Source organism: Lampris incognitus, chromosome 12, assembly GCF_029633865.1.
Source record: "Lampris incognitus isolate fLamInc1 chromosome 12, fLamInc1.hap2, whole genome shotgun sequence".
Classification (NCBI taxonomy): domain Eukaryota; kingdom Metazoa; phylum Chordata; class Actinopteri; order Lampriformes; family Lampridae; genus Lampris; species Lampris incognitus.
Window position 1 is genome coordinate 25587334 of NC_079222.1, and position 54074 is coordinate 25641407.

At 41.9% G+C, this 54074-nt stretch overlaps 2 protein-coding genes across 5 annotated transcripts; both read left to right on the forward strand.

Annotated features, from left to right (window-relative positions):
* Window positions 1-6987: 6987 nt before the first annotated feature.
* LOC130122093 (bone morphogenetic protein 10-like) lies at window positions 6988-8849 on the forward strand. The gene is made up of 2 exons (XM_056291124.1): window positions 6988-7342; window positions 7795-8849. The coding sequence occupies exons 1-2, from the start codon at window positions 6988-6990 to the stop codon at window positions 8847-8849; spliced, it is 1410 nt and encodes a 469-aa protein (XP_056147099.1).
* Window positions 8850-27696: 18847 nt separating this feature from the next.
* smad4a (SMAD family member 4a) lies at window positions 27697-53405 on the forward strand. Of its 4 annotated transcripts, none has more exons than XM_056290254.1 (11): window positions 27697-28004; window positions 28991-29347; window positions 31376-31550; window positions 31720-31749; window positions 31831-32034; window positions 34282-34389; window positions 47113-47163; window positions 47253-47436; window positions 47614-47782; window positions 49414-49552; window positions 50736-53405. In XM_056290254.1, exons 2-11 carry the CDS (start codon window positions 29108-29110, stop codon window positions 50945-50947), a joined length of 1512 nt encoding a protein of 503 aa, XP_056146229.1. In that variant the 5' UTR covers window positions 27697-28004; window positions 28991-29107; the 3' UTR covers window positions 50948-53405. The 4 variants fall into 4 exon arrangements, with proteins under 4 accessions (XP_056146229.1, XP_056146230.1, XP_056146232.1 ...); XM_056290255.1 differs by having other exon boundaries at window positions 29026-29347; XM_056290257.1 differs by having other exon boundaries at window positions 29087-29347.
* The last annotated feature ends 669 nt before the right edge of the window (window positions 53406-54074 follow it).

Here is a 54074-nt window from a genome sequence, read left to right on the forward strand (position 1 = left end):
TTTATGAGATGGCAAATAAGACTGTAAATATGTTATAAGATATTGTTGATATTCTAAATGAGGGTATTTATATTGTAATATTTATTGTAATATTCACGGTATTTATGAACAGTTGTGGATATGTTATCCTGTAGACAAGTGTATCAACTGACACCAATAGGCTATCTTACATTTCCTGTTGCCAAACACCAACTTTGCTTTGCAGTGATCATTTTTGCAATGTTGGATGGAAAACGGAAATAGATTAAACCCAATATTTCCCATTTTTTGATTTTGTTTCCCTTTTCTCTCTCCTTTTATTTTTTCTTATATTTCCACACTGATTTATAGTTCAGCATTGGACAGCTGAGTTGCGCTGTCCATGAGCCAGTGCTGAAACCAAATCCAGCCACCCTGCAGGGTACTGGAAAGGATTAAAATTAACGAATCACCGGATGCCCCTTGCAGGCATTTAGTAATTGAGTCTGACATTACCATGCACATCCTCGTTTGTAATCCCTGGACCGCACAAAACAACCCATTTCCACGTTTGTGTGGTTTCAACCTTTGTTAGCTATGCACGTATCAAATATACCGAGAGGATTTCTTTTACTTATCTCATGGTTATTGATTATAGTTTTGCATACAATTATTAATTGCAGTTTTTAATTTACTGCTTTGTCACGAAAATGAAAAAGAGACCTAACTAAATTATGCAGTCCAGTTTATGAATGTGTAAGATACCCATAAGTAGAATATTCCAACACCAGCAAAACCTCCATCGCTCAAATAAGGCATGTACCAGGAAATGGTGCATTTGGGATTAATTCTTTCATCTGAACAAATGTACTTCCTTCTTACAGTAACATATCTGATGCATGCATATTATTTCTATGAGAGTATTTTAGGTACATTCTACCAATAATTGCCAGTCATTGTGTCATAGTGCAAACGTTTTACTTTTGGGGAACTATCTATACTTGTCATTTATGACATTCTTTGATAACCAGTTGTCAGAATATCTGTAGTCAGAAGGAGTCAGTGCAGGAATTGTCTCATGTCTTGGAGACCAGAATAATGCGCTCGACTGATTAAAACTCTCGTTTGACCAGTTGTCTGTCTCTCTGCCTCTTTCTTTTTTTGATCGGCTTCCTTTGTTTATGGTTCCTAATTGCCCTCAGAGGCCCTCTGGTGTGAGGGCTAACCTTGAAAAATCTACATTTTGTTTTTAGAAAGGCAGGGGATGCCAGCAGGATTAATTAACCACTGAAAAAAAGGCCAAATGTCTGGACAGTGCGGAGGTGGTGGCAGAAGGAGAGCGGGGACCAAATCAGTCATATTGGACAAATTCCCTCATCATTTCAGTATGAAGCAGATGCAGCCTCATAGCGCCTGCAGCCAAATCTCCCTCAAAGCATATCAAGGAGTACTTCAAGACCTCTTTTGTGCCAAAGGCCATAAGCCTGCACAGTGCTTCCTGTCACAGCGGTCCAAGCCTCAGTGAACAGAGCGGGTGTTGATAACCTCCTCAGGACTGTTGCAGTCCTAGCTCTAATGTTTCACATGAACTGGATTTACTAGTACACCAGACCCAGGTGAATGCATATAATTTGTTTGTATGCATGTATGTAGTATATGCAGTAGTGTAACTGTGGATATTACTGTTCAATCTGTTGGGTTGATTTGCACCACTGAACCTGAATCTACAGTACTGTAATGTAATGTAATGCATATTTGCATGCAAAAACGTTTACTATACTGCACAGCTCTCTTGAAATGTGCCAAAATGAAAATTTACATACTCTCCTATTTGAATCTACCTAAAAAAAAAAAAAAAAAATTGGATGCATATTTTTCGCAATATTTATTCACATGTAACAGGAGTGGACTCTTGCTCTATTTTTTGTTGAACTTGGCCAAAACACTCATGACTCTGACCAAGTATCCTATTACCACTTTCATGCTTATTTTTTTTACCTACTCTTTGTACTTAGAATAGCCTGGCCTTGTACCTTGTCTGGATGTACGTGCTGTCGCCTTCCCTCCTCAGCTTGGGTTTGGCAAGCAGTCGGTAAAAGTTCAGGCCTCCACTCCTTTTTCAACATCCATCCATCCATCAATTATCCAAGCCACTTATCCTCGTGGGGATGCTGGAGCCTATCCCAGCAGTCATTGGGCGGCAGGTGGGGAGACGCCCTGGACAGGCCGCCAGGCCATCACAGGGCATCACAAGTTAATCTGTACATACTGGGTGATTTATGAATATGTATTTTGAATGTGTTGCAATTGTATTTGAAGTTTTACTCTGTTAATCTTTTTGATAATCTCAATAGATAATTAATATATTCAACATGTAAATAGTATTGGATTTTGCGAAATAGATGGAAATGGCTGTGGTGAATACATATTTCAAGAAGAGGGAGGAACACAGGGTGACATATAAGATAGGAGGAAAGTGCACACAGGAGGACTATATCTTATGTAGGAGGAGTGATATGAAAGGAGTTGGAGACTGCAAGGTGGTGACAGGGGAGAAAGTAGCGGGGGAGCATCAGATGGTGGTCTGTAGGATGAGTTTGGAGACCAAGAAGAGGAAGAGAGTGAAGGCAGAGCCAAGGGTCAAATGGTGGAAGTTGAAGAAGGAAGACTGTCCATCCATCCATCCATTATCTGAACCGCTTATCCTGCTCTCAGGGTTGCGGGGATGCTGGAGCCTATCCCAGCAGTCACTGGGCAGCAGAAGGGGAGAAACCCAGGCCGCCAGGCCATCACAGGGCCCACCCACACACACACACACACACACACACACACACACACACACACACACACACACACACACACACACACACACACACACACATTCATACCTAGGGACAACTTAGTACGGCCAATTAACCTGACCTGCATGTCTTTGGACTGTGGGAGGAAACCAGAGCCCCCGGAGGAAACCCACACAGACACGGGGAGAACATGCAAACTCCACACAGAGGACGACCCGGGACGACCCACCGAGGTTGGACTACCTCAGGGCTCAAACCCAGGACCTTCTTGCTGTGAGGCGACCACACTAACCACTGCTCCACCGTGCCACCAAGGAAGACTGTATTAATTTTAATTAATTTTAAGCATCAATATGCAATATTAATACTTATGAAAGAACAACGAATGACAACGAGACGCTGTGACATAAAAATCACTGATGGTGTGAGTCCAGCGGGAAGAAAATGATACACCCTTTTTTAAAAAGTTCAAACTCTTAGACAAATTTGAGAGGGCTAGACAATAGCCAAGACTACCAGCAAGCTGAGACTGGTAAAAACAACGGTGGACAACTGGCACAGCCCAAACCCATCACTTATGCTAGACAAGTACAAAATATGCTAGAAACGTCTTTTCATAAATTCACTAAGATATGTTTTGCTCAACTCGTGGCATGCTTTTTAAATCGTGCCATTTTATTAACGAAACAGCTCGTTACTCCTGTACAGGGATTTTTGTTTGGCTTGCAGCGTTTGTTCACAGGCTTTAAACGACCGGTTAAAATGAAAAACATGAGCTACTGCACACTGGTGGCCCCTCTGTTGCCCGCTCTGCTGCAACATAACAACATAAACCATCTCTGACCACATCTGCCACGACGGGCCGTTTCCCTCCCTCTCATTTGCATTGTTTTGTTTTTGTTTTTTTACATCTGCTGCTTTTGTGTGTTTCTTTGTCAGGTGGCATCAGGGATAAATAATATTCCAGCAACCTGTAATTGCCAGCTCAGTGTATAACAGGGAGCAAAAAGGAAGTCAGAAAGTACCAAATTAAACGTTTTTTGGGAGAGAAAGATGGAACAATGAAATGTGACGGCGAAGGAAAAAGACTCTTTATGAAAAACCAAGCGGCAAAATAAAGTGGTCATGCCCCCCCCCTTGTTTGTCTAGATCCAAATCTAGCCCATATATATATACCTACACACACACACACACACACACACACACACACACACACACACACACACACACACACACACACACACATAAAGTTGCATTTTATATAAATATAATATATAACATAAAACGTTACCTGAAATGCTGTAATTTTTAAACCTTAGTTAGATTAAGGCCTCGTGCCTTGTGCATGCTGGGAAAGGTTCCAGCGTCCCCACATCCCTGGCCAGGATAAGCGGCTATAAAACATAGATGGATGGATGGATGGATGGATAGATAGTTCGTACACAATGAAGTTACATACTAAGTTCATAAGCAGGATTATAGATTTTATGCTACAGCGATCAGAAGCAATCTTCAGGAGTTTGTTTTTAATGACAATGATTTTTACATTTCTCAGTGCCTATACTATCTGTGGAACACCCATCAGCCGGATGTCCTGTATTTCAAAATATGTCCTGTGCTGCCACTCCTTGACTGTATTTGGTAACCTTGCTGTTAAATTAAGTGTGTTAGGTGGCCCTGGCTTTGAATGCAACAAGTATGGCTGGCTTCCTTTAACGAAGCGGCATGGCTCAGGAGGCAAAGCGGGAGGTCGCTAGTTCGATCCCCGGCTCCTGCGGAGGGCGTGTTGAAGTGTCCTTGAGCAAGACACTGAACCCCCTAACTGCTCCTGATGGGCAGGTTGGTGCCTCGCATGGCAGCCTCCACCGTCAGTGTGTGTGTGTGTGTGTGTGTGTGTGTGTGTGTGTGTGTGTGTGTGTGTGTGTGTGTGTGTGTGTGTGTGTGTGTGAATGGGTGAATGTGAGGCATGCAGTGTAAAGCACTATGAGCGCTCGGTAGACTACAGAAGCGCTATAGAAATGCAGTCCGTTCCTCCCCTCATTATTCTCACTCAACCCCCGTGGGGCCTATTGATTTGATCTGCCATACTAATGAGGGTCACTATCAGGACAAGCAGCCTAGGAGGGCGTAGTGTTGAATACAGCAGGACAAGGACACAAACTGGACAACTACGACTCTATGATTTTATTAGCTGGATTATGGAGCATACATAAAGACATGACTATGACTGTTTAGTTCGTCACAGTAATCCAGTACACGCTTACCATATTTAGCCTTAACCGGAAGAGTTGTTCTCCAGGGCACAACTCAACGCCATTACCATCCCTTATAAGGCAGCGCCATCTACTGTCAAGATATGGTGTACTGCATCATCAGTATAAACAGCGCAACTGGATTCAGACAAACAGGCTCGTTTGCCGCATAGGACAGAGATAGGCTACAGGTACGGGTCTTCGTCAGGCATGTCAGACTTGCCCACATGTTATGCACCTTAACAACCTGTATCCTAAATGTAGGTCTCAGCTGTCAACTTGATATGTTTTTGAGTGTGACTAGGACTTTCCAAAACAACACTTTTCCCCTCTCTTGTTATGGTGAATGCCTGTCCCTCTCAGGATCAATTCAGCCTTTTGCATGATGTCTTGGCAAAATACAATTAATCACTAACAAGGAGACGTTTGTTTTGTGCCGAATTAATACCTGCAAGCCAAATCAGTAAAGGACAACACAGAAGTGTGGTACCCCATTCAGACTGAGGAGATTTAAGGATACCCACGCGTCTTTAAAGCCCCGTCCGGATTCGGAAGGTTTATATATATATGTGTGTGTGTATATATGTATATATATATGTGTGTGTGTGTGTGTGTGTGTGTGTGTGTGTGTGTGTGTGTGTGTGTGTGTGTGTGTGTGTGTATGTATGTATGTATGTATGTATGTATGTATGTATGTATGTATGTATGTACGTATATCTATTTATCTATCTCTCTCTCTCTCTCTCTCTATATATATATATATCTTATATGTGGACTGGCAGTCTGTCCAGGGTGTCTCCAATGACTGCTGGGATAGGCTCCAGCATCCCGCGACCCTACCTAGGATAAGCGGTTGGATGATGGATGGGATGGATGTATGGATATATCATATGATTATATGTATTATTAGTATTTTACATTATGTTGTATTATTGTATTATTTATTGTATTATACCATTGTATTATTGTATATTGTATTATATATGTATTGTATATTGTAACTGTATATGTTATCATATCCAGTTATTGGAAAAGTTCAGAGGCAGAGGTCTGTCAAACACAGAGAATGCCAGAAAAATAGGTTCATATAAGAATAAATTAATAAATGCAAAAATACAGAGAAATGAAAAACAATTTAATCACACAATTCAATTTTTTTTCTTGAATACTCCAAAAAAAAACCCCAACTAATTACAAGGTAAATACTACCTCCATCATCGAACTTGTCTTCTATATTCTATATAACTATCATGATCAGAACAAACACTTTATTTAATATTTTTTTTTACCGAATCCAAAGCAAGAAGGCTGTATAGATACTGGGACTAGTCTGACCTCCTGTGGATGTCCCCATATCCTGACCACATAACATTATTAATTACTAATTAAGTGAATCATATGTTTAGGAGGAAAGGGGTTTTCAGTGTGATAAAAGGAACAAATAAATAAAAAAAAAATAAGCACATAAATAAACAAATAAATATAATAAATAGACTATTTTAAAACTACCAATTTCTGTGGCTAAGTCATTGGGTTTGACTTATGCAGGATGCTAAAAGTAGTGAAATGCCTGTCATGGAAAATGAAGGTAACTGTGGGGACAAAGGCAAGTGTCTCTTTAGCGTTGTCTGTGAGCGCCCAGGGAGAGTGGCCATGAAAACAATAAGAGACAAACTGACTAGCGTTTGTGGGTAGTCATAAGTCCCTGGCAGAGAGAGAGAGGAGGGCCGAGCAGGGCCTCGGTGACATCTCCAAAAATGTCAGCACAGCACATTGGACAACACAGCCCTGCCCTCTGCACCCAATCACAAGATCAACAAGGACAAAGCTGTTTTCCCTTAGCCCCCTTGTTGTCCTTCAATGCAAGAATCTACCCTGGAAAGGTATAGCGGTTTGCAGGTGTCCTCTCCTGAGGATCCAACCATATTTCCACATCGATACTCAATCTTTGGATCTAATCCTACCGTGACTCCACCATGACTGTTTCAGTTTTCTGCAGATTTGGGTATATCTGTACCCTGAGTGTCCTTCTGATGTCGACTGGTCAAAGTCTGAGCAGTCCCATCACGCCTCCTGAAAACTGTCACAAGGCATCTCTCGGTAGGGCTGTTGTTGATAACCCCTTGCTTGAGCAGACTGATGAATTGGATCCAAAGGACCTTCTGAGCAAGTTTCTGTCTACACCTAACCTCACAGAGCAGGGGCCCCAGCCCAGGCCCCACGCTGCCCGTAAGGAGCCACCAGAGTACATGCTGGAGCTGTATAACCGCTTTGCCAATGACCGCACTGCTGTGCCCACAGCCAACATAGTGCGCAGTTTCAAGAATGCAGGTATAAACTCTTTATCTATAGCCAAAATAACTTATTATAATCCATTCTGTAAGAAAACAATTTTTAATACAACATTTTCTGAGATAATTGTGTGCTGAATTACTTGTTTCATGACTTATATACTAAGGACAACATTTTATTGCATTTGATAAAGACATAATATTGGGGTGCTTCATATTTATGAAAATGAAATTACAGCCCTGGGACCTTAAATGCATTTGAATTTGAGGTGCATTACCTTAAAATAATCAAGATAATATGTTGCTACAGTCCACAAAAAAAAGTCACAAAAAGTGAATGGTTAATAAACTTATTTTGGATTTTTACGACTATACAAACTACTACTACTACTACTTTCGGCTGCTCCTGTTAGGGGTCAGTCTCTTACGATTATACAAAACACAACTGAAATAGCCTGACTGATTATTTGTAAATTGATGTTTTAATTTCAGATTCCTCCCCTTACAGTGTGACAGTCAGCGGTGTGAGGATACACCCCTTGCTGTTCAATATCTCTATTCCACATCATGAACACATAACAACAGCTGAGCTCCACCTTTACACCATGGTTCAAAGGGCCCAGAGATCATATGCAGGCCATGACCACAAGGTGACCATCTACAAAATACGTGAGGATGTTCTTTGGACCAAAGAGGTGAGGACAGAGGGGGGAAGAAGTGATAAAGAGGAGGTGGTGGAGATGAAGGACTTGGAGGAACTGGTGACAAATCATATCCGTGGCAAAGATAACAGCTGGATGTCATTTGACCTGACTCATGTGGTTAGACTCTGGCGGAGGTCAGGGTGTACAACAAGCCGATTAGAGGTTCACATTGCAAAGCTGGAGCCAGAAGACGAGGGGACCGGACTAGAGGTCACAGAAGAAGATGGGAAATCATTCGATGTTGATATTGACAGGAGTTTGGAGGGGAAACACAATGCAGTGATGATTGTATTCTCGGACGATCGCAGCAGAGACCATAAGCAGGATAAACAAGAGCTCAACCAGATGACTGAACACGAGAATGACCTCCCTAAAACTTTAGAGCAAGGCACACGTGTGGTCTTGGGGCACGTCAGTCTGAGCAATGACAATGCTGAACAGAAAGAACTGAACAAACAGGCTCTCATACAACTACAGTCCAACATTATCTACGATACACCTCCCCGAATCCGTCGCCATGTTAAGAGTGAGCCATGCAAGAGGACGCCACTCTTTGTGAAGTTTAAAGAAATTGGCTGGGATGCGTGGGTTATACAGCCCCCGGGCTATGAAGCTTATGAGTGCAATGGCGTGTGCAACCCACCTATGACGTCTGAGGTCTCACCTACCAAACATGCCATAGTCCAGACTCTGCTGAGTGTCAAGCGTCCACAAAGAGCTTCGCGTGCTTGCTGTGTTCCAACTAAGCTGGAGCCCATTTCACTACTTTACTATGATAACGGAGTGGCCACTTTCAACCACAAGTATGAGGAAATGGTTGTGGCAGAGTGTGGTTGTAGATAGCTCTAAAATGGTCATGATTAGCTAAAGCTACAGACTGTGGACTTAAGAGCATTGAGGATTCAATATGGTATTTCTATAAACTCAATCTGGGAAAACAAAGCTTGCAATGCTTAATCAATACCATGTTACCATATCAGAAACATGTTAGCAAAAAGCTAGCATCAATACCATACAATGCAAAATACACTCTGAATGACATGGTCAGTAACTCACACATTAATTCAAACTGTCTGTCTGTCTGTCTGTCTGTCTATCTGTCTGTCTATCTATCTATCTATCTATCTATCTATCTATCTATCTATCTATCTATCTATCTATCTATCTATCTATCTATCTATCTATCTATCTATCTATCTATCTATCTATCTATCTATCTATCTATCTATCTATCTATCTATCTATCTATCTATCTATCTATCTATCTATCTATCTATCTATCTATCTATCTATCTATCTATCTATCTATCTATCTATCTATCTATCTATCTATCTATCTATCTATCTATCTATCTATCTATCTAGTGAGTTAGCGAGCTAGCTAGCTACCGTTTTAACATTATATAATGTTCTATTAATCATTCTATTGTTCAGTTTATTTTATGTAAAAGTAAGAATCTACAATTCTATTGCGTTGCAGGAATTGAGATGCACACACATCTGCATTTCATATTAATGTGAATTTGCAATTGTATGTAAGTTGAGGAGCTGCATCAAGATGCTTTCAGTGTGGAATATGAAGCTTTCAATAGTCCAGGATTTCTACATAGCCTTAATGATGTTCACAATGTGTTATATTCTATTTTTACCTTAATATTGTTTTTTTTTGTTTGCTTCTAAAGAAAAGAATGAAAGGTCTGAAATCATGTCTGCAGAAACAAAACAACACATCACTATACACTGGACAGTCCAAGCTGTTTATCATAAAAGCTTTGGTACAAGTACAAAGTTCAATAGTGTATAATTAAAAACACTTACATTGACAGTGTTCCACTTTAAAATATTTGCATTTATATTTATGAGCTTTTTACAGTTAAAAGATAAATCTTTCAGAGTATATAATACGAAAACATGATTTTAAAAAAAAATCTGTTCATGCAACAATTGCTATTTTTATGCATGTTCTGAGTGCAAAAAGTTAGCATCAGCTTAATGATCAAGTTTCCTTTAGGATTCTGGTTGACTTATAATTCTGGATGATTCTGGGAGAACTGTGTTAATGTTTCTGGACAGTTTTCCACATAGGTAAAACAGTTTATGGAATGCTTTGAAGCATTTCAAAATATACACACAGTCCAATGTAAGGATATTTTTTTTCAAGAATTCAACTGAAAATGAATGTCCGACAGTCTTGATAAATTACTATGACATAAATAATTTGTCTCACAAAGTCAGATTTGTGTACATTTGTTAATGTGGTCATTGGCACTTTGAAACCGTGGAGCCATGGAAAAGATTTGACTGTTTAAATCATTTCTCATAAAACATGCAAAATTCATATTTCAGACAGCTTCACCTTAGTATCTTGTAGCGTTTTACTGCTTTGTTTTGGATTTTCCACCTGTTTTCATTTACATTTGTCCCATCAAAACAATTGTGTCAACTGCAGTGAAAATCATGTCCCTCTTCCGACTCTGACAGTGATGTTGATGTGTAATTTCCATGTTAATAAACAAGCTTGCAATTCCAAAGCCGAGGTGTATACAGAAAAAAATAAATTTTAATGCCTTCATATTGCAGTTTGACATATCCAACAAGCCACTTTAGCAGTTCTTCACATGGAGCTTTCGCTTCATTAGAAGGCAATCACTGTGCTGCGTGCTAATTCACACTTCTCCCACAATTCTACCCCCCTCAGCCCTAATGCCTTTAACGTCACATGCCAGGCAAGCCACTCTTTGCCCCTACCATGCAATGATGATAACGAGGTGTCAGAACCTGGAGACTTGTAGACCATCACTCAGGATGAGACGCCACTCCAAGTGGGCAGTATTTAAGAGAAGGTGGTGTCAGATTCCTGGTCGCCAACACCAACAGTCTCAATAGTCAATTCAACGAACTGGTTGCTTGGTCCCCTGTGATCCCTTCCATTTCCTTTTTCTGACATGGGCATGCCGGGGTCCTTATCAAGGCCATGGCAACAGAACCACTGGAAAAAAAAAATAAAAAAAAATCATGTCACACCATCACCTAGCTACTGCTGTTAACAGTCGGAAATAGATAACAACTACATTGTAGAAGTTTCTCACTCTGTGGGATCACTCGATGAAGATTTGCAAAAGCCACGTGTGCATTGCAAAGTACAAAGTTGAGAGGTAACTGCCATCTTAACGTGGGGCATATTTTGAATTCAAATAGAAGCAGATGAGTAGCTTATTCTTAAACATATATTGTTCTGAATTGATTTCATAACACACATGATGTATTCAAAGGTGCAGGTGATAAGTGCGTGTGATGATCTGTGATATATATATATATATCTCAGTATAGCTGTAGGAAAAAAACGTTTAATACATGGCAATACAAACTTGTTTCGTGCGTCACGCACTCATCAGCTGCTAGTTTACACACACACACACACACACACACACACACACAAACATATATATATATATATATATATATATATATATATATATATATATTATGCACATATAAAGATATGTGTAGGAAAAATAATGTGAACTATATATTATGATATAATATATATATTATATAGTATCTATATATTAAATATACTATATGTGTATATATACATATATATTTGATATATATGTGATATACATATATACTTAGCATAAAAAGTAAGAAAATTTGTGTTTGGTAGATTATTTGTTTGTTGTAACAATGATTCTTGGCAATAAATCTTATACCGTTGGAAAGCCTGTTTATTTCCCTTTTAAATGGTGCCACATTTGTAAGGAACATGCATTTGTGGGATGAGCAGCAGAGCTGAGTATGTGGGTTGCGCCCATGAAAAATTTGTCAGATCTTCTCTGCCAATGCCAAACAGCTTATTTTGCTGTTGCTATTGACTCTTGTTTTGAGTTTCTGGTACCCCAGGTGCTGACAATCAGGTGCCTGATATAAGATTTATTGCCAAGAAGCATTGTTACAACAGAGACATAATCTGCCAAACACAAATTTCCTTACTTTTTGTGCTAAGTTTATATGTGATATATGTACATGCCATAAGCTGATGATCGCTTATGACATAAAACAGGCCTGCATTGTCTCATAAAGAATTTACGTGACTCACTGGATTATTTTGCTCCTTATTTGTTGAGCACTTTCCCTGCCGTTGAGTGTTTCTTTTAACAAAGTTTTATATATATATATATATATACATACACACACATGCACATTGCTCCTTTTGCTCCTTATTTGTTGAGCACTTTTCCTACCGTTGACTGTTTCTTCAAACAAAGTTATATATACTATATATATCTCAAATATATATGTTATAATGCACATATTTACATCTCAATGTAAGTCAATGGTTTTGTTTAACAATTATCAGCAGTGTGTGCTCGATTGATGACACATAAAACAGTTCTACCACAGTATATGCTGCATAAGTTTAGGAATATAACCTCTTTTGCCAGAGAACAGTAATGAACAATTTGTTGACATAAATCCAAACCCCTTTCCTCATGAGAAGTCACTAGTATTCTTTAAAGACTCTGTCAAGCGCTCATCCCTTTCAGTATAACACTAAAATAAAATAGTCAGTCTCAAAATAACTGATGGCTTCCAATACTATATACTGACTTTATAGAGCTGATGTCCAGTGTTTGATATTGACATATTTCTTCTTGAATATGTGAAAAGGAATACAGGACTTGAGGGAAAATTAATGGCAAAGACAAAAAACAGGAATAGTTTATGCTAAACATAAATGTCCTAATACATTATCAAATTGCTGCACGTTTTCCATCACTAATTTAAGTTTTTTCACTGTGATAAAGTTTGATTCAGTGAATAAAAGGGAGTGGAGTATCTCACTTCTAGTACTACTGCTACTTCTACTACTGCTGCTGCTTTTGGTTGCTCCCCTTAGGGGTCACCACAGTGGATCATCCGTTTCCATCTCTTCCTGTCCTCTGCATCTCCCTCTGTCACACCAGCCACCTGCATGTCCTCTCTCACGACATCCATAAACCTCCTCTTTAGCCATCCTCTGTTCCTCTTCCCTGGCAGCTCCATATTCAGCATCCTTCTCCCAATATACCCAGCATCTCTCCTCCACACATGTCCAAACCATCTCAGTCTTGCCTCTCTTGCTTTGTCTCCAAACCGTCCAACCTGAGCTGTCTCTAATATAATCATTCCTAATCCTGTCCTTCTTCATCACTCCCAGTGAAAATCTTAGCATCTTCAACTCTGCCACCTCCAGCTCCACCTCCTGTCTTTATATCAGTGCCACTGTCTCCAAACCATATAACATAGCTGGTCTCACAACCATTTTGTAAACCTTCCCTTTAACTCTTGCCATTACCTTTCTGTCGCAAATCACTTCTGACACTCTTCTCCACCCACTCCACCCTGCCTGCACTCTCTTCTTCACCGCTCTCCTGCACTCCCCATTACTTTAGACAGTTGACCCCAAGTATTTAAACTCATATGCCTTCGTCACCTCCACTCCTTGCATCCTGACCATTCCACTGTCCTCCCTCTCATTCATGCATAGGTATTCCATCTTACTCCTACTGACTTTCATTCCTCTTCTCTCCAGTACATACCTCCACCTCTCCAGGCTCTCCTCAACCTGCACCCTACTCTCGCTATAGATCACAATGTCATCCGCAAACATCATAGTCCACAGAGACTCCTGCCTGATCTTGTCCGTCAACCTGTCCATCACCATTGAAAACAAGAAAGGGCTCAGAGCCGATCCTTGATGTAATCCCACCTCTAACTTGAACCCATCTGTCAGTCCAACCGCACATCTCACCGCTGTCCCACTTCCCTCATACATATCCTGCTCCACTCCTATATACTTCTCTGCAACTCCCGACTTCCTCATACAATACCACACCTCCTCTCTTGGCACCCTGTCGTATGCTTTCTCTAAATCTACAAAGACACAATGTAACTCCTTCTGGCCTTCTCTATACTTCTCCATCAACATTCTCAAATCATACATCGCATCTGTGTTGCTCTTTTGTGGCATGAAACCATACTGCTGCTCACTAATCATCACTTCTCCTCTTAACCTAGCCTCTATCACTCGTTCCCATATCTTCATGCTGTGGCTGATCAACTTTATTCCTCTGTAGTTGCTACAATTCTGCTCATCCCCTTTATTCTTGAAAGTCGGTACCAGTACACTTTTTCTGCACTCCTCAGGCATCCTCTCACTTTCCAAAATTGTGTTAAACAATCTAGTTAAAAACTCCACGGCCATCTGTCCTAAACACCTTCATGCCTCCACGGGTATGTCATCTGGACCAACCACCTTTCCACTGTGGAGCATCTCACTTCTAACTAACACAAATTTGCATCTTGATGAGTGAGGCCTTGAGGCCATAGCACATTGGTTAGAAGTAAATGTCAAGCCCTGACACAAAGTCACACTAAACTAGAGAAAAAGTATAAACAATACAAACACAATTAACTATTTGCATTTTTTATGGGGGCATATCAGAGTGAGCTAATATATCTGGGTGTAATGTGAACAAAGAGAGAGAACTTACATAAAAACAGATTGGAACCTAAAATTGGACTGTGTGGAACACAACAGGTAATTTTTACTTAGTATAATGATGACTCCTTTACAGAAATGAGAGATTTCAGCTAAACCAGCTTGCTAATGCCAACCCATCTTACATCTAAATCTCTTGCTGTTGAAAAATAATGTTTTTTGGTTTTTTTTGCCATGATAATAAGGGAAACCTCTATCCTGCGAAATATCCTGAAACAGGCACAATATATAATTTTGTTCATGGAGGAAACAAGAGAAGGAACACAATGGGGGATGTGAAAAGAAGGGAATTGATGGGCAAGGGAAGGATATAATATTAAAGGAGCCTTTCAGTAAAATAAGCAAGCTTATCATTTTGTATTTTGAAAAAAGGTTGTGAATGACTAAATGGTATTAATTGTGTATGTCAATGTTAAGGCAGTAAACATGTATTCATTATAGAAAAAAAAATTATAACATAGGTAAAGCTATCCCATCTGGTCCATTGCCTACCTTGTAGAAGGCCAGTTGAAATGTTTCTAATCTATTTTCGTTCAAAGTCTGAAGTATTAATTTCATTTACAAATGCAATTTGATATCATGAAAGTTCCATGAAAGTTCTCTGGTCCCTCTGGTCTGCCAAAGCTGAAGAAGGAGGAACAAGAGGTCTTCTGCCTTAGCTTAAAGTTGAAGCATGCTGATGTGCTCTGTTTCTCTTTGAATATACTATGTTTACTGTTAGCTATTTAAACATTGTTGGTAGAGCTAGTGTCATGGACCCTGCTCAAACAAAGGTCCATAGCAGGATGGTGACACAACCATGTTGAACAGTATGTACAGTATTATCATGGCTATAATAATAATAACGTAATAATTATAAATATTTTATATACATTTGCAGAACAAAGTTACAACATTTAAACGGAGGGAAAACGTGTATGACAATCTGTTTAACTAGATTAAGAAACATGAATAAAATGTCACTAAAAACAAACATACTAACTCAATCATCACTTATTTTCACAAAAATAAGTGATAATTTGGGTGAGGAATTTTTAAAGTCCCCCTACAGACATGTTTTAAGACATAAAATGCTCTGCTTGATATATAAATTGTCTGATGTGTTTTTTTCCAGCAAAATAAGTTAAAATATCTTGCTAAAATCCCTCATTTAAAAAAAAATCCAGAATCTATAAATATGCAAATTATCCCTGCCCTCAATTCAAATCTCCCCCACCCCTACCCCTCGCCATTCACCTGCAGTGTATATACCTGCTCACCTTCAACTCTGCTCATCCAACACAGTAACCTCTGCTTCTTTTTTGTTTTGTTTTTTGCTTTGCTTGCTACTGTACAATACACAAAGGCAGGTTGTAATACAGGAGTAATTCAGCCATACATGTTTGAACTGGAAACTGATTCCAAAGAAGAGCAAATTGGACAGGGTCAGTGGGGCTTGTTAGTGCCAGCAAGGAGGAGGACACACCTGAAGGGAGTTGACGTGATTGTGGAGCCTTTCTCCTCCCTGCTGGCCGCTGAGCCACCACTTTGCTCTCCTGCCCCAGGATGGCAAGCAGAGCCTCACTACCACCGCCACACCGGGCACAAGCAAATATATAACAACAACTTAGTTTTGTATAGCACATTGTAAGGAACCCAAGAACGCTTTACACTAGATAAGAACAAAAAAAAGAAAAAAAAGAAAGATTAAAACAAAGAGCAAAAGACTACAGACCATAGGCCTTAGTAAAAAGGTAGGTTTTCAGTAGTATTTTAAAATTGTCCAAAGAAGCAGTGCTGCAGATCTCTGCTGGAGTAGAGTTCAGAAGGGTGGGGGCTGCCACACTAAAGGCTCTATCCCCAAAAGTTTGCAGGCTGGTGTGGGGGATTGAAAGCAGGCCCATGTCTGCAGCCCTCAGATTCCGGGACAGAATATAGGGGTTGAGGAGGTCTGTTAGGTACTGGGGAGTATGGGCATGGAGGGATTTATAGGTGAGGAGGAGGATTTTATAAGAAATGTGGGATTTGCCTGGAAGCCAGTGAAGGTGGACAAGGGTGGGACTGATGTGTTGCCAGGGCTTGGTGTGCACCCTGGCAGCTGGATTCTGCACATACTGAAGCACCGAAGTACCTGAGTAGGAGAAGCAGAGCACAAGTCACTTTATGTTTAAAGTAGTTTAATCTCAATCAGATATATAGTCATTTCCTTTTAATTTGAACAGCAACTTTCTCAGCCTTTATTTTTTTCCTCTTAAAACAGACAACAGACTTTTCTAAACTGGGCCCAGCAGGCAGTACATGCGGCTAGTTGTGCTGTCGGAGGAGGAGAAGAGATCTGTTCTGACAGAGTGCTACAATAACCCTGGTGGCAGTGCCGGATTTAGATGAAGAGAGGCCCTAGGCTATTCCACTTGTGAAGCCCCTCCCAATCCCCCACCCTAATGACTAGAGGAAGATGGAATAGTGTTTTAAACAAAATTGAGTAAAGCCGAGGATGATGATGGCTGTTTAAAATTCCGCAATTCACAATTCCTCCTCTAAAGGACCCAAGATATTATTTTTAAATACCACAGTGATTGAAAAAAAAATGCATAAATGTTAAAATAAACACTGTGAAAAACTGCTGCAATAATTGAACTTTGTAAACATTTTGTGGAATAAACAGGAATTTTTAGGAAAATGAAATTGTAAGTTTACTGTTATATTCTTTAAAAAAAACCATAAGCTTACATTTTCATTGCCTGGGAAATGTTAATAAGCTGACCATGACTACCTGACAGTGACAATGTGACACTTTTAGATCCTACTTTGTGTTGTCATTAAACAGTTGGTTTTAAAATACATATTAAGAAATGAAAAAAAACTACAATCATCAAATACACTAAGACTAAAAAGTTTTTATTTTCTAGCCTTCCTCATAGCAAAATCATCCAAAAGTTCATCAAAATTTGTTTGTCTATGTTTGTCACTTTCAATGCCCAGAATGCTCAGTGCAGACAACCTCTCTTGAGATATCGTGGCCCTTAATTAATTTTTCAAAACGTTTTATTTAATTATTTTTCAGTAACACAACATATATACAACAAAGTAAATGTAAACTATATATATCTTAACACAAAAAGTAAAGAAATTTGTGTTTGGTAGATTATTTCTTTGTTGTAACAATGCTTCTTGGCAATACATCTTATATCAGGCACCTGCTTGTCAGCACCTGGGGTACCAGAAGCTCAAATCAAGAGTCAGTAGCAACAGCAAAATAAGCTGTTTGGCATTGGCAGAGAAGATTCGGCAAAATTTTCATGGGCGCAGCCCACATACTCAGCTCTGCTGCTCATCCCACAAATGCATGTTCCTTACAAATGTGGCACCATTTAAAAGGGAAATAAACAGGCTTTCCAACGGTATAAGATTTATTGCCAAGAATCATTGTTACAACAAAGAAATAATCTACCAAACACAAATTTCCTTACTCTTTTTGCTAAGTATATATATATATATATATATATATATATATATATATATATATATATATATATATATATATATATATATATACTATATATATATACTATATATATATACTATATATATATATACTACTCCCTTCAGAGGACAGCACAAACAGGCTCTAACAGGTACTATTTAATGAAGATGCCAGTTGGGGACCTGTGAGGCGTCTGTTTCTCAAACTAGAGACTCTAATGTACTTATCTTCTTGCTCAGTTGTGCAACGCGGCCTCCCACTTCTTTTTCTACTCTGGTTAGAGCCTGTTTGTGCTGTCCTCTGAAGGGAGTAGTACACACCGGTGTAGGAAATCTTCAATTTCTTAGCAATTTCTCGCATGGAATAGCCTTCATTTCCAAGAACAAGAATAGACTGTCGAGTTTCAGATGAAAGTTCTCTTTTTCTGGCCATTTTGAGCGTTTAATTGACCCCACAAATGTGATGCTCCAGAAACTCAATCTGCTCAAAGAAGTGCCCATCCAACCAATCCAACTTGTGGGAGCTGCTTCTGGAAGCGTGGGGTGCAATTTCTCCAGATTACCTCAACAAATTAACAGCTAGAATGCCAAAGGTCTGCGATGCTGTAATTGCTGCAAATGGAGGATTCTTTGACGAAAGCAAAGTTTGATGTAAAAAAAATCTTATTTCAAATACAAATCATTATTTCTAACCTTGTCAATGTCTTGACTCTATTTTCTATTCATTTCACAACATATGGTGGTGAATAAGTGTGACTTTTCATGGAAAACACAAAATTGTTTGGGTGATCCCAAACTTTTGAACGGTAGTGTATATATATATAAACAACACAAAAACACGAGGGAGGGGGGGTACTAGTCTCAATTTACAACCTTTGGTCCAGACTATTCATACCGGCTGGGAACTCGACCCATCTATTCTCTTGTATACCCTCCATTTTCCCCAGCGCTGTTGGTAGGTCTGTGCCTTAAGCCTTAGATAACGGGTCAGTTTTTCCATAGAATATATTTCCTCTACAATGTCCAGCCACTGCCCCTTAATTCATTTTTCATTATTTTGAGTCTTGAAAAAGACCGCTCTCTGAGCAGTTAGTGACCATTAAGCTAAGTGTTATGGCCCCAGTGCCGTGTGTTGTGTACAATTACCCTCTCGTATACAAACCTAGGGTTTGTTTTTATGGGAGGGGGTGTTACATTAATTGCATACACATAACACATGGCATTAGGGCTGTAACACCCCCTCCCATAAAAACAAACCCTATGTCTGTCTACAAGAGGGTAATTGTACACAACACATGGCACTAGGGCCGTAACACCCCCTCCCATAAACACAGACCCTAGGTTTGTATTCACGAGGGTAACTGCAACACATGGCACTGGGGCCGTAACACCCCCTCCCATAAATACAAACCCTAGGTCGGTATTCAAGAGGGTAGTCCTCTTCACTCAGTTTGAAGTTGGCTTCGTCCTTCTCCCTGAGCCGCTGCATCAGTCTGATGTTTTGCTCCTGCATGTCCTCAAATGCCCGGCCTGTCACACCGATCTCGCTGAGCAAGGCATCCTCCTCCTGTTTTGCTGTTGAAAGCTTCTTGTTGAGGATGTCGACCTGCTCCTCTACAGAGTGAATCTTCCTCAGGACCTCGTCATCAGCCACCTTTTTGCCTTCCCTTCGCTCCCTCTCTTCCAGGTCCTTCAGCCTCTGCCTCAGGTCCTCTGCTTCCGACTTGGTCCTCTCAGCCGCCACGAGCTGGACTTTGTCCCTCTGCTCCTTGGGTGCTGAGCAGTACATGTCAAGCAGCAGCTTCATCTCCCGCTGGGACTTCTGGGCTTCTTGGAGTTCTGCACGGACAATCTTCAGCTGCACCATCTTTTTGCTCTTTTGACTTGCCAGCTCCAAACGAAGCTTCTCTGCCTCAACCTGCGTTGCATGGATCTGGTGTGTGAGGTAAGCGGCGGCAGACTCGAGGTACGCAACTCTCACCTCCTGCTTCTGGGGCTGGTTTAGGTCCTCCCTATTCCCTCTTATCTGGGACATGACCGCTCGCCGACTGCGGTTCTGCCACTTACGTTTTACGGCCTCACAATGGGCAACAAAATGTCCAGGCCTGTGGCAGAAAAAAACACAGTTTCTCCACTTTAGGTTTTGGAGGGGTACCGACACGTGAAGCCTGGGTAGCACGCAGGTTAGCATTTGGTGAGGAGTCGTTGCAGGGAAATATTATGCGGCACAGAGATGTTTTTGTGTGGGAGCGCGAATTCATCCACCAACACCGCAGTCTGATGCATGGACAATTTCCGTTCATACTTCATCTCCAGCTGTCGCATTTTAATAGCTGTCTCTGCCTCCAATTTCTTCAATTCCAACTCTCTACGAAGCTGGAATTCTCTCCCCCTTTCCCTTTCCTGCTTTTCCAACTGGAGGTGAGCAAGATGTACTTTTAATTACGCAGCCAGCTTAGAACCAGGAGTAGACACACGTGACTCAAACGTAGCCATAGTTAACAGAACAAACAAGATACATGTGTGGGCTGAATGTTAATTAGCCTCCGCTCCAGTCACTCAACCTCACACTTTCAAAAAGTCACATCCACCGGTGGCAAATTACGGCAAGCTGAAAATAAACGCATGGTTAGCCTTACAAACAAACTTCCCCGGTTCCTACCTGGTTGAAACTTCACCTAAACGCTGAACTTCGGCGGCCTAAGCCTCGAAATGCCTACCCCCTGACAGGGAACGGCAGGATTACTCCTAAAAACAAGAAAGGCAAAATAACAAAAGAGTGTCCGATGGAAAGACTGATCACAGCCCAGCTGGACGCTCCCCTACTCTAAGCAGGGAAGCTGTATTGAGACACCACACGGATTTTCAATACTCACCGCGCCCGCCACCGGAGACAAGCTGCACACCGCAATGACTAACACACACAAGGAATCCACCTCCGAACTGTCTTATTCAAAAAAAATTATCCCGGACGAGCCCCCAATTGTTACGTTCCCCGTTAAGGGTCTAGGGGACGAGGGGAAGTAACAAAGAAAATAAAAGTTCCCCGGGGGAATAAGAAAGGTGGGAGGTGGAACCACATGCGAAAATAAACAGATTTATTAACAAAAATTAACCTTCAGTCAAAATATAGAATAAACGGGCAACTAAAGATGCTGGCTCTTAACCAGGCTTAGCTAAACAAACAAACAAGAACAATTACAAGCTTCACGCTCCTTCTCAAGGAATAATGGATATCGACACAAGAGCTCGCTCTCAGGTTGACAACAATGGCCCACTGGCCATCTCTCTCTCACTCTGGCTGCCAACAATGGCCCTCTGGTACTGTTGGGTGTCTCTCTCCAAGGTATATACCCAGCTGATGAGCAACTGGGGTGACCTGGGCTCAATCGGCAGTTCCACAGGAGGCGGGACATAACCCGGAGAGGGAAAATTACAGACACGCGGCACTAGGGCCGTAACACCCCCTCCCATAAAAACAAACCCTAGGTTTGTATACGAAAGGGTAATTGTACACAACACGTGACACTAGGGCCGTAACACTAAACAATAGCTGCAATATGGCTTCCACATTAGGGAAGGCCATCTGAATTTTGTTCCTTGTATATAATTTGATAAAGGTCTCTATGAGACAGAGAGTGCTCTTCTGTAGGCCTATGGCTTTGTCTCACGTACAAGTGAAAGTGCAAAAGTTAATTGGTAAGTTTAAAGTCAACAACTCCTGGGTATGCTTCCATCAACAGTTCAACAACTTGCTGAATTTCTTGTGTAGATGCTGTCAGATTAGCGAGAAAGGAAAACATTTGTGCAACATCACTTGTACATGGTAGCTCCTCTTCTTAAATTGGCTTCAAGTGCATCTCATATAGGAATAAAGGATTTTATCCTAAACGTATCTCTTGAAGAGAGTTCATCTAGTTCTGTTAACATTTGGCAAGGTGGCTTTTTCTTGTTGCTCAAGCCCATCGAAATCTTTAATTTTGCTTAAAAAATCCTGAATTGAACTGTACAAACTTGCACAAATACTCAATAATAGCTCTGATTTCTGAATGGCTTTGCTGACCTTGTGAAAATGACCAAGCACACGAGTCCAAAAATGCAGCATAAACACAATTTCCAGTTCTTCCACTTTCTGCAAAAGACTGTTAGCTTGAAGCCTGGTATCACCCTTCCCATTAACATGAGAGTACAAATGACTGAGGGCATCAGTGATAGCACTGTAACTATCCCAAATAGCTTCTGTGGCTCTTGCATGTGCCTCCCACCTAGTGTCGGACAAATATTTAGGCACTTTTGACTGAGGTTGCAAAAGTGATTTTAGAATTGCCCATCTCTTCGTGGAGGATGAAAAGAAGGTATAAATTTAATTGATAATGTCAAAACAGTTCACTGCATGAAGGCAGCAACCAACAGCGGAATGGCCCACAAAATTTAAAGAGTGACCAGCGCATGGAATAAATCTTGCAAATTTGTTTTTTTTTTTGATGATTGTTTTGCTGCATACTGTTGTACCTACCAGCCATGTTGGCAGCATTGTCGTATGACTGCCCTTGGAATTTTCGAATTTCAATTTCAAGCTCAGTAGTGAGATAGTTAAACACTAAGTCAGCCATGCTTTCTCCTGTGTGGTCTTTTAGCTCAAGGAAAGTTAAAAATCTCTCACTTAGGGTCCGCGGTGGTGTAGCGGTCTAAGCATCGGCTTTGTGTTATGCAGCTGCCCACTGGGGACTGGGGTTCGCGCCCCGGTCTCGTCAGATCCGACTATGACCGGACTCGATGAAGCAGCGATAATTGGCAAGCGCTGTCTTCGGGAGGGGGGGGGGTCGGCTTGTGTTCGTCACATGAATGCGTCTCTGGTGTGTCGGAAAAAATCAGTGTTTCGGCCTGAAGTCGCCTTGTCACGAAAGTGGCGAGGCGACTCCTTCGAGACTGCCGGCCGGAGAGAGGCAGTTGGTGAATGCATGCAGTACGAGGGTGGGTGTTTGAATTAAAATAGGGATCGATTGGCCACTAAATTGGGAGAAAAAAGGGAAAAATTCACTTGGTAAACCATCTTCAGGTGACGCATATCTGATAATTAAAGTCAACTGATCAGTATGTGAAATGTCAGGGTGGAATCTACTGACAAGGTGAAATATCCAGCCTTTTTCACGTCAGCCAGAATTGCGTCCTTAACTCTTTTTTTGCCATGAGTCAAATAATTTCCTCACAGATTTGACATATAAGAGGGATTTCCTGATCCAGAATTTCCATACCAATTGATATGAGCCAGTAAAAATTGATCAAATTTTGCTACCGGTTCCAAAAGACCAAGATAATTGCCGTTATTTGGAGATCCAAATTGTTCATTGTCTCCTCTAAATGGTAAGCCTCATTCTGCAAGAGTGCATATTACAGCAATAATTCTCTCCATGACATGCCGCCAGCACTGCTTTTCTGCTTTTATTTGTTCCTCTAGCTTTGAAATTAACATTTGTCCTCTCTTCCATGTTAGGTAGGTAAACATGGCATTCCTGTGCTTCTCTGAGTTTTCATGAGTTTGGATAAGATAGGAGTTTTGCCAGTCATCAAACCCTTCAGAAGCTAAAGCTGTAGCAGGAGATGCAAGGTTTGGAAAGAGTTTACAAACAAAGCAATAAATCCGGCCTTTTGAGGCAGAATACACAAGCCATTCTCTGTTTCCCCATTAACTTTTGTTGAATAAAAAAAGAGCTTTTGTGCAAAACCTGGCCTGTTGTTGTACACTCCCTTGGAATTGGAAAATGGTCCACAACGATGCTGAACTTGAGAGGGGCCCCTCTCTACCCAATAGGATACTTCCTCATGTGATAATTCTGTCCACAAACCAGCGTGTTTGGCATCATCTATATCTGCATCTGGAATACCTTGGACTTGGCCTATCTTACCAGGTGGTGTGAGCTGAAAATTCTGACTATCCACATTATTTTCTTGTGGCTCTTTAGCCTCTCCCTGTCCAGTAAGTGACTCTTGAATTAGTTTTATATTTTCATTTTGAGCCGGCATCATTGCTGTGTCCTCATATCAGCTTGCTGTTCCACGTCCTGCTTCGCTCTTTCTGTTTTTGGGATGTTTTCTTCTGGCTGAATGGTAGTAGTTGGCTGGATAGCTCCGCCACACTGATTTCCTTGAGTTACCAGTGTATCTGCTTCACCGCTGGCACTTGTTGCTGCTGTCATTGGCTGGTGCAAGAAAGCAGTGATTGGTCTTAACTTCTTTTCATTTTCAAGTCTCTTTCTCTTGCGCTTGCTAACACCACTTTCAAATCTTTTACTCATGCTCAGATTAGAATCTGAAAATAAAAAGTAAAATTAATCTTCAACAGTTATTAGAAAGGAAAACATGAAGGGGTGCTCTCACAAAATGGGGCCCACTTCAGTGAAGAAAAAAAAATATATAAAAAAATGAACTTTTTTTCTGTATGATATTTGGGCAACTTTTCTTAAAGAATTGTTCCTTATTGACAATTGTATTGCAAAACCTGAATCAAATCTGCTTCAAAAAACCGTTTACAAAACGAATATGCTTTTTCCTAACAAAGATGCTATAAATCAGCGTAGTTTTATTACTAACCTGACTGATGAAAACAGCAACATCCTCTGCAGATACTTGCACAGCTGTGTGTATCTATCTCACTGCTTTCCTGGAAGGACAAAATCAATACAGAAATCAATGCTAGTGACGAGATATCAGCTTAAGACAGTTTTATTCTGAAATAAAATGAAAGGAAAATGACGGAAGGGTTGTTTAGAGACCGGCGGCCAGTGGTTAGCGTGGTCGCCTCACAGCAAGAAGGTCCTGGGTTCGAGCCCCGGGGTAGTCCAAACATGGAGGTCATCCTCTGTGTGGAGTTTGCATGTTCTCTCCATGTCTGCGTGGGTTTCCTCTGGGTGCTCCGGTTTCCTCCCACAGTCCAAAGACATGTAGGTCATGTGAATCGGCCGTACTAAATTGTCCCTAGGGGTGAATGTGTTTGTGTGTGTGTGTGTGTGTGTGTGTGTGTGTGTGTGTGTGTGTGTGTGTGTGTGTGTGTGTGTGTGTGTGTGTGTGTGTGTGTCAGTCGGTCGACCCTGTGATGGTCTGGCGGCCTGTCCAGGGTGTCTCCCTGCCTGCCGCCCAATGACTGCTGGAATAGGCTCCAGCATTCCCATGACCCTGAGAGCAGGCTAAGCGGTGTGGATAATGGATGGATGGATGGATGTTTAGAGACAACAGTGCATTATGACAGCATGTGTAAGAAAGGCCTATGACAGTGTCAAAAATATTATATACCTTGCCGGAGGCCCCCTAGATTTTGAGGTCCTAGGCTTCAGCTTGCCAAGCTTATAGGCACTGCCTGGTAGTGGAAATCACAATGGCGTCAGAGGCACCAGAAACAGGGTTATTGCTGGCTACTACTGGCCTACCCTGATACAGGATGTTGGATGAACACCAGCCAAGCTGCCCAACTACAACAGGATGACACAGCTAGAGCCATACCTCTCACAAGTCCAACTAGCGGCATGGCACAGTGGATGGAGCAATGAAGTAGCTGCCATTCACCTGGCCTTGGTGTTGGAGGGAACAGCATTGCAGGTGCTCCTTGACCTAGCCCCAGTGGAGCAGCGGGACCTCCAGGCCTTGACCATGGCACTGGAGAGGCGATTCGGGCAGCGATCCTTCACTGACCAGAGCAGGGAGCAGCTAGCCAGCTGCTGCTGCCAAGAATGAGAGAGCTTGGGCACCTTTGCCGCAGATGTGCAGCTGCACAGCCGACATGGTTACCCGTAGTTCAACACAGCTGTCCAAGGGGAGCTGGCCTTCCATGCTTTCCTACAGGGCTTCACACCAGAGTGGTTGTGCCAGTGTGTTCACCTCGCCATGCCCCAATCCCTCAGTGAGGTTCTCTGTGAAGCTGAACCGGCTGAGGTGTTACTCTCCACATGGACTACCCAGCAGAAGGCCCCTGCTCTCTGACCGCACATCAGGTTGGCCAACTACGATGAAAAGGAGGAGGCAGAAGAAGTCTACCATGTTCTGCCTCCACTCCAGCAGTCTTAGCGATGGTCTCCAACATCCAAGTGATGTCCACTCCGGCCGACCAATCGCTGTTATCAGAGTGATGAGCCTGGTCATATAGCCCGTGACTGCCCAGCACCAGTCAGTCGCCCGGTCAGTGGGAAATGACGGTGGAGTGGCCTAGTGAGGGGACTGCCACTCCAGTTTCAAGCCTGCCTTTAAGGCCAGTGCACACTGGTTGGCCGCCTAGGTCACACCAAAGGACTATCTGAACTGCCAACTTGACGGTCGATCCTGCTGGGCCCTAGTTAACACGGGGTCTACCATTTCCCTGGTGTGACCTGGCATCCTCCGCGCTGGAGACCAGGAGCTGGCGCACGAGTTCTGGCTCATCAACATCGAAGACCTGTGCATCATCAACCCAGACCTGATGACCCATGGGGGAGCCTATGTTAATGTCTTGGGGGCAACAATCACCCTTGGCACGAAGACCGTTGCACTCCAGTCTGGTCAGGGGAAGAACAAGTCCAAAGATTAACGAGCCAGTCGCCAAGCAGCCACCACCCAGCAGGCACAGAGCCCCTGTGTCTCTCTACCCCAGCAGCCCAGATCACCATCCAAGCTGCCTGCCAGCATGCCCACCACCAGTAGCCGTGCACCACCCCAAGCTGCCTTAGCCCTGACCGCTGAGCCTACTGTCCTGCCCTCCACTGAGATAACCAAGGCCTTACGTAACTTATGGCAGCGTGGCAGCGATGGCCTTAACCCACAGCTGCGCCACCAGTTAGATATAGCTACAGGCCACCCTTTGTTGTGCTTAAAATATGATCCATAAAATCTTGAAATAATTTCTCTGGATTCGTAACAAGTGAAGGGATGCAAGGATTGGAGTAATTTGATCATTGCATCTGGCACTTGTTAGAGCTCTGGCATTTTGCAGTTGAACTAGATGGGAGACAGACATTTTACTGATACCAAGATACAGAGCTGCTGTAATCCAACTGAGAAGAAATCAAAAGCAAGTGTCTTTTTCCAAACGGGGACATTAAAATGGTTTAATTTTAGGAATGTAATGGGCCACTTTGGTTTAGTAACAAACATATAATGAAAACTGCCATCTGTTTTGGTACCGTACTTAAGAAAATAGGCATTATGAAAAGAGGGTTGCAGCTCAGAAGCACAACTCAAATTTGTTCACCTTTTGACAGCTTCTCTTATGTCAGGGGGAATCTAGAAACACTGAAGTTTTGTTTTTGTTTTTTTTGCTGCTAAATCCTGACAAATCAGGAGTCACAGGGTTTTGGTATGAAACTGTACACATACGGCTGTCCTCATTAAGAGATATGGAGAGTAGGGACGTTGGCATCCCTACTCTCCATATTTAGTGTTGGCATGTCATATTACAGTATAGCCACACGGGGGAGACTCTTCTATGAAAACATGGGACAAGAAAGAAGATTTATACGTGCATAAATATGATATTCAATGTTTCAACTTAATTTATAAATTAACAATATCTGTTTTTCACTACTTCAATGAAATTTAAAACGACAACAACAAACAAAAGCAGGTTCACTACCTCTTTAAAAGCTTACTGCAGCGCCGCGCCTGGTAACAGTTCCACGTGCGCATGCGCAGTTGAATCCATGGGTTGTGGGTGGAGATAGATCGTGTTTATTTTCGTGGCCCCCCTAACCGAAGAGCACCTTGCCTTGTTAGATTATTTATACAATATTCCGTTAGCCCAGCCGCAATACAGTGGGGGATTTCATCAAACAGACGAAGTCTGCTAGCATGCCGTTGTGTATCAGTGGAAGTAGCCAGAGTTGGTGTTGAAAGGCGCAGACCCTGAGCAGCCACTCGATCGATAAGTTAACGTGAACGTGTCCTGGCCACCCCAGTGAATTAAGCCAGCGCTGCTGAACGGTCGTCCGCTAAGGGGGGTCAACATTTTGCAGCCTCGTTGGGAAATTGCCGTAAGTTTTTTGTCAACTTAACTGCTGGAATTTGGGGTTTTCTCAGCAGTGAGCCGATGCGACGCGTTGGAATGGATAGCCGACGCTGAATAATAACAGCTCAGCCAAAGCTAGTATGTGGCTAACGTTTGCGCCTAACAATGTTAGCGCTTGTCAAAAAACCCCCCTGGCGTCGGCTGCAAATGTGGCAGGATGGGTCAGGTTACACCGGACATCGCTGCCAAGTCCGCGTGCCCAAAACCTTAGCTGGGAATAGTTCGGTTCGCAGGGGCGAGCTGACAAATTAGACTTTCTACACTGTTAACCATCGGTCGACGTCGAGCCCACGCCTTTAACGTCGGTGGTATCTCGCCCCGTTTCTAGTCAGCTCAGTGTTGCAAACGAACAACATATACATGTTGTTTCCCCGGTGGAGTTTTTCCTCCCCCGAATCGTCGGGCTCGGGGTTGTCGTGCATTACACAGGACGCAAACGCAACCCTAAAGCGGCGCGGGACTAAAACTGAGGCTTTGTGGCTGTACAGATAAATCTGACTTGAGTGGGGTTTTGAATCAGCGATATAAGGTGCTGCGCGTATGAGATTAACCACAAAGCCCGTGGTAGGGCAAATATGGGGTCAGTTATTGCCACAGCGTAACCGCCCTTTCATTATCGCGACTGTTTCGAAAGAGTCAACCGTATGACTTTGTAGTGAATATGGTTGGTAAACCTTAGCGTCCACCAGCCACTACGGATACTATTGTTGAAACCCAAATGTGCTAAATACCCTGCTTTTGGTTACCAGGGCTATCAGTGTTTATATGAATGACGTATAAACATATATCGAGGTTAAATTCGACCAGAAGGGATTTTAGGTGTTTTTGTAATTTTTATTATGTTTTGTGTACACTAGTATTTTTTTTAAAGCATATGGAAGCCATGATCATGCAGCTGGAAATCTTAACTCAGCACAACTGCCATTATGTCATTGTTCCCTTTTGTTTCAGGGTGCTAAACCTGGACTGTATCATTTTTGATTTAGTTTCATCTTGACGTGCATCCTCTGGTAAAGGAGCTGGGGATCTAACTGTAAATCCTCCTAGGATTGAAACTTGAGGAGCAGGATGTCGATTACAAACACTCCCACAAGTAATGATGCCTGCCTGAGCATTGTGCATAGCCTGATGTGCCACAGACAAGGAGGAGAGAGTGAAAGCTTTGCCAAGCGAGCCATTGAGAGTCTTGTCAAGAAACTGAAGGAGAAGAAAGACGAGTTGGATTCTCTTATAACAGCCATCACCACAAATGGAGCTCATCCTAGCAAGTGTGTGACCATACAGCGCACCCTAGATGGGCGCCTGCAGGTACAACAGTTGATATGCAAAGCTGTTTTGGTGTTACCCTGAATTTACACCAGATGTGTATTGCTTCACATGCGATGGAGCTGAAATACTTCAAATTAAGTTAATTTGGGCAATTCACGCTGGCTCTATCAGGCTTGCATCTTATATAATACACATGTAAATTTGGGCGATCACATTTTTACACCCTTTTGCTTTCGATTTTTTTTTATCACTCGCGCATGTCACTGAAGCATATGAAGCTGTTCAAATGGCTAGTAATTGCAGTTATAATTAACAACTGACATTTTTATGGGACACTGGGTCTGACAGGAGGTTTATTTCATGTGTTTCTATATGCATTTATCCCATTCATTTTAAGCACTGAGGGAATATGTAGGTAATTTTAAAACAGGGGATACATAGGTGATTTTGAAAATAAGACTTGTCAACCAGCAGGACACAAATGAGACAAGAAATCCAAATAATAACTTTAGTCCATATGTAAATGAATAGGTCTTCATTTATTTGTTGGTCATGAATAGAATAATGTAATTATTTGTGAAATAGATAAAGTTCGCATCCCAGCCAAAGCTGGAAATGCTTTTAAAAAGGCTTTTAACTCATTTTGGGTAGGTGAGTTGCAGACTGCTCCTACATTCTGTACATCTGTGAAGCGAGGAACTTGATGTCATTACGTCTGGAGAATGCTGTTAAAATGATCAACTATCGGGCATTCGGGTAGCAAGCAGTCTATTCCATTGCCTACAAACACAGGGATCGCCAGTTCGAATCCCTGTGTTACCTCTGGCTTGGTCGGGTGTCCTACAGATACAATTGCTTGTGTCTGCGGGTGGGAAGGCGGATGTGGGTATGTCCTGGTCACTGCACTAGTGCCTCCTCTGGTTGGTCAGGGCGCCTGTTCGGGGGGCAGGGGGAACTGGGGGGAATAGCGTGATCCTCTCACGCGCTACGTCCCCCTGGTGAAACTTCTCACTGTCAGGTGAAAAGAAGCGGCTGGCGACTCCACATTTGTCGGAGGAGGCATGTGGTAGTCTGCAGCCCTCCCCGGATTAGCAGAGGGGGTGGAGCAGCGACCGGGACGGCTCAGAAGAGTGGGGTAATTGGCCGGATACAACTGGGGAGAAAAAAAGGGGGGGGGGAGCTCAACTACTTGACCATAATATAGTAGTTAAACTTAAAAATTGAATGCTTATTAATCTTTAACTTGAAATTTGTCATGCCAGGCTTTCGACTCAATACAAAATGGCTAGGTATTGATAAATTAACCCCAGTAATGACATGTAAATGCTGGGCATCATAGACAGAGCAGTGTTGAAAACAAAATTATTTTGTCAAAAGCAAATTGCTTTAAATTGTTGGTTGGAAATAACCATAGGCAGTTATAGAATTTTGTTTAGCCTACACGTAATATGACTACACAACTATGTATTTACTTACACATTTCATTTTGTCCACATAAAGACATTTAATGAATTTACTTCATCAAGGAAAGACACAACGTGGCAGATGACTCCGGTCTACTCGAGAGAGTGGAATTTGTGATATTTGTCAGGAATCCTGACTTGTTTGCATAATAAAAGATCATGGCTTTGTGTCTGGCGAGTTGTAGGGGTTTTTCCACAATTGCTTTAAACTAAATTCATTAACTTTATTCTGTGTATAATAATTTTATAGCAGTTTGATTGCCTGCCAACATCATGGGTTTATGAAGTAACTTATGGTTGCATTGAAGTCATACATCTGTGTCTGCTGTGGACAGTCAGACAAACAAGACATTTTCAGTCACTTTAATTAGCTTTTGTGCTGTTCCCTACGTACGGAATATATGTCAATAAAAGTACAGCAGTGACGTGTTTGCAACACAGCCAGTGTAAATTGCCACATTTGAATCTACACCTCTTGGAGGAACCTGAGAAGACAGACAGTACATGCTGGTGTAAATTCAGGATCAGGGTTCCATCAATTACAGAGACGGCAAACGTGACTGAATATCACATTCACTTTGAACCTTCTGTATGTACTTTTTAGGTTGCTGGGCGCAAAGGCTTCCCTCATGTAGTGTATGCCCGTCTGTGGCGATGGCCGGATCTACACAAGAATGAGTTAAAGCATGTGAAATACTGCCAGTATGCCTTTGACCTGAAATGTGACAACGTTTGTGTCAACCCATACCACTACGAGAGAGTTGTTTCACCAGGCATTGGTGAGTAGCAATTGGAGCTTTTTATTAATCATGACCGGGGTGCTTTAATTTTGACTAATAAGTAAAAGATGATAATATAGGACCAAGATGATATCAGCGATAATTAATTTTCAGCTGAAAACTCTACTTTGTAATGAAACAGTGATCCTATCTCTCTATATTCACATAGACCTGTCGGGACTGACCCTTTCAAGTTCAGGTAAGGACAGAATATTTTCACTGTTGCCATAGTTCCAATGTGTAATGTCCACCAGTCTTATTCTTTGTGTTGCTCTATCAGGTCCACTATTGGTTAAGGATGAATATGACTTCGATAACCAACATTCTCACTCCAGCTCTGAAAGCCACCTTCAGACTATCCAGCATCCCCCGTCAAGGCCAGGTCCTCCAGAGAGTTTTAGCAGCCCAGCTCTGCTTCCACCGTCTGAAGGCAGTAGTTCAGCCTCAACATCTGCTTTCTCCAGCATCACTGCTGGACCCTCAAGTGAGACAATATATTTTAACCATACATAAATGATAACTACACACACAATACTAATAAGGGGCTGCTTGCTAAAACCACTATCTAGGAGGGTGTCCGGGTAGTGTGACGGTCTATTCCGTTTCCTACCAACACGGGGATCGGCGATTCGAATCCCCGTGTTAGGTCTGGCTTGGTGGGGCATCCCTACAGACACAATAGGCTGTGTCTGTGGGTGGGAAGCCGGATGTGGGTGTGTGTCCTGGTTGCTACACTAGTACCTCCTCTGGTCGGCCGGAGCGCCTGTTCAGGGGGGAGGGGGAACTAGGGGGACTAGCGTGATCCTTCCACACGCTACGCCTTCCTGGCGAAACTCCTCACTGTCAGGTGAAAAAGAAGCAGCTGGCAACTCCACATGTATCGGAGGAGGCATGTAGTAGTCTGCAGCCCTCCCCGGATCGGCAGAGGGGGTTGAGCAGCGACTGGGACAGCTTGGAAGAGTGGGCTAATTGGACAAGTACAACTGAGGAGAAAAAAGCATTCAATTTAGTGTCATATGATTCACCTGAAGACATACATCAGCAATAACAGCTTCTGTACAAATAATAGGCATACATTTTAAGCGTCAGCTTCTTAAGAGGACCCTGGGATCGAGCGGTCTTGGTGGCTATTGTGCGTGCAGTAACGGTTGTCGAAAAAATCGAAGGACAGCGAGGACAACAGCAGACTAATAGCAGGTTCAGTAAAGACTACACCAGAGATAGTTCACACTTTGTTTGAAGGGGGTGTGCTTGAGACTGACATGACAGTGTCATAACCATGACATGACACCTGTCATGAACATGGAGTCTTTATGAATGTTCATGACTGCTGTCATTGAGTGTCATTCGATCAACTATGTAATTTTTACTGCAAAGTTGACATTGTTTGAGACGTCTTTGTTGTAGCGACCAGAGTAGGACCGAGCCACTCGATTTGATATATTTTTGTGCATCTGTAGCTCGAAAACAGACATCAAATAAAGTGTTACAAAGATGCTATTAGCAGCAATCAAAGGACAGTGAGGACAACAGCAGACTAAAAGCAGGTGTAGTCCAGAACAACAAGGTTAATGTATATAGTTAATATGTTAAAGACTAATGTTTAGTAGGACGCGCTCGCATGTGAGTGACCACAATTTGTGTCCATCAATGAGTGACCACAATTTGCGATGTATAGCTCGCAGCGGCAGTTCCGTGGCGCTGTGGGAAAAATAAAATAGCATATTTTAGCCTGGGGAATGGTTTTTATATTACATCGCCTGTACCAGTGATATAATTTGCCTTAGAATAGATTTTATTAGGGGCGTCCGGGTAGTGTGGCGGTCTATTCCATTTCCTACCAACACAGGGATTGGCGGTTCGAAACCCCGTGTTACCTCTGGTTCGGTCAGGCGTCCCTACAGACACAATTGGCCGTGTCTGCGGGTGGGAAGCCGGATGTGGGTATGTGTCCTGGTCGCTGCAGTAGGGCCTCCTCTGGTCGGTCGGGGCACCTTTTCTGGTTGGCAGGGGGACCTGGGGGAATAGCGTAATCCTCCCACGTGCTATGTCCCCCTGGTGAAACTCCTCATTGTCAGGTGAAAAAGAAGCGACTGGCGACTCCACATGTATCAGAGGAGGCATGTGGTAGTCTGCAGCCCTCCCCAGATCAGCAGAGGGGGTGGAGCAGCGACTGGGACGGCTCAGAAGAGTGGGGTAATTGGCCGGGTAAAATTGGGGAGAAAAATGGGGTGGGGTGGGGGGGACAAGAATAGATTTTATTGAGTGTGTTTGTGAGAGTCAGAGGTCAGAGTGTGTGTGCACAAGAGTTGCTGTTATTTCAAAAATCTAAAAACACTCAAGCCAAGATGGAAATAGTTGTTCTGTCTTTGGACAGCGCAGTGGTCTTCCTGTGTGAGTTTGGTGGCGTTCGTGTGTAATGTTACAGTATAGTCCCTGAAGAGTCTCGGGCAGAAAGTTAATGAGCAATCATTTACATTGGGGTGTTGTGAGTTAAATGTCCCAGCGCGATTGGGGGGAGGGGGCAGGGGGTTGCCAACACCAAACCGATTAGTCTGGGGGGGGGGGGGGGTCGCGATTCGAAAAGGTTGAGAACCATTGTCTTATTAAACTTTAATTTAGGAGCTGTGTATAAATTGTCATCCACATCTTAATTTTTTACGCTTTGTCTCTTTGCCCAGATTGTACTTCATGCCAACAGCTGTTTACTTACAAAGAAATATATTTTCAGATTCAACCCCCAGTTGGACCCGAAACGGCAGCTTCCCTCCCACTGTGCCTCAACACCAAAATGGGCATCTACAGCACCACCCACCCATGCCTCATACAGGGCATTATTGTGAGTTCTCGATACTTGTCCAGTGGATCACAAGTTTGCAATGAAACTTTGAACGTCAAATATATAAATATTTATCAAAAGTGTTACTATATAGTAGGCTTGGGCGAATCTATCTGCAATCGATGATTGGCTGAGTCCAGTCGGCAGTTGTTTTTGTTTTTTTCGCAATATTTTTGTATAATTTTCTGTCTTTATTTTGCTAATGGTCTGCCTCCTTGAGAATTCAACTCGGTTAACCTGTGAAGCACAATTCAAAGCATGCGCGAACAGGAACTGGCAGTTGGAGTCGGGCCATATGCACGTTCTTGTTGCACTGATTTCCGACGAGTCTTTCACGAAACAGGACAGTGACTAAATGACAGTTAAGCCTTCTATAGCGGTTGCTGTCTGATTGATTGGGGCTGAAAAGCAATGTCAATTCATAAATCCTATTTGAGATCTCGACCAAAAACTGTATGCAGTTGTGCACCCTGATCATTTAATAGCATAGTTGTGTTATCCCCACCTGTTTGTTCATTTGGAGGCTGCAAGCGGAAGCATCCGTCATCTGATGCCATCTTCACCGCTTCAGGAGGGATGTCTTAGCATTTGTAAAGGGAGATACCTAAACTTAACATCTTTGTAATTTTCCAATTGCTCATGTTTCTGCTTGCAGCATGTGGCTGTTAGGCTAAGGCTAGAAATTAATATCTGTTTTTGTATGGAAAATCACCTCTAAATTATTAACTGATATGACTTTGTCAAACTCATCAGGACTAACTGCATTTTAATATGCAAATACTTAGCAAAGTCTTGTTTACAGTTTCAAGTTAATTTTCAATTTCTATTTAGGGAACTTTTGTTAGAACTCTTAAAAGGCAGTGTATAACAGAGGAGCCCTGAACAATCAAAACACATTTCATTGACAATAGTACAATTGAAACATGTAAGAAAACTGTAAATGAGTTATTGTCATTCATGGCAACACAAACTGGGGATCTTGTGAACAACTTCAAGTCACGAAATGTCTTTGACAACATTGCACCTGTTAAAACTAAAAACATAGAAAAACAAAAAGCCCCCTGAGGAAATGGAGTGGTTTTTAGGCAGTTTAAGAGAAAGTGTCGCCAGGCAGAACGACAGTGGAGAAAGACTAAATCTCAGGCTCACACTGAAATCTGTAAGGATAGACTGAATAAGTACAACAAAGAAATTAAACAGGCCAGACAGTCTTTCTTCTCTAAAATCATTAATGAAAATATTAACAATAGTAAAGTGCTTTTCTCTACTGCTGATCGACTTATTAATCCACCATCTCCCACCCCATCAGAGATGCTGTCCACTGAAAAATGTGAGCATTTCACTGCATTCTTCAATAATAAAATTATTGCCATTAGACAGAACATTAGTGCCTCAAGATCCAGAAATGAACCTACCCTCCAGTTCTCCAGAAGTATCACTGGCACCATGTGTCACTTTGACCCTCTAGATCAGGGATGGGCAACATGATCCAGAAAGGGTTGGTGTGGGTGCAGGTCTTTGTTACAACCAAGCAGTTACATACTTGAGTCTACAAATCAAGGTCCTTAGCAAAGACTATGGGTTGACTAATAGAATCAGGTGTGTAACTGCTTGGTTGGAACAAAGACCTGCATCTACACCAGCCCTTTCTGGATCATGTTGCCCACCCCTGCTCTAGACCTTAACAAACTAGATAATATTGTTGGCAAGCTCAGGTCCTCTACCTGCTGCTTGGATCCTCTCCTTACCACATTTTTTTTTAAAACTGTTTTTAATTGCTTAGCACCTGAGGTATTATAAAGTATTAACTGCTCTCTTCAGTGAGGTGTATTTCCTGCTGCACTTAAAAAAGCTGTCGTTAAACCATTTCGGAAGAAGTGCAATCTTGATGCGACAATTATTGCCAACTTAGGCCCATTTCCAACTTACCATTCCTCAGCAAAATACTTGAAAAAACAGTTTATTCTCAACTTAATAACTATTTAACATCAAACAACCTTCTAGTCATTTATCAATTAGGTTTTCGATCTCACCATAGCACAGAAACAGCACTTATCAACTTGTGAATGATCTGCATATGAACACATTCTAATAAATTGTCTGTTCTTGTGCTCCTGGATCTCAGTGCCACCTTCGAAACTGCTGACCATGATATTTTACTAGAGAGATTAGAAAAATGGGTCGACCTATCTGGCCCGGTTCTCTGATGCATTTCATTTGTAAGCCAACTGAAATACATCAGATTTACATCAACACACTCCATCTAAACTCAGCAGTCAGACAGAAGTCACAATCATCCCATGTCCTCTTGAGCCAAACATCTCATCCCACCCGTGACTAGAAATGAGTAAAAGACTCAGGAAGTTATCTACACTAATCTGAGCAACCACATTGCAAAACCCCCCCAAAAAAAACAGCGTTGACATTTGGGAAAAACCTATGTGAACGCTAAAAATTCATCTAAAAACACAACATAGTCCCCAGTAATTAATCAATGATCAATGGTAAAATAGTAAATGGGAGATATATTCATAACACACATATGTAGATTGGTTACAGATTAACTAAGTAAGCATTAACATAAGGAGAAACCAATAACTAAATAAAAAGAAAGGATTTGGGGGAACTACTCTATCAAGTGAGGTCACTGCAGACGCTTGCTAAAATTCTTATAATCATCATCATCATCATCATCATCACAATCGTATGGTGGAACCCAGGGATCTGGAGAGTGTTTGACTTGTACAGCATTAAGTACAGCCTTAATACGATATTTATGGATCAACCCAATCATACAAGTAATGATGAAAACAAAAATGAAAAACAGGATTGGACCCACAATCAAGAGTACGAATGAATGACGCACCCAGATGCCAAGGGGCCAAACATTTCAGAAAAGGGATCCCATCCATGAACAGTATGTAAATCCTTTACCCCTTGTTCAGTATCATGTTTCAATTCGAATATTTCAGCATCATTGCTAGTAATATATGCACAGCATTCAGTGGAAATCAATTTACATCCACCACCCTGGGAGGCTAACAGAAGGTCCAACGCCATGCTATTTTCAGTTGCTGTGCGTCCAACATCATGTAAGCATGTTGTTGTGGCTGTACCGGCAGCTGTACAGATGTTCATGTGACATTATAATAGAGTAGAGTGACTTGATCTCGTTCTGGGCTGCATATATATCATACAGCTATAAGCCTGATCGCCACAAATTAAATAGACTTTTTCAGGCTGTGCGGGTTGCTTACTGAATGTTATCTTTACTGTCCCATTACAGCGAGTAGTGTCTGCTGTGATTTCATAACTGGGGTCCTGTACACACAAATAAACATAAGGCAGGGTATGCGCACATAGAGTTGGCCAAGTAAATGAACAGTTGGGAGTCAAAAGACTTAGTAGAGAATATAGGTTTAGAGCAATTATATACAGTAAAACCTAAAAATGCCAGCTGTATTTGCAATTTCGATGGGGCAGAATACTTCCTGGCTACAATATGATACGTATATTCCGATTCAGTTATAGGCTCACATTCTATATTGTTAGTACAATTAACAGGCACGGCCAGAAACTACATGATATTGAAACATTGCTTTTATCATTGTTTCAAATTTAGATACCTTCCACAATACTGTGTGGTTCAACTTACGCGGCCTATAAACTTTATTGAATTCAGACAAGGCAAATGAGATTATACCTACCTCGCTATGGGGTAGATCACAATGAATAAGCGCTGAGACATAACAGACTGAGGAGGTGTCAAATAGGTTATTACTGCATACCTTAACGTCTTTAGACAATGGTACTGGAGCTACCACAAGTGACTGAGACGATGCAGGTAATTGCGGACAAATCCAACAATTAGTAAAGTTATGAGAGGTGGCCCATTCTTTCATCTTAGTTATAACCAGATTTCCCCTCTAGGTATCAAAGCGCCTTACATGCATTAGAGGAGTTTGAAAGTCTGAGTGGCTACTGTGGAGATAGCAATATCTTTACATATCTGTGATTGATGCCCTGGCCAATCTGCATGTATACGGCATGTGAGTTTTCCATCTTTTTGGCATCAGACTGTGGACTGTTTCAAGCCCCCAGCTGTAGGTTGGTCTGTAACTAGCACTTTACTGTATCCTGTTCCACATGTAGTACTACAATATCGATTGCCATTTATCCATGACTAATAAACTTAGTTTGGCCGACCAGGGTAAACTCTAGGGTTAATAGTAAACAGCTATCTCTATCACACATATCTCTCCTGCACAAAAAGACAATCTGTTGTCTGCACGTTTAGCAATTTGGCTGTGGTGGAGGTGAAAGGTGGCGGATGAGAATGTAAAGGGGGTTGTTGTTATAACATTGTTTTCTTGTAGAGAATCAAAAACCCTTATAACAGGACTGACAATCACAGTTTTCATTATTGCAAGACAATACATTGTTCCTCTGAGACCAAACCCCATTCTTTTGAAAGGATGCCAGGGCCTTCTTGCCTGCCTGCTGGCCGCATCACTACAGAGTAACTTAGTGGTGCCTTATTGTTATCAGGCTCCATTAGATAAAAGAATGCTTTTCTCTATAGCGTAGCAACCGTTGGCTCTCAGTAGGTTTTTAAACCTCAGCGAGAGCTGGCCACGTCTACTTCTCATTGTTTGTGAGCGGAGCGGATCTCTCACCCTGGACCGCTGTCTCCAGTGATGGCACCTTTTTGCAGTGGCCCACGTGTGTCCAGCTGACTCTGCCCTCCACCTTCATCGCTGTAGGTGTGGTCAAAAACCCTTGATGGGGCCCCGCCCATGGGGGCTTCCTCCAGTGTTTTCTCTTTAGGTCCTTTATCAGCACTCGATCTCCTGGCTTCAGGTCGTGCAGCTGACCCTCTGTTGGCTGTGGAAGTGCTGATCTCAACTACATGTGTATAGAGCTCAGCATTTTGTTTAACTGCACACAATAATTAAGCATTACATCTTCCATGAGGTTTAAGCTGAGGATCTGCTTTTGCAGGGGAAGGGCTACTCTAGTGTTCATGGGTCTGCCTATGAGGATTTCAAAAGGTGACAGACCTGTTACAGCCCTCCCGCTTGCTCTCACAGCCATCAGCACTAATGGTAGTGCCTTTATCAATGTGAGTCCTGTCTCATCACAACATTTGAGCAGTTTTTTTAATTATTCCATTTTCTCTCTCAACTACTCCACCACTCTGTGGATGATAGGCACAATGTTACCTAAGATTGATACCCAAAAATGTTGAAAGTTGTTTAATAGCACTATTTGCAAAATTAGTTCTGTTATCACTGCTGATCTTCCATGGTATTCCACATCTGGGAATAATCTCTTACCAGCACCTTTGCTACTGTGGAGGCATCTGCCTTTCCTGTAAGGAAAACTTCAACCCACTTAGAAAACATATCAACAATCACAAGACAATATTTCTTCCCCTCACATGGTGTTGGTTCGATGACATCCATCTTTAGGCGATCAAATGGTTGGTTAGGGGTAGGGTGGCTTGAGGCTTGTGTGATTTGCCTTGTGGCATTATTTTTCAAGCAAATTAAACATTTTTTTACGAAACATTTTGGGAATAATTTATGAAGCCTCTTGTAAACCAGTGTTTGTCACCCCCCCTTTTGACACATCGTCCTTCCCATGTGTAAATTTTACATAAAAAGGAAACAAACACTTAGGCAGGCAAGGATGTCTGTCCTCAGACTGCCATACGTTATTTACATATGTGCACTTAGCCATTTTTTGTTTGTTCTTTCTGTCTCTATTTTATCAACACAGATGTCATAAAACCTTCTCTGTCTGCAGTCTGTGTGAATGGTCTGTCTGGGTCAGGCAGTCCTAAAGTGGCCATGGTAGTCGGTCTATTTTAGTTGAGTGAGAGCTGCATCAGCAGCCTTTGTCTACGTCACATTGCCAGTTGGTTTTAGTCGATTGCCAAGCATAATAGATAATAGTGGCGCCTCCAGGGAAGCATTGTCACAGATCCACTGTCTACAGTAGCCTTTCATTCCTAAAAATGACATTAATTGCCTTAGTGAAAGGTTAGCTTTTTTTTTTTTAGAGATCTTTTGTCCTAGAAAGGTGACTTTTTCCTAGACAAATTGCCATTTACTCAAACTGGCCTTGTGGCCCTGCTCTGACAGATGTTTTAGCAATGCAATGATACCAATCCCACAAGCTTATTTGTTGACGAACAGATCATTAAAATCGTCAACATATACTGTATCAGCGCACTCCTTGCTGGCAGACCTGAATTCTCCAGACTTGCATGCAAAATCTGCGAGTAGACTGCTGTCGAGTCAACATAACCTTGTGGCATCCTGGTCCACATATATGTTTTACTGTTAAATGTGAAAGCAAACCAATACAGAGATTCTGGGTATACACGGCCACAGCTGCATTTACTGCTTGTAAACCTTGCATGAATTGCCACTCTGCTGGCTTATTCTCCAGCCTTTTCTTTTTAGCTGGAAATATAGGCATCCTCACTGGTGAATGAGCACATAGAATAATGACTCCTGCTGCCAGCAAACTGTTAAACACTGTTGTTGCTCCTGGTTTGAGTGGATATTGTGCCTGTCATGGATGGTATGCGCTCTTGGGTGTCACGTGGAGGGGTTCAGCCCCTTTAACTAACCCCACATCATACAGATGTGGGATTAGTTAAAGATCTGTAGCCCATAAAATTTGTGGCACTCCTTGCAACTGTCGTGACAATTATTTAATTCTGCTTTGATATTAAATGAGGAGTGAGACAAAAATCTCTTACAGTGTTGTCACACTTGAATATATGTTCACGAACATGAAGCACAAACTCAGATGCTTAATGCGTGCCAATCAATACAGTACAGTCTCTCATGTAGGGCAGTTGTCTATTCTTCCACTCCTTATCTCATGTCTTTAAGCTCACATACCACCAAGGCCATTTCGCCAATTAGTGTGAACAGACTTGCTACACTTTGTGAGTTTCCCATACATTCCTCTGCTATCAGCCAGCAGTTAACAATAGGCCTTTATTTGTTCACATGAAGAAGACACCATATAAGACTACCTTTGTTCTGTTACATATGAACTTTAAGCATCTATCTAAGCAATGTAAAGTAAAGTTGAACATGGTATAGGTCATACATGGTCATATGAATTGCTCTCACAATCCCTGCTTTTTGATTACTTTTAATCAAGAAGAAATCATCTAGATAAAACATTAAATGAAAACATGACAATGGTTTTAAATCCTGGGGAACGTCTTAACTCACACAGAATAACTGTGAGGCCTGTCTGTTGGTTGTAAGCCAACTGAAATACATCAGATTTAAATCAACACACTCCATATAAACTCAGCAGTCGGACAGAGGTCACAATTATCCCATGTCTTCTCGAGCCAAACACCTCACCCCAATCTTGACCAGAAATGAGTAAAAGACTCAAAAAAATAAAAACAAAACAGTGTTGACATTTGGGAAAAACCTATGTGAATGCTCAGATTCATCTAAAAACACAACATAGTCTCCAGTAATATCATCTCATCTCATCTCGTCTCGTCTTGTCTCGTCTCGTCTCGTCTCGTCTCGTCTCATCATCAGCTGCTTCTCCGGGGTCGGGTAGCGGTGACAGCAAACTAAGTAGGGTACTCCAGATGTCCCTCTCCCCAGCAACACCATCCAGTTCCTCCTGGTGGTTCCCAAGGCATTACTAGGCCAGATTGGATATGTAGTCTCTCCAGCGAGTTCTGGGTCTACCCCAGGGTCCTCCTCCCAGTTGGTTGTGCCCGGAAAACCTGCAAAGGAAGGCACCCAGGAGGCATCCTAATCAGATGCTCGAACCACCTCAACTGGTTTCTTTTGATGTGAAAGAGCAATAGCTCTACTCTGAGCTCCTTCCGGATGTCCGATCTCCTCACCCTATCTCTGAGGCTGAGCCCAGACACCCTACAGAGTAAACTTATTTCAGCTGCTTGTATCCGCAATCTCACACTATTGGTCATTATCCAAAGCTCATGACCATAGATGAGCATTGGAACAAAGATTGACTGATAAATTGAGCACTTTGCCTTCCGGCTCAGCTCCTTCTTCACCGCAATAGTCTGGTACAATGGCCGCATTACTGCTGATGCTGCACCAATCCGCCTGTCAATCTCCCGCTCCATCTTGTGAACAAGACCCCGAGATATTTGAACTCCTTCACTTGAGGCAACAACTCATCTCGTGCTGGAGGTCGCGTTCTGATGAAGCCAACAAAACCACATCATCTTCAAAGAGCAGAGATGCAAGTCTGAGGTTCCCAAAACGGACACACTCCTTGCCTTGGCTGCACCTTGAGATCCTGTCCATGAATATAACAAACAGAATCAGAGACAAGGGACAGCCTTGGCGGAGTCCGACACCCTCTGAAAACGTGTTTGACTTTGTGCCGAGAATACGGACACAGCTCTCACTTTGGTTATACAAGTACTGGATGGCTTGTAGCAAGTACCCGTGTACCTCATACTCCCGCAGTACCCCCCACAGAGTGCTCAGGGTACATGGTCGTAAGCCTTCTCCAAGTCCACAAAACACATGTAGACTGGCTGGTCAAACTCCCATGCCTCCCTCAGCACTTCTGCAAGGGTAAAGAGTTGGTCCGTTGTTCCACAGCCAGGACAAAATCTGCATTGTTCCTCCTGGATCTGAGGTTCGAAAATTGGTCAGAGCCTCCTTTCCAGCACCCTAGAGTAGACTTTCTCAGGGAGGCTGAGCAGTGTGATGCACCGATAATTGGAGCACACCCTCTGGTCCCCTTTTTTAAATATGGGAACCACCACCCCTGTCTGCCACTCCACAGGTACTGTCCCTGACCTCCACGTAATACTGAAGAGGCGTGTCAGCCAAGACAGCCCAACAATGTCCAGAGCCTTCAGCATCTCAGGGCGAACCTCATCCACACCCAGCACCTTGCCACTGAGGAGCTTCTTAACTACCTCAGAGACCTCTGCCAGGGATATGGGCAGGGCTTCCCCCGAGTCTCCAGACTCTGCCTCCTCCACTGAGGACATGTTTGCCGGGTTCAGGAGCTCCTCAGCGTGTTCTTTTCACCTCCCGACAACATCCCCAGTCTGGGTCAACCATTCCTCTCCCTGGTTGACACAGCTTGAGTCAAGCCCTGCTTCCCCTTCCTCCATCGGATGGTTTGCCAGAACTTCCTTGAGGCCAACCGAAAGTCCTTGACCATAGCCTCACCAAATTCCTCCCACAGCCGAGTTTTTGCCTCCGCGACCGCCAAAGTATTCTTCAGATTCACACATCTGTTCCTCAACAGTATTATTTTTGTAAACCCATAAGCTCTAACAACATGTTCCCAAAGCCAAAATTAGTTGTTTTTGCTGACTTTTTTTTAATTAATCAATTAAAAACTAAAATATAGTGCTTGCATAAGCATTCAACCCCTTGTGCTCTGAAGGCTCCAAATTTACACAAATTACGAATTATTCCTTAAACAAACTCAGGTTAACACAATTCGACATAATTAGTGTGCACCTGTAAGATATTAAAGAAACGGTCTTGTTTATGGTATAAAAAGCACTCTGTGTAAAGTTCATTAGCTGGCCGTGAACTCCATCAGAAAATGAAGACAAAGGAGCATAATACTGAAGTAAGAGACAAAGTGATTAAAATTCAGAAGGCAGGAAACGGATACCAGACAATATCCAAGTATTTGGATGTCCCATGGAACACTGTTGGATCCATTGTCAGAAAGTAGAAGCTGTATCACACCACCCAGATGCTTTGTAGGACAGGCCGTTCCTCAAAGCTAAGTGTCCAAGCAAGACGTGGGCTAGTGAGGGAAGCCACAGATGATCCTGCAATCACTTTGAAGGAGCTCCAGAGGTCAGTGGCTTAAACTGAAATAAATGTGCAGGAGTCAACCATATCACGGGCTCTCCGTAAATCTGGCCTGTATGGGAGGGTGGCAAGAAAGAAGCTTTTGCTCAAAACTATGCATATAAAAGCACGCTTGGAGTTTGCTACCCAGGATGAGAGAGACCCAGTCAGGATGTGGGTAAAGGCTTTGTGGTCAGATGAGACGAAAGTTGAGCTTTTTGGCCAAAACTCAAAGCGTTATGTGTGGCAAAAACCTAACACTTCTCATGCCTTAAAAAACACTCTCCCTACACTGAAGCATGGCAGTGGCAACATAATGCTGTGGGGTCGCTTTTCATCTGCAGGCACTGGGAACCTTGTTCAAATTGAGGGAAGAATGGGTGGCGCTAAATACATGGAAATATTGGAAGAAAACCTGTTGCAATCTGCCATAAAACTGAAGCTTGGGAGAAGGTTCACTTTCCAGCAGGACAATGATCCTAAGCACAAGGCTAAAGCAACAATGGCATGGCTCAGCAACAAAAAGGTGAACGTTTTGGAGTGGCCAAGTCAAAAGTCCGGACCTCAACCCCATTGAAAATCTGTGGCACCGACTGAAAATCGCAGTCCAGAGGCGCCATTCCACCAACCTGCAAGACCTGTACAAATTCTGACAAGAAGAATGGGCAAAAATTACTGCAGAAGAATGTGCAACCCTTGTAGATACTTACTCCAAGAGAATCATGGCTGTTATTGCAGCAAAAAAGTGCTCTACAAAGTATTGATATGTGGGGGTGAATGCTTGTACAAGCATTATATTTTAGTTTTTAATTTATGTACAAAAAGTCAGCGAAACAATTTATTTTGGCTTTGGAACCATGCTGTTAGAGCTTATGGGTTCACAAAAATAATATTGTTCGGTAACAGATGTGTGAGTATCTTTTATAGTCCAGAAATTAGTGATTACTGTTAAGGGGGTTGAATACTTTTGCAAGGCACTGTAAGTAGCTTGTTGTTTATGTTGTTGTTGTTGTTGTTGTTAATTAATCATTGGTGTATTTTGAGGATAACATGAAATAAGCCAATCAGAGTGTCATCTCCCATTCCCTTTAAAAATCAGATGTGCTTGCACCTTGGCGGATTGCTATTATAATGGCGGATTTGGCATGAAGTCAGCGTATTGTGTACCTGCTGCCATGGCTATTATTTAATTCCATTCAAACAACAAATGAGGAGCGAAACAAAAAACTCTTACAGTATTTTCCCACTTTAATATGCTCATGAACAGACGCGCAAAGAATTGATACTGAATTGGGCACTGATCAATACAGTACAGTCTCTTATAGGGCAGTTGTCTGTTCTTCTCCCCCTTATCTCATCTTTTCTAGCTCACATTCTGCCAAGGCCGTTTCTTCAATTACTTTGTACAGACAGTGCTGTGCTACACTCAGTGAGTGTTTCATACATTTGTATGCTATCAGCTAACAGTTAACAATAGACCTTTATTTGTTCACATGGAGAAGACACTTTATAACACTACCTTTGTTCTGTTACACATGATATGATTATATGGCTGACAAATTGCCTTCACAACACCTATGTAGACACATATTAGTGTCTTAATAATGAGCCCTTAAAATAACAGTAAAATACTGTGCCATTGAATTAAGTCCAGGCGTTTGTTGGGTCAATCGTGCAGTTGCTTTCCGTTGCCTCAAGATAGCAATGCGCCAACAATGCGCCTGACCACACCTCATTTTAAGACCAACACGCCCATCGGCGCTCAGATGGGTGTACATTTTGCTATTCAAACAACATGGGCACTGGATGGGAAAATGACAACTGTGTCGGTCTGAAACTAGTAAAGACACCTGCATTGCACTTGGCACCGCTTTGCGCTGGGTGTAAGATAGAGCCCTAAGTCTCTCAGTGAGTTTTCTATGATTAATATTGTTATTTTAAACTGATTATCCAGTATCTCTTAAAATTTGATATTCGGATAAATTTGGGTCTTCCAACAGTTTGACTCTTTTGTGTGGTAGGCATAAAGAAGTCATTAAGCAAATGCACATTTACCAGCAACAACATAACAAAACCAGAGTTCACTAACATTACATTTGATCATTTTCTGTGTGATACCTAGCAACTAATGACAGTGCTGGGTGAAAACGTAACTTGGTATTTGGTTTGAATTGGTGTATTTTTGGTTTGTAGTTTACGTCTGCATATCTGCATTAATATGAGCTTGTGCAGTTGCATGAATGCAGAATGTAGCAAGCCTCTACAATAATGACTCCGCACCCAGCAGCAAATAGCCTAGTCGTTTTTTTTTGTTGTTGCTATGAATGATATTAGATAGAATAAACAGGTATAACAGCAAGCACAATGGATATTTTTACTGCATTTGTAACTTTGAAAAAGGCAGGTTATAAATCAGTGTGGGTAGGCCAATACAACAGTGGGAAACCAGATTGTCATTAAAAAAGTGGATGTTAACATTGATGCAGTTGATTAGTAAATTTTCTTGCGTTGTTCATTAATCTGTGTTTTAGGCCAGTAGATTTAGTTGTGTAGGACTCTTACGCGCGTCATTGTCAGTTAGCAGACATGCATGTGTTATAAAGTACACTGCAGTCACATTGCATATCATGTATAGGCATGCTATCTTGATTGTATTATTGCAGTTGAGATAGAGATAAGAATCACAAGAATCATAGACAAAGTTCTTGATTTTTAAAATGTTTTTTGGGTTCACTGAATTACATTTCACCTTCCTACTATGAGTTATTGTGTGCTCATTTTTTAACAGGAGAGTACATCTAAAATTGTTGTGATTTTTTTTTAAGTTGTTTGTTCCTTGTTGGTAAAAATTACATTTTTTCAGGGCCTGTTGCCAATGAGATTGCATTCCAACCCCCTATATCCAATCACCCAGGTGACTATAAAGCCCTAAATATCATATATCCTATATATTTACACTTTTAGCACCAACTTCTACTTAAGTTGCTTGTTCCTCTGCTCCAGCGCCAGAATACTGGTGCTCCATTGCTTACTTTGAGATGGATGTCCAAGTAGGGGAGACATTCAAGGTGCCCTCTACCTGCCCCATTGTGACTGTGGATGGATATGTGGACCCCTCGGGAGGAGATCGTTTCTGCTTGGGTCAGCTGAGCAATGTCCACAGAACAGAGAACATTGAGAGAGCCAGGTACTAAACCGAAGCATCTATCACCACATCCAGTTGTAGTACAATCAGTCAATTTGTATTTAGTAAATGTTTCTTTGTGTGATGAACAGTGTCTTATTACTTTTCGTTATTGCCAAGTATTCTTCAGATTCAGCTGTTATCTTTTTTTGGTCATTTCTCCCCCATTTCTCTTTCCAGGCTTCACATCGGAAAAGGTGTGCAGCTGGAGTGCAAAGGCGAGGGAGACGTCTGGGTGCGCTGTTTAAGTGATCATGCAGTGTTTGTGCAGAGCTATTACCTGGATCGAGAGGCTGGGCGTGCCCCTGGAGATGCAGTTCACAAGATCTATCCCAGTGCCTATATCAAGGTGTATTGGCAATACCATTCCTCTCACATTTGTCCAAAAGCACTTCAAAAAAGATGTAATCAATGTATTTTGTGAGCAGATTAAGCTTTGATCAGAAGCAACTTAATGATCGAAATAATTTTGGTTTTTCAATCTTTGAGAGGTGATCAATTTGGGTGAAGGGTCTAACAGACAGTAAAAAGCAAGCAGTAGTTAGTTAGCAAATATAGGGTAGAGGTGAACCAATAAAATGCTTGTTCTTTAACTTCCTGAATTCTTCTGTAATCTGCCAAAACCTTTTATAACATCCATTTAATTTTACTCTAAAAATAATCAAAGAAAACAGCCAAAAAGAAATTGGCATAGCAGGGTTTTAACTTACACCACATGGCCAAAAGTATGTGGACGCCCAAACATCACATCCATATGTTCTTGTTGAACATCTCATTTGAAAACCATGGGAATTAATGTGGAGTCGGTCCCCCCTTTGCTCCTTTGAAAGCCTCTACTCTTCTGGGACGACTTTCCACTAGATTTTGGAACGTGGCTGGAGGGATTCGGTCCCATTCAGCCACAAGAGCATTAGTGATGTCAGGAACTAACGTTGTGCAAGAAGGCCTGACTCACAGTTGGCGTTCCGATTCATCCCAAAGGTGTTGGATGATGGGGTTGAGGTCGGGGCTGTGTGCAGGCCAGTCAAGTTCTTTCACACCAAACTCAGCAAGCTGTGGGCTTGTGGACCTTACTTTGTGCACGGGGGCATTATCATGGTGAAACAGGAAAGGGCCTTCATCAAACTGTTGCTACAATGTTGGAAGCACACAATTCCCTAGAATTTCATGCAGGCTGTAGTATTAAGATTTCCTTTCACTGGAACTAAGGGGCCTAGCACAAGCCATGAAAAGCAGCCGCAGCCTTCTCCTTCAGACTTTACAGTTGGCACTATACATTCGGGCAGGTAGCATTCTCCTGGTATCTGCTAAACCCAGATTCATCTGTCAGACTACCAGATAGGGAAGCCTGACTCATCACTCCAGAGAACGCATTTCCACTCCTCTAAAGTCTTTTGGTGGTGTGCTTCACACCACTTTAGCTAACGCCTGGCATTGCACATGGTGATCTTTGATCTTTGAGGACAGAGGACTTTTACGCACTTAAGCGCTCAGTGGGCCTGTTCTGTGAGCTGGTATGGCTGTCAAGCTTTGTGGCTGAGCTGTTGTTTCTTCTAGACGTTTCCACCCCACAATAAAAGCACTTAGGGTGTACCAGGGTAACTCTAGAAGTGCAGAAATTGAACGAACTGACTTGTTGGAAAGGAGGCATCTTACGACAGTGCCGTGTTGAAAGTCACTGAGCTCCTCAGTACGACCTATTCTACTGCCAATGTTTGTCTACAGAGATTGCATGAATGTGTGCTTGATTTTATGCATCTACCAACCATTGATGTGGCTGAAATAGCCAAATCCTTTCATTAAAAGGGGTGTCCACATGCTTTTGGCCACATAGTAAATGCTTAAGACTAGTAGAATTCTTAATTGTAAGCCCTATCAGCTTTGATTAGCCTAATTAACCTCAGTTCTTTTTACAGTTCCTGTTCCATAACTTTTTTTGCCTTGTCAGCAGTTTTTAGCATCTATCTTGTGCCCTGCTAGGTGTTTGATTTGCGTCAGTGCCACAGGCAGATGCAGCAGCAGGCGGCAACAGCCCAGGCAGCAGCTGCAGCCCAGGCAGCAGCTGTGGCTGGGAACATTCCAGGACCTGGCTCTGTGGGAGGCATTGCCCCTGCCATCAGTGAGTGTCTCTCAATACTACTTATATCTACTTATGTTTATGTACTTATGCAATGACCCAATACCATGTAGATAATGATAAAAATTATTGCCGTCTCATGGTAGAGTGGTTTAATTTCAGCAGTTGTCTTGTTCTAAGATGTATTATGATTCCTGTTTTGAAGATTATGATGTATTCTGGTGTATTCGTAGATAATAAGAGTTATTAATTTTTAGGACTCAATAATTTGTTTGGTTTTGATCTGCTGTCATATTCTCAACTGAATAATGTTTGACATATTACTAACTAACATTTATGTTAAGCAATTTAGTTCAAGTCAGTCACATAGAAGACAGTCTGAAAGTCATGGTTTTAATGAAATTTATTGGCGTAAGCCAAGTTTCTATATTTTTTTGAACGGCTTGATTTGGCCCGCTGCTTGCTTCAGACAACAAGCTGGTCAGAACAAGAGATAATGTCAGAAAGGAGCTTTCCGATGGTCCAATTCGTAAGGGTCGGCATTCTTTAGCTTTTTGTTACTTTCTGAAACCAGCATAATGAAGTATTTGAGGGTGGCAATCGCTCAGAGGTAGAACAGGTTCTCCAGTAACTGTAGGATTGCTGGTTCGATCTCGGCACCTCCTGTCAAAAATGTCGTGGTGTACCTGAGCAAGACAACTAACCCTTAACTGTTCCCGATGAGCTGGTTGTTTACCTTGAATGGTTGACACCGCCAGCGGTGTATGTGTGTGCGTTGGTGAATGTGATGCATTAATTTTAAAGCACTTTGTAAAAAAGTGCTATATAAATGCCGCCCATTTGCCCACTTTTCACAGTGACAGATGTGCTTAGGTATGACAATGCGCAGGGATTCAAGTGGTCTGCAAGTCCTATTCCATTCATTCTTCATACAGCTACTTCCCCAACTGTGTTAACTTCTCACCGCTCAACATGAATAGTTTTGAGGAAAAAAAACTCTTAAGAGTGTTAATCTATGTGTATCCAGACTAAAATCCAGTTGACAGTTGGTTTATAATCCCAGCTTTCTATGATGGACAGCTTGTTGACGTGATCGGACGATGTGTCTTACAAACCAGTTTGTTTGAAGCATGTGGAGACCTTCAAGGTCATCTTGTTTTTTCATTGTGTTAGTAACGTTTTTTTGCACTGATCTAATAAGTTACGTCTTCTAATTGCCCATCAGGTTTGTCTGCGGCTGCAGGCATTGGTGTTGATGACCTACGCAGGCTGTGTATCTTGAGGATGAGTTTTGTGAAAGGCTGGGGGCCTGACTACCCACGGCAGAGCATCAAAGAAACACCATGTTGGATTGAGATCCATCTACACAGAGCTCTACAACTGCTTGATGAAGTTCTGCACACCATGCCCATAGCTGACCCTCAACCTCTTGATTGAGTCACAGGGGATAAACTTTAAACATCAGACTCTGTCTTTTAACTGACCACTCCACTGGCCAGACTGGAGTGCCTGAGGAGCAGTGCAACCATGCTTAGCTGAATAGAATATAGGAATGGAAAAATTGATATTAATCCCCAGTCATTGGTTCGCTGGTGCTGATAAGGTCCCAAGGAAGTGTTTCTTTTTTTTGTGTGGCTGAGGTCAGAAAATCTGTGTAAAATTGTTACCCATTATTCATGTGTAAGAGTTCTGTAGCTACTTTGAATTACCATTAAATAATTCTCAAGGCTGGTGGTCCTTGTTTGACATTTGATTTATATTCTTTTTGAATAGCTTCACAAGTTTTCACAAATGATGGACATTAACAAAAGCCTAATTTGAACTCTTTTCAGCTTTTCTCCCATCAGCAGGACAGTTCCGTCCATTTTATAAGGGCTCAAAGCTCTCATGCTATACTGATGTGATGGCTTTTCAAAACCCAACTTTGATACGGATTTGGATTACCAATGGTTTTCAAGTGAAAATATTATCACATCTGCTGAATACTGATATAGACTAGTAGTAATTTTCCTGACACGTGTATTAGATGCCCATGTAGTGTCCATTAGCACTTTATTTTTTTAAAACGTTTTGATTATATTGTCTTGTCCAAGTCTCGTGACTGTCTCTTGTATCCATATAATCTCTTATAGCTGGTGAAATGTTTTTTTGATTGTGACCTTGGTGAGATGCTAAGGAGATGTGTTTATTACCTATCACATATTTTAAACTTTGTTCATGAGGATTTTGATGGTACACTGGTCAGGTATTAAATAAACAAAATAAAAAGCATGCATAGAACTGTGAGGAAATGTAAGCCATAATGATGCCAAAAGGACCCTTTGATGACCGAAGACAAGTTATCAGATAAAGGTCATATCAGTGTTCTGTGTCGCCTGGAAACATTTTTTAATCAACTGAATGTCAGTTTGTGCTTGACACAATACTTAAAATTTGGGTCACAATTCTTGTCTCCGCTGTCAGTTTACCTACAGTTGCAGTAATTTTATACTCTTTGGTACCTTTTTCTGTGATGAAACAATTTGGTTATATTTTGAAATTTAATAATATGCTGTGTTATCTTTCAGGAAATGCAAGTGCTTGGTCTCTTAATCATCTTTATTCTACAATGTATGTTATACATTCTGAATACATAGTTTGGATTATGTTCATCATATATATGAATAAGGTTGAATAAAATGAATGGGCTAACAGCTGTTCTGGACTCAGTGTTTGATCGTGTTGTTTTCCTATTCATTTTATTTGACATCAGTGCAGGGTCACAATCATGAGGCATTTACTTTGAACAAGAAAAGTTTATTACCGGAAAGACAAGCCACAATTTTTAAGAAAACGTCACTAATAAGCTAGCCTGAGCTGAAGTCTGAAATATTCAGAAAACCAAACTACATGTGTCTTCAATAGTTTCTATATTCATCAATACGACACACTAAATGATAATGTCTTTATAAATATAAAAGTCCCCCAGTTGTCCTCATTTTTATGCAAAATACACAATACAAATTACCCTACACGCAGTGGTTTGCTCTTGCCTATTTGAAAACATACAGGATACTAAGAAAGAACTTTTAACGGCACACAAAAAGGTCACATGGAATTTTTGTATATATTAGATACTATACATTATCCATAAAGAGAACACACAAAATCACGTTTGCCAACATATCTGATGAAATTAAAGGTCACAAAAAAAAACCCAAATAGGTAAGACACAAATAAATATACATTTTCCCCCCCAATTTTATTTATGTACATTTTTTTTAAAATCTAGTTTGACTTAAACTAAGGACCTTCCCCAAATGCCACAGCCAAATGCATGCGCTTGCATTAGAGCATGGCACAGATGGGCACGACTCATTAGACTTGTCAAATGGCACTTGAAACATCCCAACAAATGTCCAGCTGAATACAGCGTCCAGATAATATCATTTGACAAAGGAAATCACGATAATGATCACGAATGAATCTAGTTTTAGAGAGCATTTTACACAACTCCTTGTTCATCAAGTGACAATAGTACACAGTTAATGCTCGTTCCGTCTGCAGGTCCTCCACCAGGAGTAAAGTACCGCGCGTGTTGTCACACTGATCAAAGAACCATGGGAGTTCAGGCTGAGGAGCGATCACATGCTTCCTCAACCCTGGTATCTTCTTAGTAGCAACACCTCGGCAGTGAAATGTCTGCTCAAAGAAGGAAAAAAGCCTCCATCTTTAGCCCACCAGAGACCAACAGTCACCCAGGCTGTCTGCTCTGGCTAGGGGCAAATCCAAGGCACTGGAGTCTGCTATGGGTCAGTGAAGCTGCCATGTTCTCCAGATGGAGAGGCATTTGTTAGCCTTTTCTCCTATAAGAAGTTGTCAAGGAATAGCTTATGATTTTAAGTTTTCTGGTTGAGAATGGGCTCATTTGCAAACAGGCATTATAAAAAACCCTTACTGTTCATATTTTAAACACACAAGGAATAAAAGAATACAATTTGCATCGGCAGCATTAGCTTGAATCCAGTGATAAATCAGGTAGGATTTGAGATGCAGAAAGCTGCTTCACTTTCTGGCACATTTAAGTAAAAACGAAAAGCTAAATTCACAAAAACAGATTCTAGCAGCACATAGTAGGCGTGCAAGACCAAAAAGCACTTATGATCCTAAAGCACATGACGAAGGTTAAATGAAAAGTTTTTCTAAGCCATTTTCACTCCAGGCACAAAATAGCACAGGTTAAAATGTACATTTTCTTTATATGTCAAGGGAGTCTTCGAGATTTCAGTTTCCAACTCCGTAAAGTGACAGATAAAGTTGCCGTAGGCAAGAATGCTAAAAAAAAAAAAAAAGAAAAAAAAGAAAAACAATCCATTATAACAAAAAGTCTGTAATTATCCAGCAATTCATTTCATGTTATTTTTCATTGCAATAGAGCCATATTACTTTGCCTTCTCAAAAAAAAAAAAAAAGTCTGCAAGGCCTTAAGAAGGGGATGTTGGTCTGCTTTTCTGAGAATCATGCCGGCACACATTCACGTTTATCAGTTTAGACGGGCAAACCAGGGAAACATGCGAGATGCAGA

What these genes read in the sequence shown, in the direction of transcription:
- LOC130122093 (XM_056291124.1), top strand. Translation starts at nt 6,988, where the DNA reads ATGACTGTTTCAGTTTTCTGCAGATTTGGGTATATCTGTACCCTGAGT. An exon ending in GCGCAGTTTCAAGAATGCAG is followed by an intron (nt 7,343 to 7,794) that starts GTATAAACTCTT and finishes TTTTAATTTCAG; the next exon opens with ATTCCTCCCCTTACAGTGTG.
- smad4a (XM_056290254.1), top strand. Translation starts at nt 29,108, where the DNA reads ATGTCGATTACAAACACTCCCACAAGTAATGATGCCTGCCTGAGCATT. An exon ending in CATCACTGCTGGACCCTCAA is followed by an intron (nt 32,035 to 34,281) that starts GTGAGACAATAT and finishes ATATATTTTCAG; the next exon opens with ATTCAACCCCCAGTTGGACC. An exon ending in GCCTCATACAGGGCATTATT is followed by an intron (nt 34,390 to 47,112) that starts GTGAGTTCTCGA and finishes ACATTTTTTCAG; the next exon opens with GGCCTGTTGCCAATGAGATT.